The sequence below is a fragment of the Pseudoliparis swirei genome, chromosome 11 (genome assembly GCF_029220125.1).
Source record: "Pseudoliparis swirei isolate HS2019 ecotype Mariana Trench chromosome 11, NWPU_hadal_v1, whole genome shotgun sequence".
Lineage (NCBI taxonomy): Eukaryota > Metazoa > Chordata > Actinopteri > Perciformes > Liparidae > Pseudoliparis > Pseudoliparis swirei.
Genome location: NC_079398.1, coordinates 24,719,961 through 24,792,049, shown reverse-complemented (window position 1 = coordinate 24,792,049; position 72,089 = coordinate 24,719,961). Strand labels below are relative to the sequence as shown.

Below are 72,089 nucleotides of genomic sequence, written 5' to 3'. Positions count from 1 at the left end.
CTGCAATTCCCACTCGCCTCCCTGCTGCATCTACCCCTCTGCCTCGCTATATTCCGGCACCTCTCCGTGTAACCCCGTCTGGCTAGCTGCTCATTTTCATTCTTTGCGATCACCCCTCTTTGTCTTTCTTTTTCCCCCCATTCCATCCCTTCGACCCCTTCTGGCTCGTTTACCTTGAAAGGTCTCTTCCCCGTCTCCTCGTCCTCGTCCCCCCTCTTCCTGTGGGGGAGAGGATCTGTTTTCAGAGCCAGGGACTCGGAGACATGCTGCTAGTGGACAGAACAGAAACATCACCAGCACTCCCCCTCCTCCTCTTCACAGGGATCCATGCTGTCTCGATGGATGTGAATGAAGGTCATCCTGTAACTGACTCAAAGCCAAACACATTGCTAGTCTTCAACTATTCAAACACTGGAGCCTCACTCTGTTTTTGCTACGCATACAGTTGTGGAGACAAACGGCGTTTGCAGTTACTGCAGAGAACTGATAGTACAGGGTGTGTGCATGTTACCGATGCATATATCAATATTTATACAGTATATCCATGCATATATTTGTCTGTGGTTTGTATGTATATTGCAGAGACCCAAGGTTCTAAGAGGCGATGATAATGAATGGCCTGATGGTTCATGCAGACCAAACAGGAATGTGCTTGTGGCTACAGGATAACCCGTTTAGATGATCCTCCGTAGGTAACGCCCACCAACGCATGCAAAGTGACTGTTTAAACGTCTGAAAACAGCATTTATGTAACAAGAAGATGGCAAATAACTGCAGAATGTCTTATTTATACATTACAAGTATCAGTGGTGCAAAGGTTTTATGTTCCCTTTCAGCAGTGACGGTACGTCCCCGAGCTCTAGCACAATGTCTAATGCTTTCATTCTATGCATTATTTAGCTTCCAGCTGTGTTCCCCTTTCACTGAGGTGGTTGGACTCTGCCTTGGCTCATCGGGAAGAAAATCAACAGGACGAATTGTCCTTATGAGTCTAAATCTGCTAATAAAAAAAATGAGCCTCAATCATTCAACCGGGCAGTTTGGATTTCACCCTCTCCCTCAAAAACACGCTTAATAATAGTAATCTAATGTAAGTGTGGCCCTCGGGGGAAGACTTAGTGGAGACATTGCTTCCTGTATGTGTTCATTCACTTTCATAATCCCTCTCATATTTCCTACATTTACAGTAGTCTCTGGAGCGTGCACTGTAACTCTGGTCTGACGAGGATGTGCTCCATCTTTTCCCAAAGGCCTGCACGAGTACAGGCTTCATCGGGGAGTTTAACCATCACGATATAGCAACTGGATACAACAGACAACACGGATGTGTCTGTTGTTCCCTTCTTGGCTCCTTGGTTCATAATATAAACATCGTATGAAGATGGTCCCGTATGAAGAGACCTGCAACCGAACCATTGTAAGTATAAGATTGAATTACGATTATAACTGAAGTCATTAGGCCCACGCCTGGCCTCACTCGGGTTGGAGGACTCTACAGAGGTGCATGTCATGTTTAATTAAATCATTACATGATATAACAACGTTGTGTATCGATGCACATTTTGGCAACCGGGTCATGTATTGATCCGCCTTTGATTATCATGAGGGTCATTTATTGATGACCTCCAACCAAGATCAATCGCCCTTTAGATGGTTCAATAATGCGCTGCCTTTGACTCTTAATCTCTGCTGCCGGGACACAAACAGAAGATGGGGGGGGGGGGGGGGGATGAACAAGGGTTAATTGGTCTGAGTGCTACACAAATAAGGATGTTTACTGAGTTTGAAAATAATGCCAGCATTAACTTTTGGGTTTTGACATTTTAAAGGCCGATAACTTGATAAATTATTATTTTCATGTCAACATTCACCAAGAATTTGAATACTTGACAGACACATGTTTGTCTGAGGAGAGGTGTTGAACATACTGTTCATGCACATACATGATGGTTCTCCAGAAGACAACATATGTGTGTGTTTTATATGTCTGTAATACAGCCTCAGCAATCAGATGAAGTGTCCCTAATAGGATCCCTGTGGGACTCCTCAGAAGCTTCTCACAGCGAACCTGTTCACTGTCAGCAGTCAGAACTGACAGAGCCGGAGTCTAAAACTAAAGACACACACACACACGCACGCACACACACGCACACACACACACACACACACTTACATTCAGAATACACAACCATCAGTCATCAAAATGCACCTGTCAGCTTCCAGTGGCGTGTTTTGGAGTGTTGAGATGAGTCAGGCAGTCATAATTAGTGTAGCTTGCCAAAATGTTTACACCCTCATCAACCTTCCAGAATAATTGGATGTGTCCTCCTTCCTTGTTTCTCCCCTCAACTAGTGTTCCAGTTGTTGTCTCATTTCCCCTCCGACACAAACATGGAGGCAGACAGTTAGTTAACATCTCTCGAATGCAGAGCTGTGTGTGTGTGTGTGTGTGTGTGTGTGTGTGTGTGTGTGTGTGTGTGTGTGTGTGTGTGTGTGTGTGTGTGTGTGTGTGTGTGTGTGTGTGTGTGTGTGTGTGTGTGTGTGTGTGTGTGTGTGTGTGTGTGTGTGTGTGTGTGTGTGTGTGTGTGTGTGTGTGTGTGTTTCCTGACGGGAGAAACACCGTCTGAAGGACAGTTAGACGTTCCAAGCTGCTCATAATAATAATAATACATTCATTTTATAAGGCGCCTTTCAAGGCACTCAAGGTCGCCGTACAACATATTTAAAAATGGACACAATTAAAAAGCAGAACAGTTAAAAAGCAAAACAGTTAAAAAGCATTAGTGTGTCTGTCACCAAATAAAGGCAGCCATGGGAAAATGGAAAGCGCACTCCCGGCTTATTATTCAACTGTTATGTATGTGTAATAATACCCCACATACATTTACTCATACACTTCCAACTATCGATGGCCCATTAAAATATCCAGTGGAATATGAAGTGAAATAAAACTGGTCCAGGCATAGCTGATTCTGTGGGCTGGACAGGGAATGTAGGAACATTAGCTGGCAGAATAATTATAATATATCTCTGCAGAGCCTGGAGGATTGGCTGGTGAACATTATAAGAAGTAATTAACCAGCTCCTCTCTTCAGCTAATTGGAGCTTGGGAGTGGGATAGTCATTAGCATCTCCCATTTGCTTGTCATGGCTGCACAGCACAAAAATAAGAGAAAAGGGTGAAAGCATATAGGCAATTCAATTGGAAATGTGTGGAAGCTAACAGAGAACATGAATATAAAAAGACAAATTAACAGCACATAATACCGTATGAATGCCATTGTCCTATTGAGTCCTAGCTAGAGACTGCTGTCTCTGCCAGCTGGCATCAATCCTCACTCAACCTGGTGGAGTCGAGACATCCAGGGTCACAGACCGATCAGAAAGAGAATCTCTCTGGAAGCAGAATACAAATCATCACGTCGAACAAAGCAGGAAATGTTTAGAAGTGGTTTCTTCCCTCTGGTGAGTATCAGCACATCAACACAGAGACAGAGACGTCTCCAAAAGGTACAGAGACGGGACACGAGAAAGGACTTGGCATGGGATCAATGCCGCTCAGCTAGAATGAGCTATCACCGGGATGATTTCAATGAGATGCAACTGTTCTACTTCAGGAATGCTGGGAAGTAAAGAAAAAGTAAACCATGCCTCTTACTGTTGGTTTCTTACGCCTTTCTCTGTATTTGGATGGTTTAACTAACAAAGTGAAGAAAACAAAGAAAAAAACACCCGAAATACATTGGAAACATTCTCAAGCTGTGTTACAAGAAATCTCATAATTTTAGAGATATTTTTGGATTTACCTACAATATACCTGCAAATATTGAACATACACTATATAAAATATCTACAGTGCTATGCATGATGGGCATCCAGTAAATACGAATATTTTATTATTTCTTTTGTGTTCCTTCAAAGTATACCTGGATGCCTAACACGTGACATCCTGCCACCCTCCCAGCATCAGACACACATCCTCAAGGTCACAAATCAGGCCGTGTGGCCAGCCGGAAAGATTAAGGACACATTCCTAAAAAAAGCGACGCTTTAATTTACCACTCGGTGCCAAAAGCCAAGGCGATGCCTGCGATAGGAGGGCAGCGGTGAGAGGTAATCAAGAGGGGCTTTCGGAGGACACCAGAGCGGCTTTAGACTCGACTCCTAAACCCGTCTGTTGCATCCCAACATGATGGAGGTGAACGCCAAGGAGGGAATATTGGGAGAGAAAAAGAAAAGGCGGAAGAGGGAAAGAGGCAGCGTGTAAAGCGAGACAGCAATTAAACCCCCACTCGTCCCCTCTGACAGATGCTCGCTGGGGCGGCATGCCAGGGAGGCGCAGTCTTAAGGTGACAGGCTCTGCCATAGTGAACAGAAGTGATCGTGCCAGATGGCCGCAGGAGAGCGGCGGTGGAGTCCAGTCACGAAGCCGAGGAACAATCCGCCCCTGTTGGAGGACATGGTTTATCTGCCCTGTGAGACTGGAAGAGGGGAGGCGACCAGAGGAAAGGGAAGGAGAGGAGATGGTCGGAGGAGGGGCACGCTGCAAGAAAGGCCACACTGACAACCCCCCCCCCCACACACACACACACACACACACACACCTCCTATTGATGGGTGCAACCTTCTCACTGAAGAAGCTACAACATAAAATCTTCTACCTGCCCGTTTCCTAGAGAGAACACGAGCTGACGCAAGTATTCCAGTTGTTTCACTAAAATGAGTTGAAAACATGCTTCGATGTAACAAGAAAGGAGTGCAGGTGGCGCTGAGCACACACACACACACACACACACACACTCACACTCACACACACACACACACTGCGGAGCGGGGATTATTGTCAGTGTGCACAGGCGCTTTATAGAGATGGGAGTTGTGAGCAATGCAGACTCCCAGTTACCTTTCCCCCAGGTACCCACAGAGGGGGGAGGCGCTGTGCCGGTTCTGTCGCGAGAAGCAATTAATCTGAAACGTGCAGCAGCGGGAGCTCGGAGGTGAGACTTAAGTGGAGCACAGCCGGCTGCAGAGACTCGGCTTAATTGTTTGATTGATTGGCCGCGACTGCAAGGCTTTTTTTCTGAGGGCCCTCTGCGCCGATCAATGAGTCGATGAGCGCCTCGCCAAACCTCGCAGCTTTCCGGCCCCGCGATTCAATTAATGCGGAGGCCTCGGTGGCCGTTGCCTGCGATCGTATTAGCGCCCTGGAGACGAGCCTCGACTGCCCCCCCCTCTCTTTCTCCCCCCCATCGAACTGGGGGCTTATTGCGGCAGACACAGGCTCGGGGGCCGGGTGTGAGGATGAGGGGAGGGGCTAGGAGGAAGACGCAGAAGGGGGCAGGGAGGTTGGCTTTATTAGATTGGTAACAGACACTACATACTGTATCGGACACTAATCGAGTTACCCTCCTAATCTGTCATTTAAATAAATTATCTCGGGTGGTGATGCATCAGCAGGATCCCTCCTCCCCAGGGGGTTGAGCTAAGGGGGAGGGATGGAGGAATGGAGAGGGGAGCGGCAGTGATGGCAGGCCGTGGCTAATAGAGACACGGGAGAGACTGACACTTTGTCAGGAGAGCAATGAAGGGAGGAAGGAACGGTGAAGGGTGACCGGGGGCAACGCTTTGGTATTCAGGAGACAAGCTGCCGCCATGTTGAGGCTGCTGTGTATTTTCTCCTCAGCCCTGATGATAGAATCTTGTGAAGCGATACTGAACGCACTGTCGGCACGCGTCAAACTGAATATTTAGTCATCTAAAGAATATCACAATGCAGTAACGTAAACACATCACTTATTCTTTATGGTGCGGAAAAGAAGAGAAGATGGAAAATTCATGAAAATATGTAGTTTGTGTGGTAAAGCTGAATATGTTCCCTTATCCAAAGACGGATAGAGAGGACCACGCTGGACCTTTGCTCCAGGTCAGGGTCAACGCAGCAGCCGCCACGACGGAAGGTTGACGACTTCATTGGTGGGAAGACACAGATACAATATACCAGACGCCTGTGGCTGCAGGGCTACGGGTGGATCTTGTTCAAGTCAATTCAATTCAGTTTATTTGTAGAGCCCATTTTCACAAATTACAAATGTGTCTGAGGGCTTTACAATCTGTACACAAAGACATCCCTGACCTTTGACCTTTGACCTCACATCGGATCAGGAACAACTCCCAAACAACCCTTCAGGGTAAAAGGTCAGAACCCGTGAGGAGAGAACAGAGGAGGATCCCTCTCCAGGATGGACAGGTGTCATAGATGTCATGTGACCAGAAGGAATCATTACACACTAATTAAAACACAGGAACAACACAATGAAGATGACAGAGTGGATGAAGAGTTGGTAGTCGGCATATTCCACCATCCAGACCTCCACCATCCAGACCTCCACCATCCAGACCTCCACCATCCAGACCTCCACGATCCAGACCTCCACCATCCAGACCTCCACGATCCAGACCTCCACCATCCATCAACAGATGGATCTATGGCGTCTCGTAGGGTTCAAAGTGTTAGACATGAATTAAATGAGTTACGGTCACAGAGCAGCGCGTCATTTTAAACACACTACATCATGCAAATATTTCTAATATGACATTAGAGAGGCTGTTAATTGTCGTTATAATGCTCAAATAAAAAGGCTAGAAAAAGCACCATTAAGATACTGTAAAGCAGGGCTATTCAACTTCAGTAGCAAGTGGGCCGAATAAGAAAATCACGGGGGGTGTGAGGGCCGCACAGAATATTGATCAAATCAGCACCCGATGCTCACCTGTGCGAGCATCACAGCTGAGCGTTGCGCGCGCCGGCATCAAACCGAGAAGAGTTGTTGACGGGGGGGGGGGAGTGAAACTCGATGGCTCTGGGTTAGATGTCTCAATGTATAAAAGAGGCGTGTCCGTCAGTTTTATTTTTTATTACCAAGCTATAGTGATTTGCAGGCAGTCTTGCGGGCCAGAGTTAAACTCAAACGGGCCGCATGCGGCCCGCGGGCCGCTAGTTGAATAGGCCTGCTGTAAAGCATAATTCTCCAGCCCAGCTCCCTGTTGGTTGGATTTCTGATCTGATTCGTGCAGCAACTCGTGTTTGTTGTGTTGATGTCGGACCCTGGCAGCTCGGCGGTGCCATGGGGATCAAGATGTAAATGGAAGAGACTCGTGTGAGATTATATAATTTCCTTCTGGTTGCTGAGCATAAATTACTTAACATTTAAATTAGATTCAAATAACCAATGCAAACTGTGTCTGCCTGTGCTCTCCCCGACACACACCACTGCATTTATACATGAGAGAACAGAACCATGTGGAGAATGATTTACCGGGAGAAGACCTTGCAACTTCTTCTGATAACTCTCGGCTCAATGCACAACTTCACAAACACTGAAGGATCGTCAGCGGTCAAAGAAAACCTTCTTTAATCTGAATAATACTTCAACCAGGACGAGATTATAGATAGGTAGATAGATATAAAGATAGATAGATAGATAGATGGATATAAAGATAGATAGATATATGGATGGATATATAGATGGATACATAGATAGATATAAAGATAGATGGATGGAAAGATGGATGGATGGATATATAGATAGATGATATAAAGATAGATAGATAGATAGATGGATGGATATATAGATGGATACATGGATACATAGATAGATGGATATAAAGATAGATGGATATAAATATATAAAGATAGATAGATATAAAGATAGATAGATATAAAGATAGATGGATATAGATATATATATTTATATATAGATAGATGGATGTAAAGATAGATGGATGGATATAAAGATATAAAGATAGATGGATAGATGGATACAGAACAGTGCAGATTATATAACATGCCAGGTTTGTGAATTCCCACTTGTGATTGTTATGTTGATAACCGGCTTTGAGGCTAATGGTTACAATACAGCTGATAATATAACATAATGTGTGTGTGTGTGTGTGTGTGTGTGTCTGATGTAGTTACCTGTTTGATTTATTGTGACTGTTCAGCTTTTGCAGAGTCACATGGGATGAGGTGATGTTTTCCTGAATATGAAGAGCAAGCTGCTTCCTCCATTGTTCTAATAATTAGAACAATCAATACAATTCCAATATTTTATAATAATCTATACTCTTTCCAGCATGTTTACAATGCTCTAGTATATGGATATTATTCATGGCTATAACATATATTCACTCTAACATTAGAGAGAATGCAGACCCCAGAAGCACCCCATCCCAGTGGGCGCTGTGAGGGCGTGGAGCGGAGGTCAAGGCGGGGCCCGGCTGCCTTCCTCTGACCCGCCGACCTCTGGAGCTCCGACTCCTCCCTCCTCCTCCTGTTCATCTTCTGCCCGCTCAGCTCCCTCTGCGCCGGCGGTGGGATGCTGAGTGCACACTATCCCACTCTGCCGACTCAGGGAAGCGAGTGCTCTCAGTGCAAAGGTCAGCTTTATATCTACGACCCCTGCCATATTACACATGACCCCAGCGACCTCTGCAGAGCTCTGCTTCCGATTGGTACCGCTGATTTTAAATATTAATCCAAACTGCTCCTCTGTATTTTCTCCCAGCAAGGTGCATGTGCTGCAACCTTCTCTACAAACAATACTAAACTTCTTTTAAATCACTTCTTAAAACCCATTTATATAGAACAGCTTTTAAGTGATCTCGTCCTTTTATGCAGAACTTTGGTTCCCCTAATTCAGTTTGTCTGTTTTTTATTTTCTATTTCAATATATATTTTTAAATGTTATATTTGTTTCTTACTATTCCATTTGTGTTGCCTTGAATCTCTGTAGAGCACTTTGTAAACATTATTTTTAAAGGTGCTATATAAATAAAATTATTATTATTACATGTGCTGTAAACCAGAGTCTCATGCATAACACACACATTCATGCAGTAAATGTATGCATGCACTGACACTAGTTTACATAAATCATAGGTTAAAACAATATATGAAGTAAAAACATGATAGAAATGTATATTCAGTGTATGTTTAGCACGTCACTTTTCTGGAATTCTCTGTTTCATCAATATGTGTATTTGAATAATTTGCATGTATTAATTATGGATATGAATATACATGAAAAGATTGTTGTAACCAAATGGTGTCCCTTACAAAGAATTGCCTTCGTCTTTGAAGGCCTTTTTCATTTAATGAAACAGGAAGCTGGCGAGCGGTCCTCACAGGGGCCTGAAAACATTCACACAGACAAACACACTTCCTGGCGTTCGGGAGAGACGCGTCATTTGTCTTCGGTTCTTATGAATCACGACCAGGAACTCATAAAAACAGATACTTACAGTACTCACACACACACACACACCCCTTAACATACGGTCATTAATCTTATTTAGTCATTTGTCACAATTACAAATGAATAATGTTACTGTTACATATGTTATATATATATATATATATATATATTTTTTAATCATAGGGTTTCCAATGTAGACAGGATCGCTTTCATCACTTGATAAGGTGAAAATATAAACTGGAAACTATATGAATGCTTCAAATACATATAGCATAATGTCTGCTACATTATATTTGATATAACCTAAGATGGGCTGCAGTGTATGAAATCTCACTGATTCTGAATATAAATCAACCATATATTAATGTAATATCATCTGTAGTTATTTATTTTACTCTGACAGCGGAAGATCGCTAATGCATAAACAACACCCACATATATATCCTTTATTAATAAATATACCAATTATAATGCTTATGAAAATCAATTTATCATGTCTCCAGAAAATAGATTTTATATGTTGAATAAATGATAATTTGATATTATTACAAGTGAACAGAGCAGTACAATAATGTATTGTAGATAGACGTGAAATTGCCTTGTGTTAACTATTGGGGACTAATGGGTCCTTAATGTGAGTTTGGTTTCAGGTGAATGGGCAAAAATGATTGTTGAATATGAAACAATTTCACAGTTCCAAAGGAAACTTGACCTTCTTTTCCAAAAATGCAAACGAATGAACAATTTCTTTATCCGTAAAACAATGTACCAAAAAAAAGAGTAATCTGTCGAATTTATTCCACCATCCTAAACCTGACAACTAAATGTTGTATCTAAACAAATGCAGACATGCACATATATGTGTGGGAGCACAAGTCATATGTTTCCTCTGTGGATGGATCTCACTTACAGGAACACAGGCGGTTAGTGAAAATAACAAGATGCTAATCCACACTACAGGTTTACTGTAAGAGATCCTGACCAGCACCTATAGGTTCTAACCAAAGACACCCAACAACACATCAACATGCTAATGACTTGAGCAAAACACATTTATTTTAAGAAGATAATTGATTCTTCTGACTCTTTTTCTGGCTCTGCCAGAATGTGCAAATGCTCAGCTCCACATCCTGAGCAATACACATCAATTCTCTGCACGGATACAGAGATTCCATTTCTCCCTAATTGCCCCTGTGCCGTGAATACGTGAGTAGTTTTCAGACATGCTGTGGCAGAGTGCAGCTCAACTTTTTTTCTTTTTTCTTTGTCAAGTGGATAAAAGAATAAATTAAAATAATTGAAATAAAATTGATGCTCAGCCGAACCCGCAAACACAGAGTGAAGTTGTGAGAATCCGTTTTCTTAATGTTAGCCTATGTGTGTGTGTGTGTGTGTGTGTGTGTGTGTGTGTGTGTGTGTGTGTACATGAGAGTCAGGCTCAGCCCAAGTGGCTGTTGAAATATAAATGCATGGTGTATCTGCCCTGCTCTCCCACTTGCGGTGCTTCTGCAGTCCTTGTCTTATCTCAACGAGCTCTGACGAGGGAGTTCAGGGCAACGGGTCCTCTTCAGAAGCCGTTTCCACCGCCACTAATGATCTGTCATCCCAAGCTGATGGGCAGTGAGACGCTGACAGACAGCGCTGACCACTGAGATGGGACACACTTGGATTCTGCACCGAGGAGCCGGTTTAAATGCCTGTAACTGAGTGGAAGTTGGAGTTTCATAACTAAAGATGTGTATATGTCTATACCTTTACCTTTAGTAAGATATTAGCACCATTGGAAGAAGTACTCATACGTTTTATTTCAGTAGAAGTTAAAATATATATATTTTTTAAATGTACAAATTCTTTGTTACTGCTTTCCCTTGCTTCCTGTAAATCAGCAGAACGGGCTTTACGTATAAGAAGTACACTGTGCAGAAAAAGGAAAAAGGGCCCCTGTGACAGAAAATTAATCTAGCTTACTTTTTCTGTATTGTTTTATACAAAAAACAACACATTAACAAATGTTTCCCGTTAAATATGTAAATACAAGTCACACCATAAGCAACACATGTCGACATATGCTCTATTGTCCTATCATTCCCGCCCCCTCGTTCCTCCCACCACACTCACTTCCAGGAATGGAAGAGGGAACACGTTCTTCGGTTTGTAAATAAAGCCCCAAAGTCGCAGTCGACCTCGCTGACGCATGCCGGGCGTTGGATGACCCCGATTCACCTGCTGTGCCGGCTGCGGCGTGAGAGCAATACTAAACAAAAGGATAACGCAGACAGAAGAAGCACCTGTCCTGCTTGCTTACACAGTCCATAGGAGGCGGAGTTAGGTATAGCAAGTTATGATATAGTGAGAAAAATCATATCTGTGTATGTACCATCAATAATTCTCTTTTCGAATGCCTGGTCTACCTTTGGAGGGGGCAGATGCATTGCTTTACTCAACTCTGTTTCCAGTTCTTTTCTCAGTTTCTTGTGTGCGCCCATGCTGAGACAAAAGCAACGAGTTCCTCTTCTGCACACCTTTGAGGATCTGTTGGCCGGGCTCAGACAAGCCAGCCGAGTCCAATCCAGATTCTGAAATCATGGGGTGGGATAGGGGGGCTTCATACAGGCTTCACACAGGCCATGATGATATCCTCCCTTTGGTCTGAACTGGGAGTGAGGCAGTGGCTGATGTTTCCGCTGCATTGCAGTCATCTCAAACCCAGTCCATATCGCACTGGGGGAAAGAAGCCAGATAAATAAATAAATAAAAGGCAGCTGAGAACGGTGCCGGTGCAGAGGAAAACAAAGAGATAGTCAAGAAAAGTACTGTAGAGAGTGAGACAGGGAAAAGTAAGAAGACAAATCAGCCTCAGGATTTTAAACACGCCCCCCCCCCCCCCCCCTCATTAAGCAGGCCATGATTTGTCTGAACTGTCCTCAAACACAGAAGACCACATCAGCGTGGAGCTCATCTTCAGCCCTCACACATTAAACAAGTGTGTCTGCTTCTTCCCCCACCTAATCATGAGATGCCTCCCTCTTCAGGTTCATTCTGAACGCAGAGCTGCACATTTACATGGCTGCAGTCCATCAGTGGAGCGGACTGCAGGCGGCAACTCACTTTACTTCTTAGAACTGAGCTGCTGCAGGTAACTCATTTTCCTGACACCCATTGGGAAGTTATTAAATAAGATGGACCTGAAATCGTCAGACAGTTGACCTATAAATCCACAAGTGGGCCATGGGTGGCGAGGGGAACGGACAGGGGAACGGACAGGGGAACGGACAGGGGGAAACAGCTTAAGGACGAGCAGGATGAGAGGGGGGCATCAGAAGATATGTTCAAAGAGAGAGAGGAAGACATTGAAAGTGGCGGCAGAAAGAAAAACAGGACAAACACATGTAAGAATATGATGTGCTCTGTGTCCCTTTCAGCGGTCCGGCAAGGACAAACCCTCCCAGACCGTGAGATGTGGCGCAGGGCGTGTCCCGCCCGGCCCACTTCCACTCAGCAGTTCCTGTGAATGTCTGTTGGCCCTAATCCTCTCGAGGAGCCGGACACCATCCCCGCCCCTCCCTGCGCCAACTGGATTTTATTTTCCTCTCCTCTGTACTTTTTACATAACAGGTTGAAGGCGGTCGTGTAAAGATGATATTTCATGTCGATAAAATGCTTTCCATCTTTTGACAGTCACTGCAGAGCTCTGCGGCAGCGAGGAGCCACAGAGCGATGAGGGAGAGTGAGAGAAAGAGAGTGACAAGCAGCAGAGGAGCATCCTGAAACAAGCGACGTTCGGGATGCCGCGAGCCGGAGTGAAATGGACCGCAGGAGGCACACAACACGGAGACTATCTGTGGATGTGATTAAAAAGAGATTGTCGGGAGACAAAATGTATATTTCCTCCAAGAAAGTCCCTGTTATCAGCGAATAGACTTTGGTAATCCCTCAAACACACATGTCCTGCTCACTGGCCTCTCCTGGGGAATACTGATGAAAGTCCGCTAGAAGCCAACAGATGGTTAAACTGCTGCATGTGCAGCCGGCCGCTCGACATCACGGACCGGCGGGCTCCAGGTGTGTTTCCATCAGGACTCATTAGGGCGAGCCGAGTGTGTTATCAATGACTCTCAGACATCGATAACATTGACAACCCTTAAATAGATCTGAAGCTCAGGTTGCAGGACTGCTCCTGGCCAATCATCTGCCGCCTTGCTTGATAACAGCTGACTTGCACAATGTTGATTTAATCACGAACAATCAGCAAACAAAGAACAACATCAGGGTGAATCATGCCGGGCTTGTTGACCATCCCTGAGAGGAAAGTCAGGTGTATAACCTTGTGAACCTCTCCCACCACATCATGTTCCCTGGCGGACACGCAGAGGATATTCAGGGTAAGAGTGCAATTTAACGTGAATTACATTTCCCCTTTAAAATGAGCCGCTGATGTTTATTATATTATACTTTGTACACTCACCAGATCAAATTAGTGTCAATCAGGTACATTTGTGTGATAGTCATTTGAGGTAAAGGGGGAAAGTGCAGGCTCCAGGGATTTGGACAGAACATGAGAGTGGAGAGAGAGACTGTAAAGGACCAGTAGGGGAGATCAGCAGTGTGACCATATCCAGACAATTAGATTAACTGAATTAGAGAGATTGACTACAGCTGCATTGAAGCTGATGCCTCTGAGGAAAGCGAGAGACCGAGCAAGCGGAGCAGCGCAGAGCACAAGAGATGAGGAAAGGAGGAGAGCCGGAAGGAGGAGATATGAAGAAGTTTTCTTCGGGAGTTGGGTGGAAAAGTCGTATTGCGGTAGAGAGCGAAGCGGAAGGAGGAGACAGCTCAGCAGATTTAGTTATCCTGGGTAACTTTTAGTGGCTGGCACTGAGGAGAGCAGCTGAGCTGCTCCTCTGCTCCACAGGACGAAGCTGAAGCTGCAGCGCCCCTCAGTGGTCACATCTGGTATTAATGATGCTAATCCTCTCAACGTGGGAGAGGCAAAAGAAGAGACAGGACGACACATAACATGAGTGATGTCAACTTAGGAGCCACGACTCCTCCTTGAATAGATAAACTTATTACTTCACATGTCAGTTTACATTGTGATAATGTTTATGTTTTGGTATCCAGGCGCTATTCCTTTTTTTATGTTATTTAGCCTATTTTGCTCCCTCCTCCTGTGTAACCTGCACATTTGATAAGAAGACATTATCATTACCGTGGAAAGAGCCTGTGACACGTACAAATACCAAGGAAATGGGTTGTGTGTGTGTGTGTGTGTGTCTGTGCGAGAATGTGCAGCAGAGAAAGACAGAGCTCTGACCAGAGGAGATGAAGCCAAAATCAATGTCATCAATGCATGTTAATGGCCGCCCCTGGTGTCAGTGGCGCACTTGTTGTTCCTTTGCTGATACGCTTCCTTTGCCCAGAAGATAAATCTCCCGTCGATAGGGAGACAGATACAAACTCCTGCTGCTCCACAGCTTCACGCTGCGGTTACCGCTGGCAACAACAACCAGGAAATCATTAGACTTACGACAACTGGCCTCGCTGCCGTCCCAGTCCTCTGCTGGCATTTTGAGATGATCAACAAGGCTGTGGTGATGTATCATAGAGCGACTGGAAGTGACAGTTTGTGTTGTGATGTCCCTCGTGCATATTCCACCATGATGTAGAGGCTCCATGCGGCCTGCGCTGCACAGCGAGGGGCTCGTCTGCATCCCGATGTCCTGCTCACTCAGAGGATGAGGCCTCCGACGGGACCGCCGTCACACGGCTAACGGCAAACATGTCTGACTGTGCTTTAGCCGATTCTTCCCCCCGTCATTAAAACACAAACCCCTGGCGGGTCAGAATTTGAACAGACCAAGACTAACTGGATCTGATAATGTAAGAATGAATAATGACACAAATCCACCACATCCAGGGACTCAGACCGAAGGCTTCGGCCATTTTGTGTTTTGGGATTAATCAATAAATGTGCTTCATAAACATTTTAAAAATAATAGAAAGCACACAACTAAGGTACAAGCTGGGTCGGATAATTGGCATACTTGCAGTGTGTCAGTGATTTCCATTTAAAACCATTTCAATTGATCATGTAAGTCATGAAATTCAGTTGTTTAGTTTTAGAAGGTTTTAGAAGAAACATATTGTCTGCCTCAGGTATGAAGGAAGAGCCTTAACACCCCGTCTGATCCACGTCTGCAGAAGGGGTCGGCTGGGTCACATGACCCCCTCCTCCCTGAGACGGAGGCGGAGCATTCAGTGGTCAGAGGAGGGAACGACTGCATGTCACCGCTTGTTTGAAGCCCAATCTGTTTCTTCAGGATCAATAATGATGACACTTCATAGCATTAGACTGATGCAGGTTTGGTACACGTACACACACGTGTACACACACACACACACACGCACACACACGCTACTGCATACAAAGAATTGCCTTTCTTTCCACGCCGTATGTTCTCTAAAGGTGGACACATATCAAGAGGGACCACGTTCTTGTGATGACAGGCATGAGCATTGCAGTTGTCGTCTCTTTCAATTTCACAGAAACAGAAAGTATCCCAAATGTGTTGAACCCTGGTAGAACTACACTCATCCTGTGTTTATGCACCGTGAACATAAATGTATACAAGGTCCACGAGGAAGTGGGTTACTGCAGATATGTTTCCTCCACCCTCGTTTGTCTTCTTCTCATTTCCAGCTTACGGTGATATTTATACTCCGGAGCCAGAGTCGACGCCTCTCTGTGCTTTTCCCTTCAGTTCAAAAAATCCTTTGGTTTATTAATAAACACAACAAACCATTGCAGGTGTTTGTTTCCTAACCCAATGCAGAATTACAAAAAGCTAATGCAGTGAACCAAGAGGAGACATAGGAGTTAGTACGTTTCTGACCCACTTCCACAAAAAGAGGTCGTAGAGAAGTGTGCAAGGTGGAACCGCATCAGGGTAATGAATGATGATGCTTCCTGCACGGCTGACATTGCACTCCACGGGAACTCAAAAGGCAGAGGAGAAAATGTGAGGCCTAATTTAGAGCAAGCAGCTGTTGTGCTCCACACCTGCCAAGTCACTGTGGGCCGAGCGCTGAGGTGACTTCCAGAGCTCCGCGTCTCACTTCCATCAAACTAAAGTCCTCTCTCATAACATGCTGACGTCACAAACACACTCTGGACAGATGTGGTCGCATAATAGTGGGAGTAGTATATTTACAAGTCTGTACTGCCCTGAACAGATACAGACTCCTCCTCCCTGCTTCGGTTCTCAGGAGGCTGCGTCACATGCGCTGCTGACGACGCTCCTTCCTGGGAGATGAAGGCCGATCCAACTTCCACCCCGAGGCGCGCTCACGCCAAAACTGTGAAGGTTTTGTGCTCCTGGAATACACAGCAACGTGACGATAAACACAGTGACCAGTGTGGAGATGTGAAAACACATGAAGTCAGAGGCCTGCATGCAGAGACTATATTACACAGATGTATTCATCACATGTGGTGGGGACATAGGAGTTGGTGTGTTGGTGTCATGTGACTAACCAGAGGATCGTTGCTGCAGCATTGCTTACGAAGAGGCCGTCGTGTTCGCTGAAGCTGCAACCAACTTTTATTTGCATTGTTGTCGGTAAATAATTCAAGGTTCTTCTTTTGTTTTTGCCAAAGGTAATCAATCTAAATATCATTAAACGTTTCACATCTTCACATCTGAGAAACTGAAACTGATATTTGGGGGTTTTACTTGGAAACATTGCAATTGATTATCAAAATTGTTGTTGACTTTCTGCCAATCAACTCATCGATTAATCAACACAACTAAAAACACCGTACAGAGGTCGTAATAAGCAGCAGAAGTTGCCAGCAGACATTATGACATCGATCCCAGGCAGCAGGAGAGCAATAAAACAGCAGCAGCGGCCTCATCATGTGAGGGTTAGAGTCGGCCTCATAATGTGAGGGTTAGGGTTGGCCTCATAATGTGAGGGTTAGGGTTGGCCTCATAATGTGAGGGTTAGGGTTAGGGTTCATAATCTGAGGGTTAGGGTTGGCCTCATAATGTGAGGGTTAGGGTTGGCCTCATAATGTGAGGGTTAGGGTTGGCCTCATGTTATTGACCAGCGCACACGTTGTACAGGAACAGAGCAAAGACATCACAACATCTTCTGGGTTAAAGTAAACGTGTGAGTCCAATAGACACACGCTTTCCTTCCACCGATCCAGTGGGGCGACATGGCCACCGTGTTGCTTGTGACGGTGACATGAGCAGCAGCTGCAGGTGTCTGGAGCCGTGTTGTAGACGCAGCATCACAGCAGAGTGAGTTGCGGTTTCACAGTTCAGTCAACGCTCCATGGAAAAGGGATACGCACACAGAAACCAAAGGAGGATGAAAACGCTAAGGCTACATGGACATTAAATACATTTCATCCATATAGAAGAATCAGTTCTGTGACTGACTGTCAACAGTGGTGGTCTCCTTTCATCAATGCATCAGCTCAGAAAAGTTCAGTTGTTGCTGTTCTATTTCTTTCTAAAGTCACTTATTGAACTGAGGCTGATACATTCATCACATGTAGAACATACACTGGAGCTAACTAACCATGTGAAACAGTGTTGAAGCACTTTTTCTGATAGTTCATAGAACTATCAACAAGCATTTTGATCCCAATTTAAAAAACACCTGAGTGACACAATATCCCGTTGCAGTTACGATTCTTTGATTTTGCCATTAAACCAGTCCCGACTCATTGGACTACTGAGGAATCATTGCATTGTGATAATGAGGAATAGAGGCGCAGTCCCAATTCATTCCACCTTCTCACCTCTGATTTGTAATTACTCATGTGGAGCTTTGGGGAGGCGGCAGATTAAAAAAGCAGTCGCCCTGAGGCTGGCTGGGCGTCCCCTTGGAGAGGGACACAGACTCGCTGGCCAACGGGAGGGCGACAAGGTGACCTCTGCCTGAGATCACTGGAAAACAACCACTTTGACGTCCCAGAGTTCACTCTGCATGTACAGATGTTTCTCTTTTCCAGCCATTGGTCACTTTGCAGATTAAGACGGTATATTAAAAAACGATAATGAAAATCAAAAAGTGGTAGATCAAACTACCAAGCAGTACATAAAATAGACTAAATACACTTTACATTGACCAGATACAACATTCAAATAATGTTCATACATCTGTAATAATGATGCAACAAGACATGATATTGAATATTATAACTGATAGAGGCCATTATCCTAGTATTACATTTCCTTTTAGGAAAATTTTCCTGATGATGTGCTAAATATAGGGACCGTTACTCACAACGGAGAAGTGTTATATTGTGGTATACCTTTTCCATATTGCGACCGTTTCCATCAGATAATATGCACCATTTGTATCGCATACAAAGAAAGTGATCAGACAGCCTGACAGGCATTGCTGTACTTATGTTATTCTATCTTCAAGGATTCTACTAATACGTGTGGTGCTCCGTCTGCAGGCTGGGTGAATGTCTGAAGACTTCTATCTGTAACTCGAGTCCTTATCAGGACATTTACTGGAGCAATTACTGACATTGAACAGCTTTCAATCATTGCTTAATCCACACCTTCAGTCTCCGATCAATGCCTACGTTACACTGGAATGACACACTAATAATCAGCTCTGCTAATCAATAAGCCACTGGGCAATAAAGAAAGCTGACAGAGGAGTTGGGTCAGTACGAGGCTGGTGCGCCCTCTAGTGGTGGACGAATGTAATTCAACTGGGATTAAATAGTGTTTGTGTAAAAGGTGTAAACTATTGTATCCCAGCATCCATAGAAACCCGGTAGTGATGATTAGAGACCAATACTCATGAGGTGGGGAGGTCCAGGAACAAAGGAGACACGGTGCTGGAGCTGGGAGAGGAAAGAGAGAGCAGGTCTGGACCATTAGAGGTGGGTTTTAGGGAAGAGCCGTGAATGATTCACAGGAGTTGGCAGAGTAAGTAACGGTGGCAGAGTTCTAAACCCGGGCTTTTATGAGGCACTTACACCCCCGCAGCATTAAACGCCATAGATCACGTATCCCAGCACCGCCACTGCGCTTACTGCCTTTCTGGCCCCCATCATTAATTGGAAGATTAAAATCCTATAAAGAGATGGCAAGGAGGGAGAGGGGAACATAGATGTTGTGATAAGATTCCTGCTCGCTTGACTCTGCTACACCTTTGTAAATCTATATGAATGATCAGGATTACCACTTGACATAAATACATCATTATGTGATGGAGTTAGGACAAGTGTGTATATAGCTGATGGAGCGTCTTGGATGTGGGTGTCCTCATAAATTCCCAGTTTTAAAAAAGTGATCTAGAGAAAACTGATGCTTGCAACTCGATACCTAGCAACTCTAAACTTTAATATTGTATATCAATGGATCTTTTCAACCAGTTTATAATGACAGTTGTTCATTTAAACAAATAGAAAAGCTGGTGATCTAAGCAACTTGTTCTCATCAAACTATATGTTCAAAAGCAGAAGCTGTTAAACATGTTATGGCTGGATATTCAATGAGAGCAGCGGAAACTCAACTGATTTTACACAGACGGGTCCGTTTACTGGTCATGTGACTCATGTCAGCCACGAAGAGATGCGTCTCTGCCCTCTGTGTCTCTAGAGGAAAACCTCTAGACATATCTTGGATTTGAAAAATGACAGAAATGGCCATTGAGCTGCATTATGGTAATTGTCGGATCCAGCTGTTTTGAAAATAAAGCAATATTAAGTAATACAGGTCCAGATATCGCAGCATCAACTTAAAATAAAAAAGAGAAAATGTATAGATTACACTCAACTGTCAAAGCACAGATAATTACCTAGAATACAATTTTAAGTTTTTTGCAAACCAATACTGAAGTATGAGCCAAACTAGTGTGTGGGAAAGATGCACTTGGCATTCCTCCACTGAGATATATATATATATATACTTGATATGGTTATGGACACTATTTGGGTATATATATATATATATTGGGTGTCATAACACTGCATTCTGTGTTTCATTGATCAGAATTCAAAGGGGCACTTTGTGCACGTTTTTTACCCATGAGAACAACATGTAACATCTCAGTAATCATTGATAATTAAAACTAGTCATTGTTTAATGTTCCTCCTTGTGTTAAAAGGACCTATCAGTAAAGTAGAGCTGCAGGTTCTATCATTCGTTGGAGGTTTTTGTGTAGAGACTGTTGTTATGGTTTCCTGCAGCCTGAACCGAGGGAATACACTTTAGACGATTGTTTATGAGTCGAGTCAAAGACACAAATGCAATAACAATGATAGAAAACACCCCAAAAAATAGATGGACAACTTCTGAATCCAGTGTTTGACCGGACTATTAAAGTAAGTTTTAAAAAGGACACTGACAATAATATAACATACATTTGAACTGTATTTCTTTATTCAAACAATAAACATCCAAAGTGTGAGCAAGAAGAAGAAATCACAGTAAGAGTTAGGCAACTGGAACGTTTCAGCATGAACTCACGAGCGCTCTGCAAGATTAGGCTGTCAGTGCGTTGTGAATTACTCAATTAAAAACATGAAAAGAATCAAACGCATCTCGACTGTGAGGACGGTATCTCCCGAGTGAGGAAGCCAAAGTTACAGTCGATGTGAGAGCACTGACAACAAATAAACGACGACACATCGCTGCTAATACTCAAGACATTTGGTCATTTGTCTCTCAGTTTCTCTATGACCCAAATTATACAGAAAGCATAACGGTATTACGAATGGATGTTACGAGTTGAAATACAGCAGTCATTTCAAAACATCTCACTTTAGATCTACCGGCACCGAGATACGACAAGAACTAAGTGTTTTGCTTTTTACAATGCACAACTGTGTTATGTTTATTTAACAAATTATACTTAAAAAGATCATTTTGGAAACAGTTCTTCAAGTGGACTTGAATGTTGGCAACTGTATTCCATGTAGTTTGGGTTGTTATTGAATCGTAGACACATTTGACAAGTTTAGTATATTTCCCGGTTGTTAAATATTGTATTTTATATCATAAGCAGTTTATTAAATATTATGTTGAAAACATTTTTGACGAATACTGTTTTGAAATGATGGACGGTACAACAAGCAATGTCCAAGAGTGAAGCGCAGAGGGAACATTAGATTGGGATTCATTGATGCTGCGGCCAGAACCAGTCCCCCCTGTGGCGCCCACAGAGGCTCCGCCCACAGAGGCTCCGCCCTCAAGAACCAGACCGCATCATCGCTGCAGCGATTAGACGTAACCTCAACGATTCATGACAAACGACGCGAGCTGTTCCTCGCCTCGGAGTGATGCTGCTCATGTGTACTCTCAGGTGAATGGTGGAGCGTGTGAGAGGGGGAGGGGCTTATCAAACAGTCATGGTCGGGGACGTTTCTTTGAAAACCGAAGCATGAAACATTCTGCTGACTGCCTGCAGTGTCGTCGGTTGCTTCTCTTCCTCCCCCAGCCCGATGAGAGCAACAATCCAAAGCATTAACATGTTAACATTGTTAACATATAGCAATCATATTAAATCTTTGTAAAAATAATAACAACTGGAATCCTCTTGGACAGCAACTGGCGAATGGCGCCCCGCCCTCTGGTGGTCTAACACTTGTGCTTCATGGCAAGCTGTAGAAAAATCAGGGGGGGGGGGGGATAGTACAATGATAATTTTTAATCACCCTTTAACCCTCCTGTGACCTTTAGGGTCAATTTGACCCCATTCAATGTTTAACGTCGGTGTTCTTTGGGGTCAATTTGACCCCAGGCTGTTTTTCACTGTGTCAAACATATAAGAAATATCAACTTTTTTATATATCTAAAGGGCTATTTAGGTATCAACAAACAAACATAAAGTTCCTCACACTTAAACTTGGGAAACAATATGAATTCTAATAATTTTCTGGAGGTTTTAATTGCTGGGGTCAAATTGACCCCGAGGGTAAAATATGTTAGTAAATGTAAAGGTAACAGGAGGGTTAAGCCAAATGCGACGCAGCTAAAGACACAGAGTACTGCATTAGGACAAAACATGCAACAGGGTGAGGAGAATGAGGCACGGCACATATCTGATTTGATATTTTAGAAAAGTTCCACTAGAAGAGTAAAAGCTGTTTCGATTCTACAGTTGCTGGACGGCAGCCAGCGGTCATGGTATTTATTTGTATTCGGGCAACGACGAGGTCATTTGATTCATCTCATTAACGTGGATCCTGATGGACTGAGCTTGAAGCTCGTGAGAGAGATGGCCGTGGCCACCGATCTTATACAAAGCTCCAGGGTATGGAGACGTGAGGATGGAAGGCACACACACACTCACACAAACGTGCACACACACACACACATAGTGTGGAGAACGTTGCTAGAATCGGAAAACTGAAGTCTACAGATCAAACAAGTGGGGGCAGTAGAGCAGCATGGAGGAATGACGGCGTGCTTAAAATGGAGATAGCAGTGAAATCGGCTGCTGACACAAAGTTAGGCTCAGAGATGGGATGTGGCCGTGAGCTAGGGGGCGACCCCCCCACAGGGCTGCAGACACGAGGGCGTCAAGCCATCGCTGAAGCAATCCTGAGACATAAATGTAATGGTTCAAATAAAGACGCTGGTTTCAATTCATCAGTAACTAGAACGGGCACTCGGTAGAGCGCATACCTTCACATATCACAAGAATGGTCATTGAATTATGAACATTTTGGCATTAGTTGAATGCCAATTGGATACAAATTGACCGTGCTATGGTAAAAAGAAGATTTTGACCTTTCCATGACATTGACCTTTGACCTGATTGATCCCAAAATCTAATCAAATGGTCCCCGGATAATAACCAAACATCCCACCAAATTTCATGCGATTCGGTTTTAAACTGTTTTTGTTATGCGAGTAACACGCATATAAATAAATAAATAAATACACGGCGATCAAAACATAAAGTTCCGCATTTTCAATGCGAAGGTAACTACTTCTTCATTAGTCTGGAAGGCCGCCGACAGACAAATGATGAATTATTTCACAAAACATATAGAAAAGATAATGACAGAAAGTGAAATGAGAAAGGAAAGTAAAAGTAAAAGCACACTCGTGATTCTTTGGTTCTCCAGTCCTGGACCCACCAGAGCCTCGGCGTCATCCCAATGGGGAAGCTCCTCTTTGCGAGGCTTTTGTAACGTCTTTCAATTATCACGAGCGTAGCGTTACGCATCGTTCAAAATACGTGGCAGACAACGGATAGCCGTCCTATTGAAGGTTATCGACATCCCGCTGTCGATGGCACATGTGTCGGTGAAGGCTGCCGGATCTCACGCAAGAAGCAGAAGCAAAGTCGTATACTGCGTGCTCTTAAAGTCACATTCTGTGTGCTGTGAGAGAGACGGATATGATCATAATCAGCTGCGCTCGTTAGAAAGCAACACGCACTCTTATGTTGGAGTGGAAAAAAAGAATCACATTACACTAATAGCCTCAATAAAGCGCATGCAATTAGTTTAGCTGATAAACAAGACGATATGGAAGGATTCAGGTAGGAGGAGGGAACACGCTACTGAAGTTAAAGTAAATTAGGAAAGAAACATAACACAAAATATATAAATATTTATATATATATATATAAATATTTATATATATATATATCTTCACAGAGCTGCTTGGAGGCGGAAGTCATAATGAAGCAACCTCTGCAAATATCCTCATGTTTTAATAAATATTTGATATTTTGGCTAAACTAATAATGACCAGATAATCCACAAAATTCCATTTGCTGAATTAAAATCAATGCAGTCAGCCCAGCCTGAGGTCGTGCTCCATGAGGTACCTCGCCAACACGTCGCCTCACCTTCTGTGCGGTCACAGAGAACTGCTCAGCGCTGTTCATCATGTCCGCCGTCTTCTCCTCCGCCCGACCCAACCGCTCGCCGCGCTCGTTCAGAGCCTGGCTGGCCTTCTGCACGGCGCTCGTCACGCTGTCTGCAGCCGAGTGGAGGATACTGTTACCTGCAGACGAGGGTCGGGGGGGAAGAGGCAATACGGAGCGAAGACGAGTGAAGAAGAAAAGAGAAGAGGGACACGGAAAGGAAAGGAAAGACAGATGGGAACGTAAGAGACCAGTCGTAACAAATGGGCCTGTGACATTAGAAACGTGTTTTAGATCAGTGACCACGATCATTAGTGTAAAGTCTGGGGGGGGGGGGGGGGGAGTGAATGTCTTCCATCAGGCGCAACATGGAAAGGTGGTTAACGATTTTACTTTCAAAGTTGATCAACTTCAAGGAAAGATCAAGTGGAATTAACCTTTTGAATATGCAACAGCAGCACCCCATGTCATGTCTTCCCTCTCCTCTCGCTGTGGGGCGATAAAGGGATCGTGGGTTTCCCTTCATTACCCCTGAGACAGGGATGTCTATGTGTACAGATTGTAAAGCACTCCGAGACAAATTTGTAATTTGTGAAATTGGGCTATACAAATAAACTGAATTGAATTGAAGAGAGAACACATCTCCCGATAACGCCGGCCTGCGGTCGTGTCCTCTGGCGAGCCATCAGTCCACCGCACGCCGTCGCTAGGCGCTAAGCCAGCAACGAGCCTCGGACCAGCAGCTTCCTGCTGCTCCCTCTCTGTGGGCGGAGGACCTCATTCTGCGGTGGAAAGGTCCTACAGGTCACTTTTATGACACCACAGGGTTGCCAGCATTTAAAAAAGACCCCCAAAACGGCTACGATATTCTGCCTTTTGTCATTCACACCTTCAGGGGGGTATTGATTTGATGAAGACCACCCCGAGTCACTTCAGGACTCCACTAAATAAATGACCTAACTTTAAAATGTGAACAAAATAAAAACACAACAAACACCCGGTGTGAAGATGAGCTGCATTAGATTGTGTTCAGGGTCTGTATTATCCGTGGAGATCCAGTCCATGAGTTTGAGCCTGGTGGTACTGAGAGTATTCAGACTTGACAGGCTGGATTCAATCTCGTCCCACAGGAAATTGCAATACATGAGCGTATGTCCCGCGGCATCGAAGCAGGTAGGCTGAGTGACGGATACCTGGGACCGCCGGCTCGACTGCAGCGGGTTGTCTGACAGCCCGACAGCAGCTGGAGCCCCGTCAAGAGAAGTGAACGCGATGAAGTCAAAGCAGTTCATGTAGAGACACACCTGTGCCGCACACCGATGGATGTATAGATGTTCATCCTCACGCACACAGAAGGGAGTGTAGATGCACACACGCGGTCCTCCTGTGGTCAACCAGAGCTCAGGACACACTGACCACGACTCACGCCTCTTCAGATGAAGAAACAAGCTGCACACCCGTCAGGGTTGCTTTTTCCTTTGGTTGCAGTATACGGCATAATAATAATAATAACAAAATAATAATAGTAATAATATTATTATTAATAATAATAATAGTAATAATAATAAAATAATAATAACAATAATAATAATATTAATAATAATATTATTATTATTAATAATAATAGTTTGCATTACATTTCTATAGCGCTTTTCAGAATACTCAAAGACGCTTAAACAGAATAACTACACCGTGAATATATAGAGTTCTACCGCCATAAGCAAAGCAAACTTCATGTGTAATTATCCTACGTTGAAAAAGTGTTTACTGGAGAAGAAAAAAGAAGCAAAGAAGACAAAAGAACCCTTTCACTGAGGAGTTTTCGGTTGTCACTATAGAAGAAAATAAGAGCGTTTCCCCTCCAGACAGACTCCTCTTAATCCCCTCCTCCTCGGGCCCAGGGAGTGAACCTGCCATCATCCTCAATACAACCCCCGCTTCCCCATACACTCTGAGAACATCTCCCTTTCTCAAACGGCCTCATTTCCATCAGAATCATCATGTTAACGTGTGACATGATATACAGAAGTACAGAACACTGAGGAAACCATGAGGGAAGGAGCACTCGTACCGCCCTCGTACGTCAAAAAGAGATTCACCTCTGACGGTGAGGGTCAAGGACAGGGAGCAGAAGTCACATGACCTTTGGACGTACACTTAAAATCTCTTTCAGCGCGTAGCCACGCCCCACCGTGAAAACACCAACCAGGGAAACGTTGACCTCGTGCTCACTCGGAGCATCCAGAGCCAAGTTCAGGGTTATTACACATGTTGACCAATGGATTTCCAGGACTTTTCCAGGACTTTTCCATGACTTTTCCATGACTTTAAACCAAATGTCCATGACCAAACTGAAATCTCGGTATAAACATGAACATTTTAGAAAATCTTGCGTATCGAGAGCGCACGCCGGCTTACATTTTGAGCGTCTTTCTTTAAAATTGTTTTTAATTATTTCAAACTTGCCGTAAATTAACACATGATTATAACAAATTTCCATGACTTTTTCAAAACTTTTATGATTTAAGTTTTTTTCCATGACTTTTCCAGGCCTGGAAATGACCATTTTAAAATTCTATGACTTTTCCAGGTTTTCCATGACCGTACAAACCCTGCAAGTTCTGTGTGAGTGTGTGTGAGTGTGTGTGTGTTTGTGTGTGTAGATATTCACATTCTATCCTTCAACATGACACCACCATCCCCGAAAGCCAAGCAGAGACCTCGGCTCAGAAGGCAGGGGAGGGCTTTGTTTTGAGCCATTGTTTAGTCCTCCTCTGTGTGATGACCTCATCTAGTGCAGCCAGAACTGTGAAGTGCATCTACTCTCTACTACAGATTTAGATATACTAATTATTATATTACAATGTGCTCGCTGCACGATAATGTGGCCTCTTGTCAAACTTGCCTTCTATTGGGACTCATCACCTGTTAGTCAGCAACAATACACACAGAGACATTTTAATTTCCTTGATTTCTGGAGGAACTTAACACGTTTTAGTCGTTTATAAGTAGTTTTGTAAACGTTACTGTGCTGGCTTACCTCGTCTGAGTAGATGACTGTGGTGGGAAACAAATTCTTTCCACATTCTGTTCAAATAGACCTGGCAACGGATAATGACTGAATCTACAGCTTGGTCTTCTGTGACGAGAGAATATCAAACATCATATATCGTCATCATAGTTAGCTCCGATGGTGAGAACAAGTTTGAAGATTAGTCAAGAGGGGTTACCGCTTCTGGATTATTAAATCACGAGTTAAGTATCGAGGGTTCAGTTGTGAATGTCATGCAAAATGAAATTTGAAACTGGAAACTGTTTGATTAGTCGTCCATCAATTGATCTTTCCTGAATTAAATGTGTTTCTAGACTGGAGTTGATATTACAGTGCAAACCATTTAAATAACAATTATTTGTGCTTGTATGACTTAATCACATATTTAGTCTTATGACACTCGTGATGCGATGCATTTTCATTTTGCCATCGAGAAATCGAATCCGAAAACCTGGAAATGAGTTCAGAGTCTCTCGTCTTGGAGTCAAAGCACGTTTTTTAATGGGTTTTGTGTTCGATGTCTGAAACGAGGTTTGTGGTGAACAAAAGCTGAAGAGACGTCAACATGTTGTTCTCGGGTCTAAGATCCATCCGTAAATAACCTGTGAATGCTGCATCGGTTAACCCTCCCGTTACCTTTACATTTACTAACATATTTTACCCTCGGGGTCAATTTGACCCCAGCAATTAAAACCTCCAGAAAATTATTAGACTTAATATTGTTTCCCAAGTTTAAGTGTGAGGTACTTTATGTGTGTTTGTTGACTACCTAAATAGCCCTTTAAATAAATAAAAAAGTTGATATTTCTTATATGTTTGACAGTGAAAAACAGCCTGGGGTCAAATTGACCCCAAGGAACACCGACGTTAAACATTGAATGGGGTCAAATTGACCCGAAAGGTAACAGGAGGGTTAAGTGTCTTTAAAAAACGCAGTTGCTGGCAAATGTCCGTCTTTAGCTTCGTGGTGTTTACATGAAGTCACGAGACGATGCTTCAGTTTGTTCAACGTTGGCTTTTTGTCGAGGGAACCAGAGCGATGTGAACTTGTGGGGTTGGACATCCTGCCTGCAGCTCTCTGTCTACGTCTCGTAGAGACACAACCAGCGCGGGGGAAAGCTTTCATGACCAACGCTGGTGGCATCTACACACTGCTGATGGCGTTCTCACGTCGTCCCTCCATCACACCCACAACCGGCGCCTCCTTCATTCATGTTATGCTCCTCATCTTGAGTGGGAAAACAAACGTGTCCATCTCGGGCACTTGGCAGTCGTGTCGACAGCTAGTGTACATCAGTTCTGCAGATGGAGTCTTCCACAGTTCTGGTCCCACACCTGAGCAGCGTCATGAGTTTTGTTTTGCACTGGTGTGAGACTTAAACCGGAGTGGACAGAGTCGGCAACACGGAGACGTCCGTGTGGTGAGCTCTTAACTTTAAAGTCTATCACACACAACCTCCTTTCCTCACAGAGCGAGGAGTTCATGAGCAGATCATTGGCTAGATGGATTTTCAGCATGGTGACAATAGCTCCATCAAAAACAGATTGTTTGTTCAAAAGAGTGTATTTTAAATAGGACAGATTGTTTTTGTTGGTAAATGAATTCCTAATAGAAGGATGTTATCAGAGACAGTACCATGTGTCGCGTGATCATCCACGAGAACAACGCTACCTCTCAGGGTCCTTCCAGATCTACTGGTGGCGTGTGGTCCATGTGCAACATGTGCACTTCATGATCCGTGTTGCTCTGAAGACGCCTGTTCAGAGCTCTACACCTTCCCACCGACGCACACAAAGACTAGAACACCAACCATCTGGTCCGGTTGAGCAAGTTCAATGAGAACATTGTTGTTTTAGAGGAGGGGGGTCAAGGCGACATAACAGAACGTTGAAGGAACGGCAGCTTGGTCATCCATGAGGAGATGCTGGGTTCCCACAGTGAGAACAAAAAGGACATTTGACACTAACTATAGTGTCTTTATACCCATAAGCACAGCTTCATCCCTCTGCATTGTAGTGGACTCTTCTTGTTTGCATCATATATGAAAGCTCTCAAAAAGCACCGGAGCCATTTCAAGTAAAACATTCTCTTATCTAAAATAATATAATCCGGTAATTGATTCTTGTTTATGTGGGGCGGATGGACACCCACCAAGAGGCAGGCTTGTAATGCGTTCCCATAAATAATTTGATGCATAATACAACCGGTTGAATGGTTAAAGAAGAGGGCTGGAGTTTAACAGATGACTATCGGATTAAACCGCTCAGGATGCTGCTTTCACTCTTTGGTTTCACTGTGTAACAAAACACACAATGTGCAGCATAGAAATGACTCATTTTGTGATTTAAGATTTACATATCTTAAACATTTGGGCATTGGTTTCAACTGTTTGATTAGCAGTCTTCACATATTAGTTGGCCGTAGATTGAATATTCCCTCCAAAGAGGGAAGTTAGTTTTTAATTAACTGTCACAGCTCTTACTGTGAGGCTTAATGTTATTTCGAAGGGTGGAAAACAATTGAAAATAATGAGTCTCACACTTAAAGCACACAATGAAACGTGTCAACATCACATCAATAAGGAGGAAGTATTACTCCGTGGTGTATTTCTATGAGCTGTAAACCAGTTGATCTGAGTCGGACGCTTTGAGTCACAGCGGATGCTTTTTGTTGGCCATCCTCACGGACCTCACTGCAGCCGAGCGCCCAGCAGATGCTGTGTATGAGGAGGAAGCATGCATGTTCACACACACCAGCTGCTGGTCATCATTATACACTACCGTTCAAAAGTTTGGGGTCAATTGAACATTTCATAGAACATATAGTCAAGACATTGACAAGGTTAGAAATAATGATTAATATTTGAAGTATTAATTTTGTTCAACAAACTTCAAGCTCAAAGGAAGGCCAGTTGTATAGCTTATATCACCAGCATAACTGTTTTCAGCTGTGCTAACATAATTGCACAAGGGTTTTCTAATCAGACATTAGTCTTCTAAGGCGATTAGCAAACACAATGTACCATTAGAACACTGGAGTGATAGTTGATGGAAATGGGCCTCTATACACCTCTGGAGATATTTCATTAGAAACCAGACGTTTCCACCTAGAATAGTCATTTACCACATTAACAATGTATAGAGGGTATTTATGATTAATGTTATCTTTATTTAAAAAACAGTGCTTTTCTTTGAAAAATAAAGACATTTCTAAGTGACCCCAAACTTTTGAACGGTAGTGTACATGCACAGATTCAAACTGGCTCACAGCGCGGTCCGAACGCAGCGGGCCTGGCCGAGCAGAGCCGCTGTGTTCGGAGGAGCGATGCTACCGGGACGGTTAGCAGAGGGATCGTCTCACCCCCCAGCAGTTTGGACTGGCAGTTGACGAACTCTGGTTTCCTTGTGGCGCTGTAGCGCTGGCAGGTGTGGTGAAGAACCTGGATGAAGAAGCACTTCTCTCCTGCGGAACCGGCAACCCACTGGTCGAACGCATTCTCGAACATGAGGTCAAACTCTGCAGAGTCCTTCGAAGGAATAAATTAGATGAGATATTCCTTTATTAGTCCCACGGTGGGGAAATTGCAGGAGGTGCACATTAGAGACAAATATCAGTGAGAGAGAGAGACATGAGTGGGAAGTGAGTGTGTGAGGCCAGGGAAAAGAAACATCGAAACTATCAAGGGAAGAAATGGTGGAAGGCAACTAGTTATTGCGTATCAGCTATATACTCTCTGCCGACATAAATAGTTGGATTAAAAGCAGCGGTTGAAAGGGATGGGGAGCTTCATACCTTGTTGGGGTCGATGCCGTTGACCTGCTGCAGCTGGTTGATGGTCCACTGGGACCTCTTTACGAAGGCAGAAGATCCTTGGAACTGCTTCACCTTCGTGATGGACACGTGGGAGGGTTTCTTATTCGTGACTGTGGGAACAAAAACAATAAAAACACACCAGAGAACATTTAACATCAAATTCCAGAATATGAGGTTTATGTGTAAGTCTATGATGTCGTTGGAACGGTTTTGATTGGGGTGAAGGGAGAGGTCAGGTCACAAGATGAGGCAACACACATTGCATAGTCCTTCTCTGGGCGGCAGAAACAAAGGCATCCCTTAACAATGGACAGCTCACTTCTGGAGCCAATAGCAACAGAGGCCATAAAAAACATTTCCTCTAGGAAGACGCAGCGCGACCATGAACAGACAAACCCTGAACACGTGGACCTGGCCTTTATGTTCATCCTGTGCAATGAACAGATATAAAATACATTACTCAACAGGTGTGACCTCTATTCCAGTTACATAGATAAACAGGTTTCACACACACACACACTGGTTTAAAGAGCATAAACACTCGACATTATGTTCACACCGAGCCGGACACACAGCTCATGTCGGGGCGAAATTCTCACAAGAAGTCAAATAAAAGCCCCGTCAAATATCAAAACACATTTGGGGGGAATTGATGACAGAGAGTAAGTTGTATTCCTAAATAAACAAGTCGCAAGAGAAGAATGGACCAACGGTGGCTTTACATTGTGCATTCGCCATCAGGTATTGAGGGATTTCATTAGTTGGTGCAAAAACAATCCTGTACAAAATCCAAAATCCTGTCGTACAACAATAAGAGTCGACAACATCTTTACAATCCAGAACAAAGTCTGTTTGCTCATCGATTCTTGGAGGCATTTGGACCCAATTAATCCATCCTTCCGGAAGTGACACGCTAAATGTTTTAATAACTAACAGATATTTTCGGACTGTTCACCTCCCGTCCAATGATATCATTTCGCCCTTCGTCCCTCTCATCTCAGCTCTGACGTACTTTCAGTTTCATTCCACTTGATATCTGTGTTTAAACATTAATATAACAGAGATAACCATGTTATCTCCTTTTGTCAGGTTTATTTTGTGATAGATCTACCACACCTCATTTCTCTTGAATTGATTTAGAACATATAGGGCTGGATGTGACTCCAGCTGATACCTTCAGTGGTGAGTATCCTTTGGACAGCTGCTGTTCATACTTGAGGAGCCTGAGGCTCCAGGGGAGATCAGACAGACACAATACGGCAGACATTTAAACAACTCTTTTTTTCTTGGGAATACATTTTTACTCAAGCAGACCGCCAGAACAAACGGATGACATGAGGGACCAGAGCTGTCTGGGGTCAACCGAGGGTTAATAGAAGCTCTAAAAAACAGAAACTTTCATGGAGGGTTTAATAGATGCATGCGATGAACCGGTGTGTGGAAGAGGAGGAGTCTTGAAACTCAGGTCAACCAATTCTCGGCGAGAATAATTTGTCTCTGAGCTACATTTGAGACTGATGATATAATAAAGAACAGAAACACGACTCGACCCCAACGGATGAAAGTTGAATTGGTTTTATTGCAGTCGCGCAATAATCTTGGAGATAAAGGACTCGAAACCGTCTTTCTCTGGTCTTAACGCCACGGGGATGGAACCAATGGTTATTTTCCTCAGGAATTAATCTGACGATTTTAATTCCTGTTGAAAATAAAATGTTTTTTAAATGAGTTGAAACTGCTTTCTTTATAAAATGTTACAAAATACGATAGAAGCCCATCACAAGCAGCCAGTGTTGGCAACGCCTTCCATTCAAGGAATAACATTTCACAACTATTTCACACAATAGTTTCACTGTGACACTCGTGTCGCGTCTCAGCGGTGGCAAATGTCTGCGCCTACAGAATACCGTAGAAGAGATGAAGAAGAGGATGATTATGAATGACACATATATATATATTCATATTCAGCGTCATACCACAAGCTTTGTGGAGAGCCTGCTTTGTAAAACAATCAGTGGCCCCGGGGTCAGAAGAACAGCGAACACCACTGGAGAAATGGCGTGAAGCACGAGAAGTGCATATTTACTTAGCGGGGGAAACCTGGCCGTGCTCTTCGGGTCTTTTCTTCACTTCAATTCTGAAATTACACCGAGACCTGAATGCAGTGAACATGGAAAGAGACCTGCGGGCTCGAGGCCACGGAGCTGACTCGTCTCCACATCAACACAGAGGTCTGAATCGCACTGCCAGACACCTTCGTGCCGCTCCAATCCGTCTCAGGCTGAGGCGTCGACTCCCACCGTGTCCGAGTTGCTCCCCTGCATATTAAAAACCACGTTAAAAGAGATCGCTCTATTGCGACGGCAATTAAGGAGAAGACTGAGAAAATGTATGCTCCAGTTTCTCTTATGATGAATAAAACCAGCATGTGACACTGTGTGTGTGGAGAAAAAGATTTCTTTATCAAGAAAAATGATGACATGATAAAACCACCGGGAGAAAATAACTGATGTCTGTATGTCTAATGGCATGAAGCTATTTTCTTAATCCCTTGAGTTTCACATGGGCTTCTTTTTGATATTGTATTTTGCTAACGTTGTTAAGCTAGAACACTTTTAAATCAGACAACAACCCGACCACCACGTGCAATATGAATATGAATAGTCATTATGCCGACGAGTCGAGATGCCCAGGTCAAAGTTCACCGAGCTTGAACTCCTGTACAGATGAAGGGGATCGAATACGAAACTGTAATGCAACACGATCCCCTGACTTGTTTCACTTTGACAAAGCAAAGAGAACAAATCACAAACACTCCCTGGACACAATGTGAAAGCATAATAAACTTTATGAGATTGAGAAAAAAAAGAAAACACTGCATAATCGAGAAACACGGAAAGCCCACAGCCATTGTTTCCACGTGTCAGAGAAAGGCCGAGGAAGGTGTTCCTGCGCTGCTCCGACGGGGACATGCTCTCACTTCCTCCGCTCCACAAGTCCCTTGTTGTGCTTGGCTGAGCGGCCACAAAGAAAACTCCTCGGACCGTCCGATTCACAGACTGTGGATCTCACACGGGAAATCCTCCCAATGTTTCCTTTGAGGCTGATCCCATCAGAGTTTGTGGTTAATAGAGAAACGTGAGCAGCAATGACAGACAGGATCATGTGAGATGTGTGCAGGTTGTTGATTATGAATGCATCCATCATTTATGGAAATGTTTAAAATAGTACAGTACTAGGAAAACAAATATATACTAAATATATAATAATACCAATGCTTTCGTGAGTTTGAATAAACTCTGGGATTAATGCAGAAACATTGGAGCCCACCAACAACGCCATGAGAGCAAACAGAATATGAAGCAGGACCACCGCCATGTGTGGAACATTAATAACGTTCCTTCACTGATATAACACAACTCAGTTCTTGTGTCAACACCGACGCTTATCAAAAATCTCCATTCACAAGCCAGAAATATGATAAACATCAGCATTTCGTGCCATTCGAGAACCGACATGAAAATCTAAAAGGACGGAATAACAAAAGATGAGGAAGAGCCCGTGGGACTCTTCCTCATCTTTTGTATGTATTGGGACTCTCCAGCCCCGTGTTGCCCGTCCATGAGTGACATGCTAAATGTTCTAATAACTAACAGAAGTATCGTGGACTTTTCCCCTCCTGTCCAATTACATAATTCCGTCCTTCGTCCCACTCATCTCAGCACTAAAGTACTCTCCGTTTCATTCCAATTGATATCCGTTTTTTAAAATATTAACATAACAGATAACCATGTTGACGGATCGTGGAGCTCGTAGTTCTCTCGTGTTTCTGCTGGATGTGTGTGTGGCTGGTTTTTCGTGCTTGCATTCTTAACCCGGGCAGCGAACCTCTGCTTCTCTTTCCCGTTGAACAGTGAAGTGGTCGGGTCATATTCACTGTGTGTTCAAATATGACAAACATCAGCATTTCGTGCCATCCGAGAACCGACATGAAAATCTAAATAAAACCAGGGAATAACAAAAGACGAGGAAGAGAAGGTGGGACTATTCACGGCGTGTTGCCCTTGGAAGGAGATGTCATCCCAAGACTCCGCAAACAAGAGAAAGTCAAATGCACCAAAAAACTCAAACTCATGCACCAAAGAAAAGTGTGAAATGCACACTATATTTACACACACACACACACACACACACACACACACACACACACACACACACACACACACACACACACACACACACACACACACACACACACACACACACACACACACACACACACACACACACAGCACAACTTATCCATCAAGCCAACGTTAGCTGACATCTGGAAAATCCTCGAAATGCATACAGTATATCTATATCGTCAGAACTGCAGTGTCATGACTAAATAAAGCCACATTTGCTGCTTTCTAAAGCCCAAAAATTCAAGTATTCCGATGTGTCGCAACAAATTGAAAAAATAAATGATGTAAACTTTAATGAACTTGGTATCCCCATCGATGTGACACATCCTCATCCGTCTCTGTGACTGTGTTGCTAAACTGATGTGTATGTTCGGATGACAATTCCTGAAGATGTTAATCAAGCTTAAAAGATGAATGCATGTTTCCAATCTGTCGACTCTCCCATCTGTCCCGCTTTAACGAAACTCTTCACAGCATCCGTCTCCAGAAGACGGGCTGAGGATCGCTTTCTCAAATCAGACCCATCCTCAGTTAGCGCTCACTTGGCTCCGCAGTGCTCCGACAGTGAGGGTGCCATGGCAATCTCATTTGCATGGCACCAAAGACACCTGAGGAGATGCGGCCGGCAGCTGACCAGGTTCATGCGGGGACGGGGAGGAAGGACCATGAGTGTTGGGCTTGGACGAGTGCCAGAAATGACTTCGGATAGCTCACACGTGTATGCACACACTAAGCAGCCGAATCACATGAATCATCAGCACAGTGATTCTAAAAAGTTTAGGAAATATTAGATGAGTTCACGGTTCAGGAAAAGAGGATGCAGAACACATTTAACATTGACTCATTGGTGGTGTGAAGTGCTCCCTCTTTAGTGAAGTCAAATGTGCATTGATGTGAAAGCAGAGGGCCTTTGAACTACAAGTGTTGCTGGAGTTTTGACCTCTTCCAACGACATCACTTTTCACCAAAAGAAATGCGACAACCTGAAATGATATCCTGCTTTATATATTAGAGGATGGTTTCATATCTTAGCAGGAAATGCACGATGGTGCAAGACCAATATTAAAAGAGTGTGCCTGACATGTTGGATGTCGCTGCGTGTTGCTGTCCACCCTGTGCCCGTCTGACACTTCTACCCACCCGGCTCTATGATTACAGGTCTATTTTAAAGCCACTCGGCTTGAGCTGGAACACACTGTTTTCTCCAAAAAGAAGCCGTCACTGGAATGAACCACGGCACTGGCTAGACTCGGAGCAACGCCCCGGCACAAAGGCCTCCGCAGTCTATTCATGCATTCACAGTGAGCGTTGTGTACGAGTTGGCCTCAGATAGGACGGTGGCCCTGCAGTGGCAAGGCACCGAGAGTCAAAAGGATTCTTATAACATCGTGAATGCTAGAGGAGAACAAGGACCGGCTCTGTCCTCCAAAAGCAGAGACAGACACGCCCAGCGGAACAGAGCATCACCAACAATGGACCATTGCTCATTGTTTTAAGGATCTGACTTAGTGTCGGATGATTTATATCAACTTTTAGTTTGATTTTCTTTGAGTTAAGTCAAATGGCCAAAACATGTTGGCCCATAAAAAGGAGTTTTAGTAGCGAGCAGCAGACGGCCACCATCAAATTTTAAAACTGCAGTGCTGCTCCCGAAAATGATTGGTAGCTAAAATAATGATCTTTTGAATATTTGGCTAAATAAGCTGTCGGTCCCAGCGTGCAGACAACTGAGATGTTACAAGGAAACATTCAGATTCAGCCACATCGTCGTGTTTCCAACAGCTCTGGGAGCCAGTCAGTGACGAACAACGCCTGAAAACAACAATCATACACGACCGCTAATCGCTGTGAGCCTTCACAGTGGGAGGATCATGGGGAACCGCTAATGGGCTTTAAAACGACGAAAAACACCAGGAGGCAGCTGGAAAAATGTTGTTGAAAAAGAAATGTCATTTTTGCATGAAATAAAACAGACTTTGCACGTTTGCATTTTGATCAACTTAATAATGCCTTGCGTGGCATTTATATTTCAAACCATATATTCAGAGGATGACGGAGGATCCTTTGAAAGTCATTCCTCTTCAACGCTAAGAATTCAAAATCCAAATGAGATTTTTAAAACTGCCTTTTGCCTCCATTCTCAGCTGTGATCCATCAGATTATGAAACTCATCCAAGGACAACACATGACATGAATTAAGGGTTCTGGAGGCTTGACCAATCATGTGTCAGCCATCCAACATAAAAACTCATTTGAGGCACCTAAGTTTTTGATACTCAAGATACTCAACAATGATTTTATTTATTTAAGAATCTATTCATTAAATAATGTGGTTGAACTTGAATGATCAGCACATTTATTTGTAATATCTACTCTGCATGTTATTGATAAAAAGGTATGCAGTGCATATATGTATGTAAGTATGCAAGCAATATTAGTACATGTGTAATTTAGCCTGCAACACAAGGGTTACTCTAAATTTAATAATATCGTTATTTTAGTGTTTTGCCTAAACACGCCATATGACTGAGCGACTCACTAAACAGCAACATGTAGATGTCATCTCAGCTCTCTAGTTTCTCTCTTCCGTTGAGATTACAGTTCACTAAACATGACTAACGTCAGCTGTCCTGTAGCGCGGGAACACAGCAGCGCCGCTGGGGCGATGAGACGCCCCTCTGACAGCACGACGCTCCTGGTCGCGCCGACATGCCGTCTGACGGGGGAATGCAGCTCGAGGAGCTGATGGATGAAGTGAGGGGACGTTATCACGGCGTAAACAGAGCTGCACATGAAGAGAGGCCAAGAGAAAAGATAAAAGGAAAGGAATCCATTGGAAACGCAACACAAAGGACCAACACGAATGCAAGATATGCATTTGTTTGTCTTATAACACGTGATGAATGGTTCCACATCTACACCACGCCAGGTGTGGCTTATCTTTCTGCTCCTGTGCTCCTCCAGGAACACGAGGTCTGTCGCGAGGCCTTTACTCCACGTTGTGGCCCCCTGAGCTCATCCATCACCAGGCGGCTCCACGGACCACTTAAGAACCCAGCTAGCCCACATAGTAGACATTCCTCTAGAGCCCGAGCCCACGGATACGAGGACATATTTAATTACACTTGGGCACTGACCTGAGGCATCTGCTCCGATGCCACGGAGCAAACTTCCCATCAGCCTCTCACGGCTCCCTCCTGCTCATGTGAAACCTGAAGCGATGCCTTTCAGCAGGACTCGGCTGAAATCGACATGTTCTCATACGTTTTGTTTTTTTGGCCATTTATTCAGTGAGATAAGGCAAATGCGTCCATGTTGGAAAGATAACACGTCGATTAAAGCGAAGATAGAGACAAAAGAGCCGGTGTCGGGTCATTATTTTGAAGTTTCTCAGCTCAGTGTGAAAAGAGATGAAAACGTAAACACAACATGTGCGACATGGGCCAACACTCTGGTGAGTGTTAAAATACGAAGACCTCATTGCAACCTAATCCGGATGTAATCAGAGTATGTGCCGGTATTTCAAACAGTCAAAACAAAAGCACATTCCTCAACACTTACTTCTTTAAGATGACCTGAACTGATGAGCCTGGAACAGAGATCTGTAAACCGGGTCACAGAGTAAGAACTGGTGAGCCGTGGCCCGTTTCAGGGAACAAGAGCCTTTTGATCGGCTCAGATGAGTTGAAGCATACACTCTGCCTGTCTTACCATAATCGTGAAATATCCTTCTATAGTTTTCCTTATTAAAAACTCAACCCGGGGCCGACGGTATTGGTTTGAGAGGAGCTGCCGGCGTTTACAAGGAGAAAACACACCTGTTCACGTTCAGAGAGGTTGTGTTCTCTGTGAGTTCTGTCTGTCTGTCTGTTATGTTTCACGTTCATTTTAATTGGTAGATTGAGCCTTTTTGAACAGTCTGCTGCTGTTGATGTCATTTTCTTCTCATACATTTTTAGATATTTTAATGATTTTATATAATTTTGAACGTTTTGTTAAGATTCCCAAATGAACCATTAAAATAAGTGTTTCTAATGTCTTACTGCGTTAGAACTGAATGTGTGTTCAGTGATACGTCAGGGGGCGGAAGGCGAACAAGATGCAGGGATGAAGGTTATTAATTTTTCCCACTGCCTGAAGCCCACCCTGCAGTAATGGTATCCCCCTAACAAACCTCCATGACTAATGGTCACCATGGAGAAACAGCAGTGTGCACCTCTCATCTGGGTGGTCTGCCTTTTGACTCCATGATGTTTGCCTTCGAGATTTTTATACCTGAAATCTGACTACTACTGTTTGTTTGGCCCTATAACAGCAGAACACTTTTTTTTAATTGCAAACCAAATGATTGCGTCATGTGGTACGATGCTGCAGGGCACTTTGTTCTCCCAGCTTTGAGACACCGTCTACTTTTCAGAAGATGAAGGCTTAAAGAAAAAAAAGCAACAGCATTTATTCGTCGTGTCTGTCTCTCAGGGTGTGCTTTGGCCCAAGGGGAAACATATGTTTTATTGTGTATTGAAAAACATAGTCATCGTCTATATCTACACAGTAGTGTATTTGGATGATGGTTGCAATCACAATCCCCATCACGTACTAGACCCAGGCAGGACTAGAACCCCGCCTGAAATGCCTTCTCACGATTACATGGCGAGGCCAATAATGAATGCGAGGCAAATACAAGTTCACAAATTATAAACGATAAATCTATATGAAATCGTTGGACCCCGGCCCAGAGACAACTCTGCTAATGCTTCATAAACAACCTCAAAAGCAGAATACTTTTCAAGCAAATGGATAAACTGACATATTTCTTAAAGCGAAAAAACAAATTGAAGCAATACCTGTTTACGCTTTGGACTCTGGCAACATTTTGGGGTACATGACAAATGAAGCATGTCAGCCAGGAGGCTGGATGCTGACGAGCATCATCAGACTTCCTCACCAGAGATCCAGACTACAGGCAGATCAAGCTCATGAGGAGTCACCTGAGACACACATTACATGTATAAAGCATCCCAACATAGAGCTGAAGGCTCCACTAGGTATGGAGGTACTTTAATAGCATTTTGAATTCAAATATTATTGATTATTTAATTTCTTAACTGTAGCTATAAAACTAAAATGATCACCGTCATCGGAGCCCCGAGGATGACGTCGTAGGTCTCAGTTGGATATCTTTCCTCATGTTCCAGCCCCATTCAGAGTTTCCTGTCTACATTCATCATCCTTCTTACATCACATTACATCTATTGCATCTGTCCATCCTAGGAGAGGGATCTCTCTCTCAGGTTCCTTTCCCTTTTTCCCCCTTTCCGAAGTTTTGGAGTTTTTCCTTTCCGGTCCGATGTGAGGGGCAGGGATGATGTCTATGTGTACAGATTGTAGTACGAGAGACAAAAATTTGTTTGTGTGAATTAACATACAAATAAACTGAATTGAATTGAATTGAATTGAATCATCGTGATCTAAAAGATGATACAGATGACATAACCGGATTTCCAAAATGACGCAATGGTGACAGATGTTTGCAGTTAAAAAGGTGCGTAGGACACGTGTGTTGTATTAAACTGGAAATTGATAATTAAGTGAGGCATAGTTCACAAACTGATTTGTCCAGTGGGAAATAAATCAAAGGAATAGTGGAAGGTTAACCCCAACATGAGGCTCACCTAATTGACAAGGTTATAAACACTCTCCTGCACCAGGATGTCCATTCCCTGTTGCCTTTACTCTCATTTTAAACCCACAAATCCTGCTCTTGGGAATATGTGTTCAAAGTGGAGCGGAGGATGAATCATTCAGAACTCATGACAAAGGGGTCATGGGATAGAATAAAGGGAACATGAACTGGCGACATTAAATATACAAATGTACATCAGGAACACATCTTTGGAGCGATATATATGAAAGAGGGGTTCAATATGACGATGTAACACAACCTGGATCGGTCTCGTGGAGTTTGTGATCACCGTCACAGAATAACTGCAAGCCTGTCGATGGCCGACTGGATAAACCAGTCTCTTTATTTTAGGGATGCACCGATCCGACGTCTTCAGTCCCGGTACAAACACCGATACCTGGACTTTGGGTATCGACTAATACCGAATAGTCATCAGATACGTTCCAATCACATTCTGACCAATCTGTGTCCGCCAAGCACAGAAATCAAACTCATCCTGATCCTCACATCGGACTGAAAGTCAAAACTGAAAAAAAAGCCGAGTGCCTAGAAAGTCTTTTCCATACCTCAAAGTTAAACTCATCTCTGCTGGATGAGAAGGAGTGACAGTGGAATGACTTCATGACTCCGGTGGCAAAATATAGAGAATGGGTCGCCGATGTTCCCAAAAGCAGATGAAACCAGTGTCGGTGTCATTGAAGGGCAGAGTGCTCCTCTACCAGGATGATCATGAACATGCAGGAAGTTTCATTTGTTTCCTGTCATCAGTTTCCATCTGGTTCTTCCATGGGTGGATGATCATGTAGCAGGGAAACAGCTGGGGGGGGGGGGGGGGGGAATGATATTGAGCTCTGATATCATTCTTCCTTTCCTTCCGCCTTCAGCATAGTGTGAAGCGCCAGAGGAAAAGAGGGACAACCTTGATTCTGTTGCCTTCCGTTCAACTTGGAAAACTCACTTTCAACAGTTGTGTTACAAAAACGTGCGATACGCATCATGAATAATGTTGGCTACTATGAGCACACAAACCCTTTATTTTACAGATCACGTGTTATGAAATGTAATGATTTGGTTAATTATAAAATAATGCAGACAAAGTACAGAGCTAAAGCGAAGTCACTGCAGACTGTGTACAAAGTTTATTTTCAATACATGAGTGTAAATATGATTTGAGATGTTTGTAAATTCACGGTACAAAAGCCTAAAAAAGGGATTAAAGGAAGATGTATTTCTGTTGAAGGAGTCCAATTCTGGAATAATGTTGAAATGGATGTAAGACTGGTGAACTCCTTTTTGGTTTTCAAGGGAATTATTTATAAAACAATTCTTGAGAGTTATAAATGTAATTAAAAACGTATTAATATGGAAGATGTATGTGGTAGTATATATAAATATATATTTTTTTTAATTTTGTTTATTGTTGTTGTTTTATTTTCTTCTTTATTTTATATTAATTTTCTGATTTATTCTGATTTCATTTTTTGCTTCTACCTATACCTTTTCAGTCTTTCTCTTTTGTATATTATATAGGATATTATTGTATTGTATTTGATTTGATTGACTGAATAAAATACAAAATACAACAACAAAAATACAAAATACTTACAAGTGGGATGAGCATTTTGCAATGCACACTGAAAGGGAAAATGTTCAAACGATATTCTCAGTTAATCTGACATCTAACAAATCGTGCATGAATGAGAGACGACGTCCAACAGAAACACATGTTCGTACACGTGTGTGCTTGGCCACAAAAACACAGCATGTGGCGATGCAGCACCGTCAGGGAGTCTGCAGGGGGGAGAGCCATGCCCTTAATGTGAAATACCAGAGCAGAGCCCACCCAGCGCCCGACAGAGGAAGTCGACACGGTCCACAGCGAGAGTCCCTGCAGTCTGCCGTCACCAGGCGGTTCAGACAGCTGGAGAGAGGGAGATGCCCGTCCACATCTCACCTTTACATCCCGATGAACACTAAACGCTGCTCGACCGCCCGGCGATGGCCTCAGCGCCCAAGATGAAAAGGTTATATGCAGAGGCATGATCTTTATTCATATAATTAACACAATAATCGTGTAAAGCATTCCCTCCTGTCCCTGCAGCGCCTAAGCAACAGTTTGTGAAGATTAAGTAATGAATGTATTTGGTGCATAAATTCTCCCGTTTTCTGGAACTGCATGTTTAACCCTTGTGTTGCCTTAGGGTCATTTTGACCCGAATCAATACTACACCCTCCCCCCGACTTTGGGTCATTTTGACCCGATTCAATGTTTCACCCTCCTGTTACCTTTATATTTACTAACATATTTTACCCTTTGGGTTCAATTTGATGCCAGCAATTAAAACCTCCAGAAAATTATTAGAATTAATATTGTTTTCCAAGTTTAAGTGTGAGGCACTTTATGTTTGTTTGTTGACTACCGAAAGAACACCGACATTAAACATTGAATGGGGTCAAATTAATCCTAAAGCGGGGGGAGGGTGTAATATTGATTCGGGTCAAAATGACCCTAAGGCAACACAAGGGTTAAAGCATACGGACTTCGCCTGGTTGCCACAATGGGTCTCTATTAAATATTTTAGTAGCATTGCATTTTATTACATACATCATTACATGTGATTTTACTCTAAATGTACCACTTTGTCCAAGGTGACCACTTCATTTGACCCCAAAATAAACCACTGTGCGAGTGCTCAACCAGCACTAGGGACTAATCAGTTGCAAACATGTTGCCAGCCATGATGAGCTGGTGAGATTCGGACATCTTTGCAGGCCGCTGCTGGCCAGTAAGTCCAGGCTCAGCCTTTCATGATTCTTGCATTTTCAGATTGGGTGAAAGGATTTCAGGTTGGGAACAATCTCAAAACTCTGAGGCTCACAAAACTACTTCACAATCCTTTGGATTACCTCCATAAGAATGTATTGTCGCATTGCTCAAAACAAGATTGTTTTTCTTACTTTGTGAGAAATTGCTATTTTGAAGATAAATTGTTTCCATCACAGCAACAAGAGGCAATGGAGCAGCCGATAATGGATGTGCCCCCAGCTTTGTGGTTTGAGAGGACAGGAAGAAGAGGATAGGAGTTGAAATGAGGAAGCACAAGACAAGGTGTTCTACTTTGGTCAAAATGTATTCTTCAATGCTCACTTTGCACTTCTATATAAATAATCCAGGACATCCCAAGACACAACTCCGACAAGAAGTTTAAATTGGATAGAAATTAACTTGGTCAAAAACGACTTAATGCAACCTTAAATAGAGTGCAACTTGTTGATAGTTCTGTCTGATCCTAGTTTGACCAGCGGCCACATAGCATCTCATATCTGTCACGGCTCCAGGCTCCGTGATGGCGTTTCTCAGTGGCAGTCTGAAATCCTGGGAAAGGTGCGAGTTGGCTGGTGGGGAGCATATGGTGTTTTTCGGTGTCCTGGTGAGGTTGACGCCAGGCAGGAACTTCCCCACAGGGAGTGTTGTCGATCCAGAGAAGGACTCCAGCTGCTCCTCTGGGTGACCTTCATGAGCACCATTAACCGGCATGCTGGTGTAAAGTCTGCACTATAGGCATGGGCAGAGAGGAGGAGGGCGAGGGGCATGACAGAGCTGCCCATGAGAACAATAAATACATTAAATACAGTGTTGAGGATATGGGTTCATCAAAACTATAACAAGTGAATACAACTAATATAACATATTTGATTATTACTTTATATATACTAGGTCATGAATGCATCTAAAGTGTCACATGGTGCAGGCTATATTGTATTGCCATCCCTGATGTGATCAGAGGTCAATACAGTAATGAGTGACCGACCATTAGAGATGCACCGGTCAGGTTTTGGGTGCCGATCACCGATCACTGAAATCAGTATCTGCCGATCCGATAATACCGATCACCGATCACGGTGTCGATTGAAGCATTCTATTTATTGTGTAGCATTATTGCTATGAGGACTATGAGGAAATACATATATAAAGCACCTCAAACATTAAAGAAATTACAGATTTCTTTAAACATTTAGGACTTTTACTTTGAAAAATGTCCTAATTGAGACATAAAAATTGTTTGATTGCTATTGTAGGGGATTTCAGATATGTATGGAACACATCTGCATTATTCATTTCCTGGAACTCTTGGGGAAATCTATATACAGGACTTTTCTTAACATACAAAAGTCTGACTTATTTTTATAAACTCTTCCTTGGTACAGTAAAAATGTTTTAATGTTAGCATAATTTAAGCTAAATCTCAGAAACTATCTCTAAAGATACAAACTCAGTTCATTGTTTACTTGTATATGTTCGTGTATGATTTGTCGACATCTTATTTAGAAAAACGGATGTTGTTTCACGTGGTTCTTTCCGCTAACTTTGAGAAACCGGATGTTGTCACTTAAATCCTTCCGCTAACTTTATCAAACCCCTCTTTGCTCCCGATAGAATGCGTTTACCGTGAGCATCAGTCTATAGGGGCAGACATGTGAGAGTCGGCTGAGTCGACCCAGAGATTCAACTCGGGGGACGGGGACGCCGCTCGGTGGTGAGGATCCCCTCGTTGACCTCTGACCTCTGCAGCCCTCGCCGGGCGCATCGTCTCCGTTGCGGTGCGCGGCGATTGAAACATCTGATAGTTCTCGCAGATGTTACGTCATCTGATCGGCCGTTTTGAGAACGCCGATCAAAACCGATAATGGGAATATCGGCCGATAGGGATCGGCGCATCCCTAGTGACCATGCACATGTAAACCGTTAAAAACATCAGGCACAACCGCATTAATCTGTAAGACTACAATGCAGGCAGATACATTGTCCACATACACACTGCTCAGGTGAGTTATGAGGCACATGCCCGACCAATGGCGTGTTGCATATTACCTATCAAACCTCAAAAAGGTTCAATTGCGTCACAGTTTTGACTTTTTAATGTTGTTGCAACATAAATCCCCACAATACACATATTATAAAGAGCAACCGCCAATGCAGAGACTCATAAAGCTGGCAGCTTAACTGGCTACCAAAGAAACACTAAAAGATGCAACAATACAGATGAAGATCAACTTCTATCAAGTGACAAGAAAACCCGTCTACAAAAAAAAGACAGACATGAACCGCAGAGGTGCAGCTTCAAAGATGCTGCAATGAAGACACAGCAGACATGATGTCACATACATGTCAAGCATCATTTGTGCTTGACATGTATGTGACATCATGACACAGTAACTCTAACAGGCGGTGAAGGCAGACCAGATGGTTATCAACATTTCACATTTCCATAGTTTTACTTGCACTTTGAGGACATGAAGTCTATTTATTTGACACAAGTAAAAACAGTGATTGTATATTTTTAGCATGTTTTCTCAACATTACAATGAATGTTGACGAGAATAACAGCACGTTTTAAGTAGCACATGGTACTTATTAAGCCTTCACGAGTACATAAATACACACACTGCACATTCCACTTATCTCTAACATCCCTCCAGCCACAGCGGCATCGGGGAATTCAACAACACTGAATGAGGTCAGCATGCTGGTATCCATGCTAACGTTACCAGTTAGCTAACGGTAGACTCTTGATGTTAAGGGAAACGTAACAGTATTAAGTTCTGGGAGGATGGAGAAAGAAATGTTTGAGCTCTCTGCCTCAGGTCTGTTTGTAGTTGGTTTCCCCTTTCCCGCTGATAGTTTTACCTAGAATCTACAATCTGAGTCACAAACCCCCGGTTCCTCTCAAGAAACCAGGACTATAAAAAAGACAATCTGGACAGACCATCAGTTTATTGCCCAGTTAACGACATTTAAACTATAAAATAATAAAATAATGTTGGCTTGTGGATTGCAGACGACACTTATATTATGATGGAGCACATAATGACCGAAGGTAAGAACACGCACTGTTTAAACATACTGGCAGACAATATTCCACTAACCACTGGTGGCTAACCCAGAGACTTCTACAAAGTAAAACTGCAGTGGTGTTATTCTCTGAAGTGAAACGTGGCTTCCCGTCAAGTGAGAGGGGATGGGAGTGATGAAAGAGGGGGAGGAAGAGATGTAGGAATAGATAAAAGAGCCGTGACAGAAAAAGACTGGATGAGCAGATGAACAGATTAAAGTTAAGGGCAAGAATACTAATATCTCTTCTCCCCAAGTTGTTCCTTCAGAGTTACGGGTTGCATGGGAGAAGAGTCATGAAAGTCAACGGTATCTTAACTTTCATCGATGCACTCAAAGGTCACAGAGGTGTCAGAATGAAACCTCACAATCAACTATGGATGAGTACACAACACCACACAATCAACAATCAGTGTGATGTCATCTTAATTGTGGTTAGGTGTGGGGGTGGGGGGGTTGTGACAGGAGCTGTTACAATAATCAATAATTGATTATTTCATTTCCCAAGTCGTTTAAGTTCATCAGAAAAGGCCACGTTTATTTCCGGGTTCTTTCTTTCGGCAGCACCTGCTCTGCCTGCCGATTCATTTCTTGAACATCATGAAATTCCTTGATGAAAGAACATCCCGTTCAAAAGCAAACCGGTTATGTTTAACAGACATAGTAATGCCTGCCAATAACGGAGAGAGCTGATAAAGTTGTAATTGCCTTTTTATGTTTTAAGAAAATCTGTAAGTTTATGACGACAAAGGTGATTCCAAAATCCTCTATTTCCAAGCCTTGAAATTGGATTGAAATACAGAGACACTGCCCCACCTTATAGCAATGTACAGCACTTATTTTGTTGTGAAGTCAACAAGGGGCCACGACTGGAATCTAGAATCAACAGAAATGTCTAACCTGAAAACTGTGGGGAAACAAATGGGTCAGGAAACCTTTCGGACGCCACGATGAGTCGAAAACTACCAACACAATCCCTAAAGCTGCAAGACAGATCCACAGGACACACGGCTTGGCCTTTACTCAAGATAGTGTAACTTCTCAGACTTTGTCTCTGCCTTTTGAACACACACCAAGTAAGTAAGTAAGTAATTTATTTTCCATAAGTACATACATAACATGTACATACTGACAGACATTAACAACAGAAAAAAAATGTACGAATGGAGGACCGTCCAAAGACCGAGGTCTGTAGGCTCCTCTGAGATGAGGAGTTGTCCTAACCCTTTAGCCCCCCCCCCCTCCCAACTACCACAGGCACACAGACAATACACACACATATGGATGAAAACATAAAATGTCGTACAAGCAACAACAAAAAACAAAAAAACCAGAACAGGAAAAAGAAAAAGTCATAGTAAAAATAATAATAGAAGACAAATGTGAACTAATGATAACTTAGAAAAATAAATAAAAATAATATCACGAACATCAAATTATGGATATACATTTTATTTTAAATATTTTTCCTCTATTGTACTGTGCCGCCAGGCTGTAAATCAATATTTAAAACTTTCAAGATGAAGTGAGATGGCGTTTAAGTCGAGAAGCAAATGCCTTGATGCTGGATGCCGATTTGACCTCGTCCGGAATTTGTCTCCAGAGCTTTGGACCTCTACAGATGAAGCTTTTAAATACAATGTCGACTGTATGTTTATTTATATGAATGCCACCACGCAGCCGCGTGTTGTGGTCGAGACATGTGTGTTCCTTGTGAACATACGTAACAGATTATGTGGCAGATTATTATTCATAAATCTGTACATAAAAATTCCTGTCTGACACAAATGTAGATCTGTAAATCTCAGAATGCCCAATCTCTTAAAAAGCGGCTCAGTGTGTTCATTATTCTTCACGTTGCAGATGATCCGCACAGCCCTTTTTTGTAAAATCTCGAGACATTTGACCTGAGTTTTAGCTGCGGATCCCCAGAGCATATTACAATACAAGAGGTGCGGATGGACAAGGCTGTGGTACAACAAACGCACATTTTCTGTTGAGAGTATATTTTTTGCGGAGCGCAGGGCAAATGTGCCGCTTCGTATACGCTTCCGACAACTGTCAATATGTTGATGCCAGCGCAGATTGTCGTCAATATAAACACCAAGGAACTTGGTGCACTGGACTTTTTCGACATTAGCCCCATCAATCTCAAGCCTAAAATCTTGATCTAGGAGATTATTTGATTTATTTATTAGCATATAATTAGTTTTCTGTGCATTTAGAGATAACTTGTTCGCTTTGAACCAATCAGATACAATTTGTAGCTCTTCATTTGCAGTTTGATATAAGTTATCGTGGTCCTTCGATGAAATGTAGATAGTTGTGTCGTCAGCAAAGAGGATGCTTTTAACACGTTTTAAGACTTTTGGAAGGTCATTTATGTACAATATAAATAGCAGGGGTCCCAATACAGAACCCTGTGGTACTCCACAAGTTATATCATATGATTTTGATTTGAACCCCTTGTATTTCACATATTGTTTTCGACCACGAAGATAACTTTTAAACCACTCAAGTGCCGTACCTCTAACACCATAATGGCTCAGTTTATTTTAAAGTATTGAGTGATCGATCGTGTCAAAAGCTTTAGAAAGGTCCAGGAATAAAGCCAGAGTGTTCTCTCCGTGTTCAACACCAACACCACCAACGGTAACTGTTGGCCAGAGTTTGCATCCCCCTTTGTTTGACTGTGGCTTATTTCAGAAGTGTGACATGACCCTGATGATGCTCAAGATTTGTTCCTGACAAAGAGGACATTATTTTTCTAAAAAAGCAATTTGTTCTAATCTCACAACAGGCGGGGTTTTTTTCTCATAACTATGGCAAAAGACATTAAGGGAAACAGATTGTTTATGTTTGCGTGGTGGATCGATGTCACGATTGTGTGTATTTTCCAAAAAAGGGTCCGATGTTCCCCACAAGGTCCAAATACTCAGGCCCAGTAGATTCAGTGTCGTCTGTTTGAATCAAAGCTGAGCCACGTCCAATGGCCTGAGCTAACCAATCACACAAGGCTGCATCTAAAACAAACCAACAAACACCCACCCCCAACCACCATCCGAACAAAACAATCAGTAAAGGACACATATGCAGCCTGCATGCCTGGACTCTGGCCTACCTGCCAGACATGAAAACAGCAGCACACTGGACAAGTGACCTGCACAGCTGCACATCTGTGTCCACTTCGGGAGGAAAGGGTTACGACATGTATAAACTAGAACGGGCACTCGGTAGAGCGCATACCTTCGCATATCACAAGATTGGGCATTGAATTATGAACATGTTGGCATTAGTTGCATGCCAATTGGATAAAAATTGACCACGCTGTGGTAAAAAGAAGATGTTGACCTTTTCATGACCTTGACCTTTGACCCGATCGATCCCAAAATCTAATCAAATGGTCCCCGGATAATAACCAATCATCCCACCAAATTTCATGCGATTCGGTTTAATACTATTTTAGTTATGCGAGTAACACGCATACAAATAAATAAATAAACTAGAATGGGCACTCGGTAGAGCGCATACCTTCGCATATCACAAGATTGGGCATTGAATTATGAACATTTTGGCATTAGTTGCATACCAATTGGACAAAAATGTATCGTGCTATGGTCAAAAAAAGAGTTTGACCTTTCCATGACCTTGAACTTGACCTTTGACCCGATTGATCCCAAAATCTAATCAAATGGTCCCCGGATAATAACCAATCATCCCACCAAATTTCATGCGATTCAAGAACATTTTGACCTGTTCATGACCTTTGACCTTGACCTTTGACCCGATCGATCACAAAATCTAATCAACTGGTCCCCGGATAATAAACAATCATCCCACCAAATTTCATGCAATTCGGTTCAATACTTTTTGAGTTCTGCGAATAACACGCATACAACTAAATAAATAAATAAATACACGGCGATCAAAACATAACCTTCCGCATTTTCAATGCGAAGGTAAAAATGTCTGGGGTCAAGGGGACAGTCTACGACCTTTGACAAATTGCTAGCATTAGTACCATGGACTGTTCAGCCAGAGGTTGGCTCGTGTAGATTTGGCCTTCAGTGCTTGTTGGTCAAGGATCACAAATCATTCCCCGTGTTAACCTCCCGATAGCAGGTGCAACTATAAAGTTGTTATGAATCTGTTGATTTAAACATTCATTCCATACTTCTCCTTTCCAACACCGCAACTCCTCTTTCACAAAAAAACAAATAATAAAAGTAGTAAGAACATAACATAGGGTGGTGTATGGTAATAAATCAAACACTCCGCACTTCATCTTTGAGACTGCAGCTGGAGATCTGCTTGGAAAGCAAGAATTCTTCTCCGTTTTGGGACGTAGACAAATCCACTATTGCTTTCAAGAAACTGATAGAATTCATTTCTAACAATCCAATCAAATCCATGTGTCTCACTTCAAAATCGATGCCAGCTGCTTTAAAACTATAATAATCATCAGGCTCAGCAAGTGAGTAACCGTGGGATCGGATGCGACGCTAAATTCCATCTGATGGTATCAGTCCTGCTCTGCCGTATTAGAACCCCTCAGAGAAGATGTTCTTACTATATTCCTTTTAAATCATCCTTGTTCAGCTGCAGTCCGACCGCATACCAAACAATTCTGCTACGTCCAAGAAGTAAAACCTGAAAATCGACTGCTGTACATCACAAGACCCAGTAAATAATAAACGCCTCCTAAAATCATCACCTGCAGCCACTTTTTCAAAATCAAGTATGTTAAGGTGTTTTGTCATCGGTGACAGAAGAGCGAAATAGACATGTAATAAAAGTGTTTACACAACATCATCTGTCAGTACATGTACACCATGCTACTATTATGAAAAGCATTTGGCCTTATGATGTTAATCTCATTCACAACCTATAACAAATGAATTCCATGAGCCTTCTCCAGGAACTATCCCATTAGAGATGAGCTTTGCTCAAAGCCTGCGGGACCAGAGGATGCATCTACGACTGATCATGCAGTGCGACAGGTAAGGCTGCATGTTAGAGGAAATGCATCCTTCCTGTAGTGAATGCCCAGTTTGCAAATAGATTAAATGTCCAATGTTAAAATTACAATATAAATCGCGTAAATGCACATTGAAATTCATGAGAAGTGAAACATTCCAACGAATGGATCCTTTGAAACTGCCGAGGTATCAGTTTGTGACATGCCTCATGAATTAAGAAAAAAGTAGCTAGATAAAATAGATATATAGCTATCCCCCGGCCGACAACGACCGGGAATCGCATCGATGGAATAGATGGATCAGCAGTTCTACTTGGTCTCTATATTTATGAGTCACGGTGTGTGTGTGTGTGGGGAAGGGGGGTTGCTCAATTGTTTAATGTTTCTACACAATTAAGCATATGCAGGGGCTGGAGGGAGAGAGCCAAACAAACAGTTGCTCTGACAGCAGCAAGACATTTTCGGCAAAAGAGCCTAATCAATAATTCTTGCCTCAATCCCTTACAGTAAGTTAACAAGCCAGTTTCTCTCCCTGAGTAATGGAACCACCATTTTACAGCAGAGACCTAGGATCCTAAAAAAGATCCGGACATTTTATTTCTCTCTTTTACACATTCATGGAGACTGACAGGGGAAACATCGGGGGCTTTATTAACTTGTTGTTGGTTGCTGGTCCACACGGGGTTTACCTCAGGAAACTTTTTTGCAGACGTGGTTAGACAATCAAATTCTGACACCTCATTAGAGCAGACCGCCCATACTAATAACTTGGGCTACCTTCAGTGATAAAAAACATCAATCAATCCATCAGCACTTGCAAAATGCTGTGACTATGGCAGAAAAAAAGCCATTTCAGCTGGTGTTACATTAAAAAAACTAAAGCATGGCAGAGTATTTAACAGTAATGGCTTTCCAAATTCTACTTTCCATTTCAAACCATGCTGCTTTCCAGTAAAGACTTTTAGAGGTTAGGGCCCTTGAGATCTTTCCCTCCCTTTGTTCACAGAGATGTCCGTCTCTTCCACTACCGACTGCTCCTCCCCGTCTCGTCTTGTACTCTAAGTGGGTATATACTGTCAATTTTGACAAGTAGTCCTCCTTTCCTTCTGGCTGTTTTCGTAGCTTTCAAGCTCATGGCCTCTTCTAAAACAGGTCTTCATTGCCAGTGTTGCCACACTAAATAATTCATTCTAAAAAGTTGAAAACAAATCGTGTGATGGTAAGTGCACATCCCAGTAGAGTACACATCAATACCAACACTGATTATTTGTGTACATTTTACCTTTTAAACTGTGCAAATTAATAAAACCAACAGTCTGAACAGTGTCTTAAAATGCTATCTGGCATCATTTGAGTCACACAGCGGATCCTTTAAGCAGATCAACGCTGTGTCTAGGATTGACGATTGTGTAGTATCAATAACTCATGTTGCTATGTCCCTGTATACCGATTTTCATCCAACAGTTGATTGAACTGTTGATCAAAAAAGGTCCACATAATGGGAATTCTCAACCAAACCAATTGTTGGATGAAAACTGCAAATGTTACACGGGTGCTTCCTTTTATAACTTCCTTCCATGCCTGACCTATTCTTTCCCTCATAATGAAGTTCATTGCATACTCTCCTCTACTTGCAAACAAACAAATGACCCAATCAGGTCCACTGCAGTCAAACGGAGACAGGTACATCAGTTACTTGAATAAACAAAGCATTGGGTTTGGGCCATTGTAAAGGCTTGAAGGATGGTTGTAGTCACTGGAAAACACTTTGCCAAGCTCCATTTCTGTAAAGAGTTTCATCACAGAGTGCTCGGGCTTGAGAGTCACGGGAGGCAGTTTGCTCACGGACATCGAGCTGTACAGCCAGTCAATGGTTTACCATGTTTGAGCAGGGGTCCTCAATATTTCAGTCAAAGATGAAAAGTTCAATCTGGGATATGATGAGAACAATTTAGAACACATATTTGTTTAATTCATACTCTATTGTATTCATGCTCTGATTCCACGAGCCCAGAGAAGTCACGAGACAAACAAAGGCCTTTGCACATTAAAGAAACAGTGGAGGAAATATATGTCAGCTGAATGGAAGGCAATATTCTGCAGGAGGAATCCATCAAGAAGTTGACAGAAGAGAGTTGTTAGCGAGCAAGCAGTCCAGAACATTGACTCTGACTTCATGGTTACAGAAAGTGGTCCTCTCCAAGTCTTTGTCAAATCCTGTTGTTGAAAGAGGGCCAAGTGCAACAGGATCCAGACAAGATTGAGGTCTTGACCTATTGGCTGAAGACAAGGTCTCAAGAGTGTGAGGAGACAATCTGTGAGTGCAGTTTTCCAGGCCTGAAAATCAAATAGTTCTCCAAGTTTCCTTCTTGTGTCTTAACTGTATAAATAAAACAGATCCATAATGAATTACTCACATTCATTAAGGTATAATACCTACAAAGGACCTACAAACTAATGGCTACACACTCAAAATTGACTTGACAAATTAGAAGGATGACGCTGTTCCGCTCTGCAAAGTGGATTCGGTGGTGACACGTGTCAGTGTGCTCACTGATGGACGGACGGCTGGACGCTCCGCCACATTCTGTGGGGAATCAGTACATCATCCATTACTATCATCACGAACACGGGACAGCCGGCAGCTGCTGTCTTTAGGGCCCAGCGGGACACGGGACTCACTTGTGATTTATTCAAATTCAAAACTTGATCAAACAGTTACACCTTGTATTGACCTCCTGTAGTATATGTGTAATTACTCATTCCAGACCAGTGCTTACACCATGCAGCAGTTGACTACTTTTCCCTTTATCAGGCAACTCCTGAGGAGTTATTACCGACAAATTACAGAATGAGAAAATAGCGTCGCAAAGTGTGGAGAGTTAAAATGCACTGACATGACATTTGGTAATAATCAAGGGATGTCAATGAATTGAGAAATAAGAATGAACTCTGCTGGAAGAAGCCTAATTCTTCATCAGATGAATCACATGTTCTTTGTATGGGACATTTGTACTTTGAACATCCTCAAAGACAGATTTAATACAGTCAGATGAAACGTGTTGGAAAGTCAGTTGGATTGAGCAACTCTAATTGGTTATGAAATGTTTGGTTGTGAAGTCTCTCAGTTTTACAAGAGCAGAGCTTTAGCTAATTATACGGCTGTCTGACTTTTACAAAGCCAGGGCTCTTTGGCCCTTTTATTCCAGCTCGCTCTTCTTTCTTCCTCTCCTTCTTCCCTTCATCTCACACTGCGCAGATGAGAGGAAGGGTCTGGGACTCTGGGGTGCAAACGTTTGCACAAAACAAAAGCTGAGAACATCAGGAAGATGACGACATCCAGGTATGCAGGGAGTTGTAGACGGTCATCGCTCCATCAATGAGCCAATACATATGGTCAGAGTACACAGCATCAAAAACACATGTGGTGTGGTCTTTATCTCCAATAAGTACTTCCTCAATGGTCCCAAAGTGGCCACATCCCCTCATCTCTCTGAGCCTTTCCCTGCTGTTGTGTGACATCAACACTTTCACAACATTCAGAAGAACAACAACAACAACAACAACAACAACGGTGCACGGGGAAAGTGGCCAGATAAAAGAAACTACATCGAACCACACAAACAGATATGCGAACTAACCGAGACAACATGATGAGATTCCAAGCATTTGACGTACATATTAAACGGAACAGTGAACCAACCCACACAATAAAACGCCTGCATAAACACACCGTGCATGAATACATGGAGAAACTAGAATGGGCACTCGGTAGAGCGCATACCTTCGCATATCCCAAGATTGGGCATTGAATTATGAACATTTTGGCATTAGTTGCATGCCAATTGGATAAAAATGGAAATATGGTAAAAAGAAGATTTTGACCTTTTCATGACCTTGACCTTTGACCCGATCAATCCCAAAATCTAAGCAAATGGTCCCCGGATAATAACCAATCATCCCACCAAATTTCATGCGATTCGGTTTAATACTTTTTGAGTTATGCGAGTAACACGCATACAAATAAATAAATAAATACACGGCGATCAAAACATAACCTTCCACATTTTCAATGCGAAGGTAAACATCGATGCCCACATGCTTCCCTCAGAAACATTGGATTGAGAAACCTGGACGGAGACACAACTGCACACAAACGATTCAACACCTGGATTGTGTTCCTCGTGTTTCATATTAGCATCACATCTCGATGAGATCAAAACTAGGACACGGCTTAACACCGGGATACGAGTGGCGCACACACTCCAGTATGCATCGTCTCTGGTATTTCTTTCACTTGCTCACTCATATTGCTCACTCGGTGCACGCACACACACACACACACACACACACACACACACACACACACACACACACACACACACACACACACACACACACACACACACACACACACACACACACACACACACACACACACACACACACACACACACACACACACACACACACACGAAATGGGATGGTGAGAAATATGTTTACCTTTCAGATCAGGACACTCACACTCATAGGCTCCTCCTCCAGGGAACGTTCAGTGTCTTATCTCGCTCAACTGGCCTCACCTCTCTCCTGTCAAACATGTTGTGGGCGGTGCCGTGCTTCAGCCCGGAGGTCCGGCCTCACCGGCGCCGCATGAAGCCCGGTGATCAAAGAGAGAGCTCACGGACCAACGGGGTCCACGCGGAGCTCCTGGCTTCGCTCCAGCACACTCCTCCTATGTCATCAGACGCACCAACATGTGTTTCTGTGTGGAGTTGAGCAACTTTCTGTGAACCATACGAGTGTGTGAGATCAAAGTGGTACGGTTCTCGTCAGGAGCATTTCATGAACACAGGGGTCAAGTGAAACCAGGCAAAGACTCGAGAAGGTTGACTTTTGTACATTTAACCCTCCTGTTACCTTAGGGTCAATTTGACCCCATTCAATGTTTAATGTCGGTGTTCCTTGGGGTCAATTTGACCCCAGGCTGTTTTTCACTGTGTCAAACATATAAGAAACATCATCTTTTTTATATATTTAAAGGGCTATTTAGGTAGTCAACAAACAAACATAAAGTACCTCACACTTAAACTTGGGAAACAATATTAATTCTAATAATTTTCTGGAGGTTTTAATAGCTGGGGTCAAATTGACCCCGAGGGTAAAATATGTTAGAAAATGTGAAGGTAACAGGAGGGTTAAACATTGAATGGGGTCAAATTGACCCAGAGGTAACAGGAGGGTTAAACATTGAATGGGGTCAAATTGACCCTAAGGTAACAGGAGGGTTAAGTCAAATTGGAAATGATTTAGGCTGTGTGTCCGTTCTTGAACCATCGGAGAGGTCATCGTTGGAAGGTTAGAAAAGGTGAGAACATGAATGTGAATTTAATAATGTACACAGAACACGGAGAAGCCTGTCGTCAACTCGCATACAACCGAGTCAGGCCTTGTGGATAAAGAGCCTCCTCTAATGGAAACCGTTTATCGCTAGAAGGAATATTGTTGTTCCACTTTGCTGACGAACAGCCAATAGTAATGACTCGCTCCGTGAGTCACACTGCTACTGTTTTCCTGGAGCCACATGAAGATGAGAAGCTCTTCAAGTGGCAGCTGTCCGAGCCCTGATGTCCAATAGATGGATGTAGCTCTCTACCTGAGACAAAAAGACAACTCAAAATCTCGGACTCTACTCCACTGAAGAGAACGCTCAAGCGGAGTGCTGTGGATGCCGGGCCGATTGCCCAACATCCGTATTACCTGCCTGATGGATAAGAAACGCCTCAAATCATTGTTGAAAAGATTCTTTCTTTCTTGTGTTCAGTCAGATCCCATGACGTACAGAATATGATCTTGGAGCGACAGCCGCGGTGCCGGCCCAGTGTTTCATCACGGCGCCCCATTGAGAGCGGGAAGCCTGTGGCGGCTCCTCATGCTGTACCTTCAGCGACGGGCCACAGATTACATAACGGCGCCCCTCGACGGCCCTTCATCCCTGAGCTCTCTGCTACTGTATGTGTAGTAGTTCTGAAACTGGGCACTTCGCAGATGATGGAAAACAGGCTTCTGGACGTGCGTGAATTAAGTTATCAACATTTAATGGCAGGAAGTGTAAAACAAACATTCAAGGCGCTCTTCCTCGGCTCCCGGCTGCTCCGCCCCCTCTGCCTTGCGGCCTCGGGGATACCTGTAGAAGAGACCCGATTTTTCTAATCCCCGGAGTTTTAGACTCCAAATCACTGGCCCCGGTCAAAACGTCACTTCCGGTCAAGTCGCTAAACAAGTATTTTCACAATAGGAGTCCCGTCTTGTTATTGTCCTCATTAAAGTCACTTTCACAATAAAAGTCTCTTGTTATTGTAAGTCACTTCACGGAATTCAACCGGCCTCGTCAATCTATAATACTAACATACAGTCACTCTCATAAACATACATTAATTCTTGCCATTTACATTTGCATAGAGTAAACATTACCCCTATGCTTCATAATACATTAATAACAATATCAATATTCTCCCTAATATTTTCTATTATAATATCTTTCTATATGTATTAATTTAAAACATAAGACCTCTGCAGATGTTATCAAAATAAACTATTACAACCTAACATGTAGCTGCGAGCCCTTCCCCCCCTTTTACACTCAATGCTTTCACATAGTTTACGCTCATGCCGAGCACTTAAAGTCACGCACACCAGATTTGTATCTCCAGTACGCTGGGAGGCAGCGCCTGGTTTGACACTCATGTTCGGCTATACAGTCGGTCCATGGGAACACAACGAAACACACACACACACAGACACACACACACACACAATTCCGAACAATGGCTGGCTGGCTTTAAAAAACTGCCACATGACTAAGCAAACTGCACAACAGTGCTTGCCTTCACGACTTTGCTCCCACACGACGTGCACAGCAGCAGCCGAGGACGGAGACTCTAACCACAGAGCCCACAGCAAACGACGCAGGGCATGGGAGATTGTAAGGAGGCTCTCAGTGACAACTTCTCAACTAACTATGGAACATCCATTCACACTTGCAGCATGTATTTCAAAAGGAAAAGAGACGTGTCCCTTCTTTAGAAATTACAAACAATCAACAGCTCTTCAGCAGAAGGATGATGAACAGCTTGAAGTCTTTCTTAGCGAAGATGTCAGTGAATGAATTCTGGAAGTTATCATTTTCCAGCTAATTAAAAAAAGAAAAAAGAAGTTAGCCTCGACTCCCACTTACATCCCCAACAGACCAACATATTAAATGAACCTATGCAGCGGGGATACATAACAAGTACCAGAAGGTAAGAATGCAACAGCAGCTTCAGTCACACAGTCCGACAGCAGACCCTCTGGAGCCACCGGAGCAGATGGTGCTCCAGCCAGAAGACGCAGAGAGGTATGAATCCTTCACTGAGCGCAACTTACAAAGGCAGTTTAAATTGGCTACCCTTCACAAAGAATTTCTCTCGCTCCAGGTTACACTTAGACACACACACACACACACACACACACACACTTAAAGAATGTACAGAGCAACTGACACAATCTGAGGTTACGAGTGTAATTACCAAATAAAGGATGAGCAAGTCTATATTTTGCACATGTTGTGTTATATTTGTACGTCCTGAGTTCTACAATATTATTAGTTTAATTCTTGAGGATTTTATTGCCGTTATTAGAAAGTGAAGAGAAGACTGATGCCAGACAGGGAGAGAGATTTTACCAAATTTAACAAAATTACAAACAGACTAAAACCTTTGTCATGTCACATTTGAGATTCAGACCAACAACTTTCACCTCGAGATCAATCTAGAAATCCATCCGTATGATGTCATGCATTCTGTTATAAAAAAGAAGATTGGATATGTTCCGCATTTTAATGATGCCATGCAGACTGAGCAGTGTAGGATATCCAGTAGCTTTAACAGATTTGAACTCAAATTGGGCACAAAGGCGGCGTGGAGACGTCACAAGACCGGCGTAACGACAAGAGGATATCAGGCGACGCTCGTTTCCACATGGAGGGAGAAAGACTCGTTGTCATGAGCCCTCTGAGCGCCTCAGAGACCTGAGGCTGACGGAGACCCCCCTCCACACCAACGGCTTTTATGTAGTTATTGTCGAGTAGAGACCAGAAGACAACCTTGAATTTGAATCTGCACAGAGAGTGTGTTCAGGCCTTTGTGCTGTACTGATCCTCGTCACAGTTGAACAACGTTTAACCTTTAAGTGATAGCATGTGCTGCTAAAGCACAGGCGAACACACATTACAATGGGAGGATGAAGAAATGCCGTTGATCTTCAGAAGCAGCTTCTGCTGGCACTCAAATGAATATGCTCTAGTCATTCTCCTCCTGATGAATTATAGGTATGGATAATTCAATTCACGAGCAATATATAAGCTAATATTTAAAAAGGAGAAAGAAAAAAAAATAATTAAAACCTTAATTTCTGGTCAAACAATTATTCACTTTCAGCGTAAATCCAATCTAAAAAGGATGGACCTAAAGCCTGGCAGTACATTGGTTTAGTGTGTCTTTCTTTTGGTGAAGTAAACAAAAACAAGTTCATGTTTACTCTGATGTAAACATTAACGGGGGAATTAAGGGCAACGTGATGAAATGTGACTTTGGATGCAACAGCACAAGCAACACGCACAGATAGACATGAAAGACATTTAAACACAAACACAGAGCAGAGGAAGCAGGGAGAAGAGATTTCTATTTGACCTCTGACCTGAGACACAGATGAAGGTCATGTAGTCCCCCTGCCCACCAGTGGCCAGGAATGGGATCTTCTTCTTGGTCCTCCTCTTCACCTGCACAGCAACCAGCATCTTCTCATCGTGGGGTTTGAACACCACCTTGTTGATGGCTGCCTTGGCACTCATCTCGACAGTCAGCAGGAGTCAGCAGCTCGCGAACAGTCGGGCTGGAGAGGTGGAGATCCCCTTTTCCTGAAGGGGACAAGAGAACCGCAAACTGATTTAGTAAAATGACGATAGACCAGGCTAACTCCTTACAGGTACACACAAGTCTGATTCTCACTTTTAGTTTAGGAGACACCAGTCTCAAAGCGGGTGGCTGAGCCTTGATGCCAACTTTATAACTAACGTGCTTTGTTTTTAAATAGATTATAGTACAGATGCCGTGTGCACACTGTCACATTTTTGGATATAATGTAATAATTTAAGACTTGAAATACAGTTTTAATGGCAATAAATGATGCAATCATTTAAAATGCTTCTCTAAACTTATAGAAATAATGAGTTTCTGTCATTGCCAATGTGACCAGCAGCGATTCGCCTGCCAGATGAGATATCTATTGAATGAAACCTCTATGAATCACCACCGGCTCAGGTCCACTTGAGCCAGGCCCTTTCCACCCCGTGCTGCTGCACAGAAAGCAAAACACCCACAGAGTCCAAGGCGTACCGCTTTGCACTTACAGGATTAGAGTGAGGCCCAATAACAAGACCCATCTCCACACACGGCATGTTTGTGCAGTGAGCAGTTATAGTATTATGTGTTTTATCAATAGAAGCAGATACACTAGGTACAGATCATTAAAGAGCAGAAGGGATTCATTAGCCTGATCCCCCCCCCCCCCCCAAGCACGTTAGAAGTGGGTACATGTGTATGTCAATATCTCAAAAATAAACAATCTTGAAAGTGAGAAGTGGACGTCTTCTTCCGCCATTTTTCTGCTTCCGGAGTACCGACAAAAGATCGCGCGGGAAGCGGTAGTGACGAGGAACGTAACGCGGTGGTCTGACCAATCAGAGGCTGAGCTACAGGACGCTCTGCGTGTCGTCGACTGGGACATGATCCAATCCAGTTCCAGTGACGTCAGCGAGTTTGCGGAAGTAGCAATGAGCCTCATAGCAACGCTAGCGGACACCATCGTCCCCACGGTAAAAGCTAGGGTCTTTCCTAACCAAAAGCCGTGGGTTGATAGAGCCATCCGTGAAGCTGTGAACGCCCGTACTGCTGCCTATAACTCCGGTCTTGTATCCGGCAACATGGACGAGTACAAGGCAGCGGTCTATGGACTGAGGAGGGCGGTGAAGGAGGCCAAGAGGAGGTACCGAGACAGAGTGGAATCACAGATGGAGCAGCGCGACACCAGGCGCCTATGGCAGGGGCTACGGACTATCACAGACTACCAGAGCAGACCCCGCGCTATGGTGAGTGCCGACGCATCCCTAGCGGACGACCTGAACTCATTTTATGCACGGTTTGAGGCTAGCAACAACAGCGCTAGCTCGCCGGCTAACAACAACACCGTTAGCGTAGCCGAGGTGAGTTCTACCGCTGGGGATGAACACACACTCTCTGTGACCGAGCACAGTGTGAGGAGGGCTCTGTTGAGGGTGAACACCAGGAAAGCTGCAGGTCCAGATGGCATATCTGGGCGAGTACTGAAGACCTGTGCTAATCAGCTAGCTCCAGTGTTCACCACAATATTCAACCTCTCCCTGGCTGAGTCCGTGGTCCCCGCCTGCTTCAAGAGATCCACTATTGTCCCTGTGCCCAAGAATGCTTCTCCAGCATGTATGAATGACTACCGACCGGTGGCCCTCACCTCGGTGGTCATGAAATGCTTTGAGAAGCTGATAAAGGACTACATCTGCGCCTTCCTCCCTTCCTCCATGGACCCGCTGCAGTTTGCTTATCGCCCAAACAGATCCACAGATGATGCTGTCTCCCAGGTACTGCACACCACACTCTCTCATCTGGACAGCCAGAGGGGGGGCTATGTGAGACTGCTGTTCATTGATTATAGTTCAGCTTTCAACACCATAGTCGCCTCCAGACTGGCCGGCAAGCTGATTGAGCTGGGACTGAACACCGCTGTGTGCTTGGATCCTGGACTTCCTGACCGCCAGGCCACAGGTGGTCAGGGTGGGCAGACACACCTCCAAATCCCTCACCCTGAACACAGGATCCCCAGGGTTGCGTCCTCAGCCCCTACTGTACTCCCTGTACACACATGACTGTGTGGCCAGGTTCAGCTCAACACCATCATCAAGTTTATGGATGACACAGTGGTGGTGGGCCTGATCTCCGACAACGACGAGAAGGCCTACCTGGAGGAAGTTGCTGATCTGTCACTCTGGTGCCAGGACAACAGCCTCATCATGAATGTCACCAAAACTAAGGAGCTGATTGTGGACTTTAGGAGGGTACAACAACAGAGGACGTACTCACCACTGGGGATTAACGGACTACTGTGGGGAGGGTGAGCGGGTATAAATACCTGGGAGTCCACATCACCGAGGATCTGACATGGTCAACGAACACAGACACTCTGGTGAGAAAGGCAAGGCAGCGCCTCTACCACCTCAGGCAGCTGAGGAAATTTAAAGTTTCCCAGAGGATCCTTCAGTCCTTCTACTCTGGAGCTGTAGAGAGCGTCCTGACAGGAAGCATCACAGCCTGGTTTGGCAACTGCTCCGCTCAGGACAGGAAGGCTCTTCAGAGAGTAGTGCGTTCGGCTGAACGCACTATTGGAACTACACTCCCCACCCTGCAGGACTTGTACACCAGGAGGTGCAGAACCAGAGCCGGCAGGATCATGAAGGATCCTCACCACCCCAACAACAGACTGTTTCAGCTGCTGCGGTCAGGCAGGCGCCTCCGTAGTCACGCTGCAAGAACAGAGAGACTGAGACGGAGTTTCTTTCCTCAGGCCATCAGGATTGTGAACTCCGACCTCACCAGGACCCCCACATAGACCCACACAACTGCCCCTCTTAGGCACACACACACACACACACACACACACACTTACTGTAAATATTGTGTTGTTTTTTATTGTAAATAGTGTGTACTTGTTGCCCTTGCACATTCCTGCTGAGCATTGCCACTTTCATTTCACTGCACACCCTGTGTGTGTATGTGACAAATAAAACATCTTGAATCTTGAATCTTGAATTACATTTGTATTATTACAAATGAGAAGTTCAAATGTGAGCAACAGGCCAGAGTGTGTACTGCGTGTACTGTGCTGGGGTCAGGAATCTCCCCTTCATGGACAAGAGAATCCAAGTCCAGTAAAGCTGAATGTTGTTGTGTTGTTGTCTTTGAAGCAACCCCCGAGTAAAGAGAACACAAAGAGCCTGAAGGGAGCAGGAACACTCGTACGCTCATGTATTCTGTGTGTTTACCTCCTCAGCCTGAGGCCAACGACTCCCTTTGGTCACCAAAAGTACACAACCAGTCTAAATCTATTCACTCGCCACGGCTCACATTGTATAGCGTGTCAACAGTAATGACAGAGGCAGTGAGAGGGCTCCGAAAGAGACAACGGTTGCGTATCTCAATGCTTCAACTCTTTAAATGCGTTGCCAATGTTCCTCTCGGAATGAAATGACTCAGAGTATTGATACGTCTCTCCGATAGAGCAGCCGCCGTGTTGGTTATGCTCCGTTTAAACCACGAGAGACGCAGCAAGCGATGGGGCTGACGGCGTCAGGGAAAACTGAGCCGGAGTGCAGGAGACAGTCGTAAAGAAGGAAGTTAATGAGGTCCAACCGCTCTCATGAGGACAAGAAGTGGAATCATTTTCTCTGCCACACATTCACAAGTCCTCAGAGCCACATACCGCACAGGCCACCCCTTGAACCAACCGGTCAGTCGGTGTCGACCAGTCAATGAATTACTAAGCCAGCCGTAATGCAACACATGCCCTCGTCAAACTGCTAATAAATAACAGACCACAGACAACGTTGTTTTCTACCATCGCAGCGAGCTTTGGAACGAGTGTTCAGAGAAGCGGAGGCAACGTTTCATTCACTGACGGTAAGAAGACAGGAGCTGCTCCGGCCTCAGCTCGGCAGCTGGACGGGGGCCATTGTTGACCTGGGGTCATTGTTGAAGTCAGATGACGTCAGGCCGTAACACTTTAACAGCTGTGGAACAAAGAGACGGTTTGGGTAATACCTTGGCTGCAATGAAATACAATCCGACCAATAGCCTCATGGTAAGTCGTACTTTCATGAGTATATGAACTTTATGGCGTTTTGTGAGACGACATTAGCAGTGGTGTCATACTGAATTGTATTTCAGCCAACACTGATGTGTGGAATGTGGACACAATCACTCAGAACATTTTACAAAGGTGAATAGCATTGCAATGCCAGTGGATTGCACTGCATTATTTTGTACAGGTGTGTAATTTTCTCCTTTAAAAAAACAGACAGACAAAGTCTCATGGTTTTGTGTCTCCATTCTGTTTTAGGCAGTTTATGATCCGATTGAATATCGACCTGTTCCATCTCTCTTCCTCTCCGCTTCTTCAGCAAAGCAAGTCGTCACAATAAATAAAAATCCAATCCAAGGTTTTGTGGAAAGTAATTAGAAAGGCTAATAAATATGCCTTTGGAAGGATGCCAATAATCTCAACAGTTTGACGAGGAAAAAGACCGAAACCTTCCAAGAAAAATACGACACCCGGGCTCAAGCAACAAGTCGTTTTGCACACCGCTCTCTTGTCAGAAGCTGCAGAGCTCTTTCCATCGGGGCCTTTTAAGAGAGCCAAGCAGCATGTAGAGACTGAGCTGTGAGCGCATGTCACTCTGAACTCTGAAAGAGGCTGAGACACCTGGACTGTGCCAGTCCAGCCTCAACGTGCAGCAACAGGACAGCTCTCAAAAGACTTGGACATCATGTCCTCTGAGTAAACACACACACACATATATATATATATATATATATATATTTTCCAAGGGCAGTAGTTTACTTTATGCATGTAGCAGAGGTTGGGTTAGCCTAACCCTAACCCTAGCAGCTGCCCTATGTTTAACTCATCCCTACCCCTCGGTATGTATCCGTCTTCCCTTCTCGGTGACTGGATGGTACAATGAAAAAAAAACAAAGAGACAGAAAAATTCAGATTTAAAACCCACTCGTGTTGCTCTCTGGAACCAATCAGCCCAGTGGAGTTCCTCTCTGTGGAAGCCCGAGCCCATAATATCTCTCAACTCCTCCAGCTGTGAAGGGAGTCTGCCCACATCTCCCCGCAAGCTGTCACCAGGCAAAACGGGAGCGCATATCCCCCCCTGAGGAGGCCCGCTGACGCATGACGGGAGAGAGGGCGAAGGGGATGGGGGATGCGAGGAAGAAAACGAGGAGAAGGAAGAGGGGACCGAAGCCTCCAGGCAGTGAAACGTAGCCAGCCACTTTGAGCAGTCTGACGCAACGCTCACAACTCCAGGCTGAGGAGACGTCCTTCAGGGAGCCGAGGAGCTGCTGTGGCAGTGAGAACGACAACGTGTATTTCACGGCTGCTTATCGCCCCGTTTCCAAGCAAAGCGCCTTTCCAGACACTTCATTAACTGTGGCTGTGCATTGCCAAGCAGTCAGAGGAGCAGCGCTGCTTCCTGGCTCCCCTCTTGCTCAGCGCGTGAATGTGAAGTCTGTTGAGCGGGTGCTCGGGGGTCTCCCAGGGCCTCGTGGGAGGGGGGGAGTTAGCTGCATCAACACAGTCCTGCCCTCCAGCCCGAGCTCATAAACCGATGGAGACCTGCCTCTGGAGCAGAAGCAGAGGAAAGAGACAGGGGATGAAACACGCCTCGTCACACTCACACCGAAGTGGGTCTGTAATTTGCGTTTGGAGAAGCATACACTCTCAATGCCAAACATATCGTTGGCAAACCCCAAAAGAATTATTAAATACATCTACACTGTAAACCTGAACATCCAAATTAAATAAATAGATTAAGTAGTGTATACTCGGAGGTTTAGAAAAAGTTCAACTAACTTGAATATGTCAAGTTGGTGAAACTTGTTCTTCTTTTTGAGTAATTGTAACTAATATTTTTTTATTAAATTGAACTATTTTGTGTATAAGTAAGCATAACTTATAAACATAACGTAAGTCCAACTTAATATAATTAAGTAATTCCATGCTAAGAATGATAAAGTCCTGTTATTTCTATTGTTTTAAATAGGGATGATTTAAAAATACAATAATATAAAATAAGTGCTTCATCAAAAAATCAAAATCAATCATAACAAAAAAATTGCAATCATAGACATTAAAATAGTAACAATTTGATTGGGGAAATGGTTGGAAATGCATTCGACATTTGTGGAAGACAAAATATATTTATTTTATTACTTTGTTGTATTTTTATTGGGAGTTATACATCTCCATGGAGAATAAAAGAGGACCTAGAATTGAACCTTGTGGTACGCCACAAGTGAGAATCTATCTACCAAGTATATGTACTCTTCTGCTCATGTGCGTCGTCTGTGTGACTTGTGGTAACTCTGCAAGATCAAATTAATGTAATCATGAGCATGAGACTGAGACCGGAATGAGGTTCAGGTTAAGGCCAGAGCAGGAGTTAGGCCAGCGTTTATGTGTGCGCGGGCATCAGGAAGAGGGAGAACACTTCTTTGTGCCTTATCTTTACTTCTTAAAGAACGTCCACCACCGAATGAAAAGCGCGTGTGATTCCTCCTTTTAGATCGCGACGGCGTCGACCTGTGGGAAAGCTCATAATACATGTGCTGCTGCGGTCGCTTCCATCTTCTGGAACCTACAAACTGTAGCTTTTCATTGTTCTCATTTCTCAAGGGGAAGGCAACATGTTGCCACACAAGGGGAGCCGGTTTGAGTGCCGGCTCGAAAAGTGCCGGTGCCGAGCAGCATGTCGAAGGCTCGTGTGACCGGTTTACGATTCAGGATCGAATCCCGTACTCTGGCAAAAACACGAGCGGTGTGTTTGTGCAGCACCGTGTGCCGTATCTGAGAGCAATAGGACACATAAGTTGAGCAAATGCATACAAGTGAACTGCACGGGTGTGTCAACAAGCATTTTTCCCACAGGGGACAACAAGGCAAGAAACAGAGTTTCTCCCAACCGCAGAGAACAAGAGGGAGAGGGCCGTTCGAGACGACACCGTCACTGAGTGAGTATGACAGAAGGGTTCGGAACATGGCAAGAGAAGCAACTCAAACACATAACATAATCCTCCTCGAGCAGCAACGCATCCCCGATCTCATCTGTACAAGATTTTGAAGAACATCTTCATAGATAACATCCTTAGAGAGTGACGTCACACGACACTTTGAAAAAGAGGTATCTAACGCCGTCACGTGAACAGATGGGGAATGTTACCGGCCATAAATACAAGTGCAGCATCACATTACAAATACCAGACAAAACTCACACAAAGAAATGTCCCTCACAAGTATCCTGTTGGACGATGAGAGCCAATATCCCAAAAGTTATGTACTCCACATTCCAGTTTACGCTGAGGACAAACTCTCTGTGGTATTTCAAAAGAAATAAAAGTCAGTGAAAGAGAGAACATCATTTTTTTCCAATAGTTTGGACATGTTATCCTCAAAACTGCACTTGGGGAATCTAAAATCTCTTTGGTTGCTTTTTTGTCAATCCCAACTGACCCCCTATGTCAGTGGTGATCGACAAAAAAGCAACCAAAGAGATCGGCTCCAGCGCCCCCGCGACCCTAATGAGGAGAAGCGGTATTGATAATGGATGGATGCTTTTTTGTCAGAAATAACATTGAACACAGCAGTTACCAAGTCAAAAACTAAAACAAGGGCAGGACAGCGACTTCACGCCGGGTGAGACTTCAGGCCGGATTCGGCCCTCCAAGTTTTGACAATCAGAACCAACTGAATGCGCACGCCAGTCAGCAAAGCTCATCAACACACTGCTTCTTCCCTCTCAGACTGCCACTCTTCTTCCAATATGCTTAATTCAGTCAAATCTGCAATGCCGTTTAAGTGTAAAGACTGGGTTTAAAACCAAGTCTAAAAAAAAACAGAGCCTGGTGAAAACCAAACAATATCATGATAAGTTAGTTTAAACTCTCCCAACCGAAACGACAAGCGGAGCTGCAACTCACCCGTGTTCTGAGGCTGTGAGCCGCTCTCTCCTCACACAGCCTTTAGTTTGGGATTCTTCACAACCAAATCCTTCTATAGAATCGTTATGTGTTCAAATCCTACAGTTTACTGTGTGCATGACAACGTTGGCGAGATAACAAAAAATTACAAGAAATAAGTGTGTCTGATTAAAATCTCAAAGAGAGATTCTCGGTACAGCTGGGCGCGCTCAGCGAAGGGATCGAACTGATTGGGCGATAATGAAGGGGAAACTCAGCTTAGCACCAATAACTGGATTTTCTGAGGGATGCTACTCCTGTAATTCACAGGCCGCTTTATTCTTGAGAGAGCATAATTACAATTTGTTTGAACGCTCTCGTCGAGAGGAGCGTGAGGGTCGAGAGGATCCAACATGTTTTGATTGAGATACTTCTTCATCCCGAGTAATTATCGGCTTTACGTTGAGCTGCACTTTCTTTCCTTCACAATACGGGAGGCAAGCGATGTACATTGTATGCTGTAGGACATAAGGTAAACGTACAGAATAGATATTGCACATCCTGCTGATGTCTATTTTAGAAAAAAATAATGGGAACCATTGAGCACAAAAAATAATGTCTCTAAAAGCAGCAGGTTGAACACGGCGACACTCAAGAAAGAGATAAGGAGGGACCACCCATGTTCCTCAGCTGCTAGTGAGGTTATGGAGCTATGGGCTAACTCCTAATCAATGAAAGGCATGTGGAAAGTATTCTCAACACATCTTATAACTCAGCTCAATATTCATGCTCATTAAATAAATGCATTCAGTGTAAAACCTTTTTGTGCTGCCATGATTGTGAATTACGTCACGGATATCTGTTGCTGAATGCATAAGAGAGTTGAATAACCGGGAGTTGTTGACTGCAGATTCTCATCGCAACACACAGTCACATGGAGAAGGAATGACATGTTGTTTGATTTAAACGTTGAATGGCGATGGGAAGACACAGAGACGAAGGCCGTCGCTTTCCACGAAGCGTGGACCTGCTGCGCATCGACCAGAAGACAACAACCCCGCCCATCATCAGACCGTGATCCGATGCTCCGCCTGTATTCTGGACCCCTGATTTGACCCGTATATTTACAGTATGCCATTACGGATTCAGGATTCCTGGGTCGACTCTGCCGACAGGAGAACCGCGATTGTGGACGGTGGTCCGGAGGAGGCTTGTGAATCTCACAGCTGGGACTTTACTCCATATCACAGCGTTGTTTTTCACCTCATTTAATTACGCTTTATTATAACTATCGATCCAAGACGTCCCTTTTTCCTGAATTAAGATCTCTGAACACATGCCAGGCCCCCAAATGAGCTCATTACTTAGACCAGAGCACCTTTCATTTGGGAGGAGAGGACAGTCGTAGGTAAATAGCAAAAAAGCAAACACAGAGCACTTACCACGAGATGAGTCCAACGCAACTGGAGTTCTACTCCAGCACAATGACTCGTGTATATACTGGGACAATGACGACACAAATGAATAAAATATACAAAACAATAAACACAAAGGTGAATGGATCATGAGTTTGCTGAAGGATGAGCTGAAAGCGACAGCATTGTGTCAGTGTACGTGGCCAGGATAATAGATGTGGATGATATTGAGGACAGAGGCTGTATGAACACAGGAGAGAAACCACAGACATCTGGAGGAGACGTGTTCCTCAGCAGCTCCAAATCATAAAGTCATCTATCAGAAATACCGACGCTCTGGTTTTGGATCCAGGAAACAAACAGACCTCTTTACGTCTCTGTCCAACAACAGAACGAGCTGAGGTGGTGGACACACAGGAAGGGAGCCAGCTCGACAGTTTACATTATGCTGACTGGAATTGGACAGCGAAGTACGGGGGAGGGTGTAATCTTATCTATTAAGGCATGCCAGAGCAAATTAAGCCCTGAACTCTTGCATGGGAAGAGGCTCTATTTGAATGTAAGTGAGTTACTGAAGTCATGAGGAGGCACCAGGGTGGGATAACACAGAGATACAGCTGAGGAGACACATGCTAATTGTGTTTATGAATGCTCTTGTTTCGTATCTTTCCATTTAGCAAAGAGCAGGTCGAAGATGTTTGGAGTCTAAAAAATAACTAAGTTCATTTCAAATATATATAATGAGTGAGAAAAAACGTCAATGTGGTTTCATTTTAAATTGTGTAGTCAATGTGAAGATCCAAGCCTTGCTTGCACACACTACCATCAGTAGATGTCATGATATAATGATCATTATGTCACAATTATTGTGATCTTATGATGTAAAAAAGTGTCTCATATTGTTTCATGAGCAAACACACAGAAGCACCGGCTGTGGTCATAATGCTGACATCGAGGTGGACGACACCCACTCAGTCCTCAGGAATCTCCCTGCAATATTTGCACTTTCCAAATATGTGTCGACGTGAGTCAAGATGGCTCTGTGCACACACCCGACGGTATGACAACAAACCGTTCATCGTGACAACAAACCGTTCATCATCACAACAAACCGTTCATCGTGACGTAAACGAGACCACTAAAGTGAATAAAGATAATATATTGTCCTCGTTTTCTCAAAGACAACAACTCGTCATCACATGTTTGCTTTCCAAAGCCCAAAGAGGAATATGAAAATTAAAAAGAGAAGCACGCGGTTGCGGGAGGACAAACAGAGCACGTGCACACAGTAATCGTGATGAGCTCTGGCTCGCGCACACTTGTTCGGATTCCAACCTTCAGCGGAGTGGTGGACTGGTGGTGGACTGGTGGAGGACCAGTGTCGCTGCCAAGAGCTCACCGTTCACGCAACAATTAAACTTTAGTTTTGTGTCCGGGTGTAAACTCTTCCCGTGATGAAGTGAATCCTCCCAGAAGCAGCTGCAGGTCGGTCTCTTACCGGCAGGTCCGCTCCACGTGCCGCGGTCCTCAGAGCCTTCGCGTAATGTCTCCCGGTCTCAGCTCGCCCGCGTTCAGCAGCCTCTTCTTGTTGTCGTTTGTTGTTGTTTGTTGTTGTCTCCTCAGACTAACTCTGTCGTGTTTAGCATCGCGTCGACTTCACTTCCCCGACAGTTGTTGCTCTGGAAGCGGAGAGAAGAGACTTTGTTACCCTGCGGCCGCGTCTGTGCAGCGCGTCTGTCTGGCTGCGGCTGTGTGTGTGGGTGGCTGTGTGTGTCTGTGTGTGTCTGTGTGTCTGCAGTGCCGCTGCTCGCCATGTTGGTGCCCAAAGCATAACTCCTTCATGATGCCCCCCCCCCCCCCCCCACGGCGAGCAGGGGGGGGGGCATCATCGTAACTTTTTTCTGATGATTTTTTAGTTGCCTATTTTTGTGTGTGTGTGTGTGTGTGTGACCAAACCAGTAGCAGGTTCCCAGACACACATCTGTGACGTTACAATACTTTTTATTGATTTTTTAAACCTATTTCAAGTACAATCACATGAGCTACATTACAACTACACGCCTCAATAATAGGCATGTGATAAGAA

At 43.7% G+C, this 72,089-nt stretch overlaps 1 protein-coding gene across 1 annotated transcript; it reads right to left on the bottom strand.

Moving 5' to 3' along the window:
- Positions 1-20,647: 20,647 nt before the first annotated feature.
- On the bottom strand, positions 20,648-71,790 carry stxbp6 (syntaxin binding protein 6 (amisyn)). Its single transcript, XM_056426881.1, has 6 exons — positions 71,502-71,790; positions 60,460-60,679; positions 30,962-31,092; positions 30,530-30,695; positions 24,099-24,256; positions 20,648-21,895 (listed from the first exon to the last, which is right to left on the bottom strand). The coding sequence occupies exons 2-6, from the start codon at positions 60,611-60,613 to the stop codon at positions 21,872-21,874; spliced, it is 633 nt and encodes a 210-aa protein (XP_056282856.1). The 5' UTR covers positions 60,614-60,679; positions 71,502-71,790; the 3' UTR covers positions 20,648-21,871.
- Positions 71,791-72,089: the final 299 nt, after the last annotated feature.

Coding starts and splice junctions, on each gene's coding strand:
- stxbp6 (XM_056426881.1), bottom strand. CDS start 60,613: ATGAGTGCCAAGGCAGCCATCAACAAGGTGGTGTTCAAACCCCACGAT. Junction 31,093..60,459: donor GACCTTCATCTGTGTCTCAG/GTCAGAGGTCAA, acceptor TTGTTCCCACAG/TCACGAATAAGAAACCCTCC. Junction 30,696..30,961: donor ACGGCATCGACCCCAACAAG/GTATGAAGCTCC, acceptor ATTCCTTCGAAG/GACTCTGCAGAGTTTGACCT.